Source organism: Cheilinus undulatus, linkage group 14, assembly GCF_018320785.1.
Source record: "Cheilinus undulatus linkage group 14, ASM1832078v1, whole genome shotgun sequence".
Classification (NCBI taxonomy): Eukaryota; Metazoa; Chordata; class Actinopteri; order Labriformes; family Labridae; genus Cheilinus; species Cheilinus undulatus.
The window spans coordinates 8833015-8893962 of NC_054878.1; the positions used below are offsets into that span (position 1 = coordinate 8833015).

At 38.2% G+C, this 60948-nt stretch overlaps 1 protein-coding gene across 3 annotated transcripts; it reads left to right on the top strand.

Annotated features, from left to right (window-relative positions):
* The first annotated feature begins 12284 nt into the window (after positions 1 to 12284).
* Positions 12285 to 58775, top strand: map3k7 (mitogen-activated protein kinase kinase kinase 7). 3 transcript variants are annotated; one of them, XM_041804461.1, is made up of 18 exons: positions 12285 to 12483; positions 15857 to 15976; positions 16076 to 16186; positions 16327 to 16392; positions 21482 to 21527; positions 24350 to 24488; positions 27543 to 27667; positions 28505 to 28633; positions 32578 to 32708; positions 33567 to 33648; positions 40389 to 40519; positions 40596 to 40743; positions 44360 to 44440; positions 50373 to 50440; positions 52051 to 52150; positions 53400 to 53461; positions 53650 to 53765; positions 54319 to 58775. In XM_041804461.1, the coding sequence occupies exons 2-18, from the start codon at positions 15884 to 15886 to the stop codon at positions 54497 to 54499; spliced, it is 1809 nt and encodes a 602-aa protein (XP_041660395.1). In that variant the 5' UTR covers positions 12285 to 12483; positions 15857 to 15883; the 3' UTR covers positions 54500 to 58775. The 3 variants fall into 3 exon arrangements, with proteins under 3 accessions (XP_041660395.1, XP_041660397.1, XP_041660396.1); XM_041804462.1 differs by lacking the exon at positions 12285 to 12483 and adding an exon at positions 12522 to 12601; XM_041804463.1 differs by lacking the exon at positions 44360 to 44440.
* Positions 58776 to 60948: the final 2173 nt, after the last annotated feature.

A 60948-nucleotide genomic window follows, 5' to 3' on the forward strand; every position in this document is an offset into this window, starting at 1 on the left:
TGACTTCAGACGTGGTATTGTGATGGATGCCACCTTTGCAATAAGACAGTTCAGGAGATTTCATCCCTGCTGGATATTCCACACTCAACTGCAAGTGATATTATTAGAAAGTGGAAGCATTTAGGAACAACAGCAACTCAGCCATGAAGCCATTAATGTAAGTACCAAAACTTTGCAGTGGGAGCTTCATTGTATGGGTTTCCATGACCAAGCAGCTGCATGCAAGCCTCATATCACCAGTGATGCCAAGCATCAGATGGAGAAGCACACTGACACTGGACTGTGGAGCAGTGGAAACATGTTCTGTGGAGTGACGAATCACTCTTCACTGTCAGATGGGTGAGTCTGGTTTTGGTGGATGCTGGAAGAACCTGACCTGCCTGGTTGTATTGTGCCAGTTATGAAGTTTGATGGTGGAGGGATAATAGTATGGGGATGTTTTCAGGGTTAGACCCCTTATCTCCAGTGAAGGCCAACCTTAAAGGGATACTTCAACATTTTGGCAAATTCGCCCATTGCCATAATCCCTTTAGTCTTAGTAATAGGTTAGTTTCCATTAGTTGTCGGTGCAAGCTGTTTCTAGATCTGGGGGGACCGATATACCAGCTGCACAGCTAACGCTATGTAAGCAGATGGTATTTTTTGCTTTCCCTCATCAAACTCATCAAACACACAATCCAACAACTCCAAAATGCTCTCATGGACAAGTTGTGACCTGTACATTCACCAGAAAAAAACTTTTTTTTTTTTTGGAGTTTGAACATTTAAATATCTTTTCTTGTCTATTCTATGTACAGCACTTTGATGGACTGCTGTCTTCCTGAAGGTGCTTTATAAATAAATTTGACTTGACTTGACTTGAATATAGGTTAATCCTATTTTACATATATCAGAACTTCTTATAATTTTTTTCTTTTTTATATATATATATTTCATTTTCAAAAATATTTTTTTCTTTTCCTGCATTAATAACTCTTAATGTGTTTTATAAATAAAGCCTTTTTTGCCTTAGTTTTCATAATTAAAAAAAGCCATTTATACAACAATAATTTACCCTTATTAAAAAAAAAACAGAGAGGCTCCTTTAATCTCTCAGGAGGATAAATTCAGCCGGTGTAAATGTTTCAGAACTGTGCAGCATTTAGAAATATTACTCCAGTGGCAGTGACATCAAAAAAGAGCTCTTTGCCTGAAGACTTGAAACTTTTTTAATAAAAGTAAATTCTGCAGCAGACAGTAATGGAAGTGGAGGGCAGCTGAGAGTCATATTTTTACCTCATTAAACATGAGCAGAAAATATTCAACAGCCAGCTCATAAGCCGGCATGCACACATACACCTGCTTTTAAAACCCAGCACAAAGGTGGCATTAGTGGTCAGACTGAAAAGGTCAGACACTCCCATCACTCACATCAGCCTCACTGGGTAAATTATCACACATGAGAAACAGCAGAGGGTTCATCACATACAGGTGTAAAGGCTGGGATAATGCAGTTGAGGTCTGTGTGAAGGTCAGCAACATTTTCACACATGCAGTCCTGGAATTTTCTAGAAAATGACAGGCAGGCTGCCTCTAGATGTGTGGTTGTTCACACTTGAATCCTCTAGGAAGACTTTCCCTATCAGACAGAGAAAAACAATGTGATAATGGCAGATGAAGCAACAGAGTCCAAAACTATGGTGACCATTTTGTTTTTGTTTTTCTGTACTTTTTTTTTTTTTTTTAATCTTTTTTCAGGCTTTTTTACACCTTTATTCAGATGGGACTGTGGACAGAGTCCAAGCAATTCATTTGACTCTATTCTCCTTTAACAGGTAGATTTGTTGTTTTTATTCACAATAAAAAATACAATATCAGATGTTGAAACTGATACATTTTAACATTTCACAAATATATTAGCTTATCATTGTTACCACATATGATGTAGTAACATTAGCTAAGATAGCTCTGGTAACGTGAGCATTACCAAATGTAGCTAAACCTAATATACTTACATTATCTAAGTAGCTACACAGATAATGTATCTAGGTAGCTTACATAGCTACTTTTCTGAGCTCGGCTTTAGCTACGTAGCTACATCACCTAAGTATCTTTGTTATCCATAGCTAGTTGACTTTAGCAATGTGAAATTTGGCAAATGTAGCTAAAGCTTACATAACTGCATAGATAATGTGTCTACATAGCTTACATAGCTGCTTTGTAAGCTAAGCTTTAGCTATGCTATCTAAGTTGCTACATTATCCATAACTAATTCAGCGTTGTCAATTTGAGCTCTCTCAAAGATAGCTAAAACTAATGTAGCTACTTAGATAATGTATCCATGTAACTTGCATAGCTGTTTTGAGAGCTAAGCTTTTCCTATGTAGCTATGTTACCCAAGTAGCTACATTATCTATAGCTTGGTTAGCCATAGCAATGTGAGCTTTAGCAAATGTAGCTAAAGCTAATGTACCTACATAGATAGTGTATTTTCAAAGCCAACATAGCTGCTTTGTGAGCTAAGGTTAAGTTTAGTTATGTTACCTAAGTTGCTATGTTATCCGTAGCTAAGTTAGCATTCCAAACAAACTGTGAGCTTTAGGAAACGTAAATAAAAATAACATAGCTATGTAGATAATGTATCTATGTAGTTTACATAGCTGCTTAGTGAGCTAAACGTTTTCTATGTAGCTTTGTTACCTAAGTAGCTACATTATCTATAGCTAAGTCAGCTTCAGTCATGTGAGCTTTAGCAATTTGAGTTTTACCAAATGTAGCTAAATCTAATGTAGCTATGTAGATAACATATACATTGCTTACAAAGCTGCTTTGTGAGCTAAGCTTTAGCTGCATCAGCTATGCAGCTAAATTTGCTGCTCCATTAGCTAAAGAGCTACAAAAGCTACCTGCTGCATTAGAATACTTTCACGGAGGATAAGCTTTTTCTTGTACTCAGGCTGTTTTCTTGGATTTATTAATTGTTTAGTAATCCTTTTTTGGAGGTCAGGTTTTTGACAGTTGACTTTTGGTATCCCTACCCTTACTCTCACCCTAAATGGAAGTTTACTCCAGTTTTATTTTGAAAGTTTTAGGGTGTATTACCGTTCTGAGATGTGCAGCATCTCAGATGAACGGTCAGTGACAGTGGCCGTCAGAGATGAATGGTCTGATGCGCAGACGACCTTGCATGTGCCTAGGACCTTATTTTCAACATCCACCGTCCTCCTCTTTTAAATAAAGGCATAAAAACCCCAAAAATAAACCTTAAAAAAGAGAGGGAGAGAATAAAGGTCCACAGCCAGACTGTCTTGGTTCCATCAGCTTTGCGAGGTTATGGCCCACCTGAATAGAACCCTACAGAGCCCTCAGATCACCAGGCATGGGCCTCCTCAACGTACCTAAAATTAAGACTAAATCTGGTGTCTGTGCATTTTGTCACTATGGTGCTGTCTTCTGAAACAAACTGCCTGCTGACCTGAGATCTGTTGAAAAACTTAGTTCTTTCAGAAGTGGCCTTAAAACACAGCTTTGTCTTGCCTGTAAGTTTGTCTTTGTGAGCAGAATTGTTCATGGATTTGAGCATGTTCCTCTTTGGAGACCCCATGATTAGTTTATGCAAAATGCAGTACAGATTGGTGCAAGGTGTGCTTTATGCTTATTGATTATTATGCCTGGAATTTTTGTTGTTTTGGACTCACTGGTGTCTCTTTGTTCCTGTTTGTTTTGTGTTGGTTTTTATTTTCTGTAAGGCATATTGAGTTTACATTTGTATAAAATGTGCTATATATATAAAATTTAATTGAATTGAATAAGGGCATAAAAAAGCCACTCACTAAGACATCATTCAATATCATGCATTTCAAAACGATAGTGCTCCTTCTTTTTAACTCCTCAAAAGCACAGAAGCTACTAAGAAAACCCTCCAGATTTGAAGGCGTATTTTTAACCAAAACTGCTGCCAGCAACAGAGCGAAAGCACAATCAGAAATACACAAATATTTTGGCAGCTTTTCCGTACCAAAACAACGCCAACGTAATTGTTTAATTTAGAACATGTGCAGGAGTTTGCCTTCGATGTTTGGCATCTAAAAACGAGGAACGGCCAAATGAAAGGGGCCTAAGATTTTTATTTTTGTGTCTGAACATCTATAAATATCATCTGATTTAGGTGGAATTTAAAATTCTGGTATCACAACAATGATTCGAAGGCCTCTGTGCTCTCCTGTTTCTGGCCACCACTTACCAAGTCTTATGCATCGCAGTCTTGGTGGAACAATCCGGAAAAGGTCATTCTCAGCTGGTTGCTGAGCCGTTGGCGTGTTGGGTGGTACAGACGCCTCCAGCTGTGCCGGGCTGAAGCTGCTCTGTCACCTGCCGAAGGGAGGGAGGAGGGAAAGTGATTCAAATCAGCCCTTGAAGCGAGAACAGAGAGAAGGCAAATAATGCATTCATTCCTACCTGGGCTTTGAACATGGCCGGGCTATAATAGTCCCATTGGTGCCGTCTTTGAGGGCCTTCTATAGGATTTAAGGCTCTCTTTCAGGTGCAGCTCTTTGATTCACACTGTGACTCTGTTGGGTATTCAGCCTGGTGTGTGTGCACACTCTCACACTCATACTAATTAGCCTCTGGGATTATTTTTCTAGTGATGTATTTCATCTGTCACATAAAGTCAGCGTAAGTGAACGGAGCATTTAGATAAAGTTAAAATGATTTTGCAAAATGACTTTGCGGCGGTCTCCAGTGAGTACACTGTTTACTTGTCGGGGGTGCAGCGGTGGGAGTTGCTCCACTTATAGAAAATGATTCAGGTGGATATTTGCAAACAGTGGCTTTTTTTCCTGCTACTCTAATTAAACAATGTAAGTCTTATCGGGGACAGAGATATCCATAATGCCAACCTGCAGAGCTTGTGGCACTTAAAAGCCATAAACACAAGACAAATGTTCATCAGCTGCACGACTGAGCTGTCATCAATCATACGACTTAGCGCAGGAAACAGATTATTTCCCCGTGTAGGAGAGTGCTGATGCTGACATAAGAATATAAATGAAGGCATTCTAATTGTGAGAAATTTCTGTGTGTAGTCGGACACAAACAGATGAAAAGGAACAGTTATGAGGGAGAGCGGGGAGAGAGATGGAAGAGAACAGCCGTCTGAAGAACAACAGCATCACCCAGTGGCAGAGAGAGTGTATAACACCCTGATTCACAGTGGAGAAAAGACATTAACATGGTTAATAGTGAGTAAAAACTCTAGTTATATTTTACCCAAGGGTGGAAAAGGTGCATAAATATTGTACTCAGGTAAAAGTACTGGATTAGGGCCGGGCAACATGGACCAAAAAATATTCAACAAATGGTTGAAACAGTTTTAGAACAATAAACGTTAACCTCCTTTGACCTGAGCTTTTTTTTTAAATATATTTTGTGTTGCTTCTACTTATCTGGGATTAGCTGGACCTGATAAGTAAGCCTTGTTTTTGAACAGGAAGTAGTTACCACAAAGGATACATACAAATCTCCTGAATGTCCTGTTTTTGCAGAAAATTCAGCACTAGATAGGTTGTAGAGTGGATGTTTTGACTGTGTGTCGGTCATTTAGTTTGGTGGTTCTCAACCTTTTCAGCCTGCGACCCCAAAATAGAAGGTGCCAAGGATTGGGGACCCCCACTGGGGTGGTTGAACACAGTCATGCTCATTCAAGAATTGTTATGTGCAGACAAGGCTGTCCATAAAGGGGGGCTAAACGGGAAAGCTTTCTGGGGCCCAGCCAAACTGGGGGCCCATGGAGGTCAGCAAAATCATGGTCCATTGTAAAGTTAAGCTGTTGTTTCCTCATTTTAAATTCAACCAGAGCAATAACCACTCTTATCAAAGAAACAAATGTATTCTTTAAAATTAATTTCTGTAGTAAATAGCCTTCTTAAAAACGTAAATCCCTTTTGTTAAAGAAAGAATTGAAATAGGTTAAAATTGCTCAAATGGGTTAATAGTTGCAACAAAAAAAAAATGTAGGAAAAGATGGTGAAACTGGATTTTAAAAGTAGCACAAATGGGTTAGAAGTGGCAAAAATTCTATAAGGGTGGCAAAAACTAACCCAAAAATCGCAAACATTTGTCAAAGTGCCAAAAAAGGGAATCAAAAATGAGAGAAAATGGGAAGAAAAGTGGCTGAAATGGCTTTAAAGTGGAAGATATGTGTGGAAATTTGGTGAAATGGGATTAAAAATGGTATAAACTGGCAAAAATGAGTTAACTGAGGCCGAAAAATAGACATTCATTTGCAGAAATGGGTTGAACTCCAAATAGTGGCATTAAAATGGGAAAAAATGGGTGTAAAAAGTGGTTAATCATGGCAATAATGGGTCAACAGAGGCAATAATAGGCAGAAAGTGGCAAGAACTGGTTTAGAAGTGGAAAAACAGGCAGAAAAAATGTGGGATGGACTTAAACTGGACAAAAATGGGTTTTAAGTAGGAAAAAATGTGTTAAAATTGGTGGGGGAAAGTAATAAAACTGGTTAAAATGTGGCAAAGTTGGTGTAAAGTGGCAACAGTGGTATTTAAAAAAAAGTATTTTTCATTTTAGTAAAGGCATCCAGACCCCAGTGTCTAGCAACCTCTAACAGGGTCCCGACTCAAACGTTGAGAACCACTGAGTTCGTTTTTTTTAGGTTAGAAATGGTGCCATCAAGAGAGGTATGGTGTAGTCATTTTTCTTGTTATTTCGATGATGGACCACAAGGACTTGTTCAGGCAGCGCAAGAACAAAAGTTCCATCAAATGTTCTGGATTTCTTGGCAATTTTCTTTTCCAAATCCACACAAATTCCCTAAAATTACAAAGAAATTACAAAAATTTCCATTAAAAATGTTCAACACATTTGTAAAGTATACCATAAACAAGGCTGCCCATAAGAAGAGATAAAGGGTAACACTGGGGCACTGAGTGGAGGGAGCCCTGGACGTTATCAAAGGCCTGGCCTATCCTAAATGTAAGCATTGTTTACCTCTTTTTTCTAGGGGATCCAATGTGGCTGCATTGATATTAATAAATGGCATCTGGGGTGGGTCCATTTATTGAGATTTTGAGTGGCCCAGCCATTCCTTTGGGCAGGCCTGACCATAGAAAGTACGCCAACATAGACAAGTGTGGAGAAAAGATTACCTCTACTCATCAATCACAAAACACACAAAACACACGAAAAAGAGTTGTCTCTTTCAACCAGCTCATTCATTAACTATATATCACTAATATCATGCTAAGCATTCCAATATGACCCCCCCCCAAAAAAAAAAAATAATACACAAAAATAGCAGAAAATTCACAAACAAATCCTTGAAATTTTCCTGAAGATTCTTGAAATTTTCAAAGGACACCTTTTCTCCAAAATTTCCAAACACAAAATTTTTGAACTGATTCTCCAAGTTTCTATGAAAACACCCAAAAGTTGAAAAGAAAATTACCCTAAAATCCAACTCACCTAAATTACTAATAAATTTCCCAAATGTGCATGAAAATGCCTTGAAAGCTCCAAACAAACCCCCAAAAATCTAAACAAATTTCCACAAAAATGCTCCAAAAATTCAAAAGCAAATTTTCCTCAAATCCTCCAATGAAACTAAGAATATACAGTGCTTAACAAATTTATTAGACCACCCTAACCCTAACCAAAGTAAGGTTTATGCCACAGCTGCCCTAAATTAACAGCACTGGTAATTACCAAAATCATTTTTTATGTTTCTGCAATGGTTAATACAGCAATATGTAGAAGCTCTTTAACCCAAATGATATTTTTAATGCTAAAATACAATTATTATTGTTATCCATGACTTTTCAAATCTACTGATTTTAAAAAAACTGAAAAAAATAGTAAAGCACATTAATATTTCTTGATTAATATGTCAAATTATAGTTATTTACTTGCATTCCTGAACAAAAAAAAAAAAAAAAGAGTTTTAGTGGTTGAATGTTATGCTTGATTAATTTCTGACTTCTCAGAGAAGCCCAGTGAGCCGGCTCAAATTTGGGTGAATTCAGTTTGAAATCCCTCATTCCTGTTCAAAATGGTAAAACGTGGAGAGCTCACTGAAAATGAAAGAGTCTGCATTAGAGCACTTCATGATGCTGGATGGTCTTTGAGATAAATATGAAAGGTGGTCTAATAAATTTGTTCAGCACTGTATACATATCCCCAAAATTGCTGTGAAGATACTTGAAAATTTGCCAACAAATTCTCCAAAATGTCTAGGGAAATTTCCATTAAATTTCTAAAAATTTTCTTTAATTTTTTCTCCCAACTTTTCAAACAAATTACATAAATTTGAATTTTTGGAGAATTATCCCCAAAATTGGTGGAAAACACGCATTGTACAGCAACCTGATGCATGGATGGATGGACAGATGGATGGATGTCGGATGGATGGATGGATGGATGGATGGATCAACAGATGGATGGATGTCGGATGGATGGATGGATGGATGGATGGATGGATGGATGTTGTTTTTGATGCAAGACACATTTGCACCATGAGTGAAGTTATCAACTGAATTAGAGTTGAACTTTAGGTTTTTCTTAAAGATGCATATTGTATATTCTTTATCAGTATGCACTGCCTTGCAATCAAGTTAACTCATTACTATGTTCTTGTTAGAGGAGACCCACTTTGCCAAAAGATTTTAAAGAGTTACTGAAGCACTGTCATATTATAAAATTTTTAACACTTTAAAAGTTTAGTTTATCTCTATATAGTGTGGACTAACTTGGACATTTTTAAGTGTTAAATTTCACTTTACAAGTTCAATTAACTCTATCAATTTTGCTGTGTATTCAACTTTATTATAGAGGTGTGACTCTATCTGAACAAGCTGGTTGGACATCAATTCTCTAGCTGTCTGTCCCAATAAGAAAAGATCATATTTTAGAGTTTAACTCCTCAGTATCCATCAGTACTTAAAGTAAACTTTAAAATGAATACTTTTTACTTAACCTGAGTAGCTGTGCTTTGAGGAAAATTATGATCTCAGATGTTTTTCGAAGTATATAGATGCTAAAATTACTCTGGCTTTGTTGTTGCTTTGCTCTATTATTTACCACAGCACTGGTGGTGTAGATGGTGGCGTACACTGATGCCGTTTATTCTTGCACACCTGTGTATGTTGTAGCCCGCAATTCAGCTGCGTTTAGTGGGGGTTATCATCAGTCAGTGTGCCCATATCACACTTAATGAGTACTTAATGTCTGGGAAGGGGTTGGAAAGATATTATGATCTCTCAGGAGAATTTGTAGGTTGTCTTATTAAATTAATTCCTTTATTAGAGGAAAAAGAAAAATTTGGACATATTGTGGATTCCACTTGTGGTCATTCTGGTCAGGTCAGATATTGGAGCATACACCCATTATGCACTTTGCATTGTCAGCCTTGGTCCAGTACTACTCTGGCCTCCTGATGACCACCCTCAGGCCTGTGCCAGGCCAATGCCCCATCTCTCCAAGAATCCTCCCAACTGCCCCCTCCACAGGGCACATGGCTGTCTAGACCAGCCCACTTGGTCCCGGGTATCCAGTATGCAGTGGGCTGGATCAGAGCTGGGAAAGCATGCCAGGTCCCCGTAAAAGTGCAGCTGCCGTTCCCATACCGAGCAGCTGACTCTTCCCATCTGCATTAGATACAGTACATGGTCTTTCCAACAATACCCAAAAATATAGAAGACGTCACTCAGGTGTCCAGCTGGTGTCTCTGTCCATCAGTCAACGTCCAGGCCTCACGAGAGTACAGAAAGACCAGAAGGCCCAAGGACTGAAAAACTCTGACTTTTGTCATGCTCAGATACTGAGAATGCCACACTGTCTTGCTCAGTGAACCCATCACCCCATGCAAGTCTGAATCCAAGTCTGGTTGATCTCTGCTTCTCAGTCCGACGAGCGATGGATTACATTGCCAATTTTGGCATCCCAAAATGCCTGGATCTTTGTTTTGGCCCATGAGACCTGCAATCCCAATGCTTCAGCCTCCTCAGTAAGCAAGTTAAGAGCCCTCAGGACACCTGAAGTCCAGATCAGTGATCTGCACTTTGCCAAATGACAATCCACAGTTTGCTGCCCCTGTTGCCCGCCCCATTATTCAGTCCATACAGGTCCATTTATGTGGCGTGCAGCTTGTCTAATGGTTGAAGTGTCAGGAGTACTACCCCTATGCAGACCATGATTCGTAGGTGTTTACATGTAGTTTAAGGGTGTTGGGGTGCAAACTGCCAATCCCCTTTCAGCTGTGTCAGCAACTACCATAACTTTGATCCTTAGCATTTATAAAACAGATAAATGCGGCACAAGGATTTTTTACTGCTAAATTTTCAACAGTCAAGTAACTCATTTACTTTGCATCAAAATTAAGTAAGAGTATGTATTTTTTTTTCTTGACTTAATATGTGCGTTTATTGTTAAGCTTTTAACAGCTGATATTTTGCAGGATACTTGCCATCCTCACTTCCATCATTACTGCATGATGATGAAGCCACACAGTGTTGATTCTTCTCATTTCCTCAGTCCAGGAGAGTAGATCTGACTCTTCAAAGATGTGTGCATCTGAGAGAGCAAACAAAATCTGCAACTTGGTGTTGACCCAAACCATATGCTGAAGCAGGTAGTCCCAGAAAAAAGAGCCAGGTGAGAGTGTTTTAATCACCTTTGAAATGAGCGATTAGAATAATTATTTGAGGGGAGAGGGATGGCTCCAGCTATTAACAACCCTCTGTTCAATATCACAACAAATTAGTTCATGCTCATTAGTATGAGTTGTGCTTGCTTAGTGGTTTGGAAATCCTCCGCTGGGAACTTGCTTTATTACTCTCTACAAGTGGAGCATGTAATTAGCATTCATCTAGTGTAGTGTTTATATAACATCCCTCCCCTCAAATTTAACTTTGACATTACATAAGTGTTACTCGTCTGATCAGGGAGCGTCCTGCTTGGGAGGCTAAATTCTTACATCAAAGGTCAGCACAACTTCCTCTTATCTCAGAGTTCAGTGGAACAAATGAGGGAATATTCTCTGAAACCAGCTGCATTAGTCCAGTAAACATATATTTCAACAGTCTGAAAATAAGTATAGCACATTTACCAAAACAAAGTCCATTGATTTAAAAAGAAGATTATTAAATGAGACATTCTGAATACCAATGTAGCAAAAATCCAATGAAACTTATGTGAATATACTGTATAGTGGACTTATGACTTTGAAGAGAGTTTAGTTAAACTTCCTCTAGGTTTGTTATTATCAGTACTGTGTTCACATGACAGAGCAGCCCATCTTTGAGCTTGTTTATGTTTATCTCAGACACTTACACATGTTATATTCACCAGCTTTTCCCACACAGGCAGCACATGGGCAGGTCTCCCAGGTGCATTCACTGCCACCCTTGCAAAATAATTATTTTTCAAATTGTATCTCATATTTTGACCCTTTGAATTCATTATCTAGAATTTTATCTCAGATCTTGACCTTTTGGATACAAAATGACATTTTAAGTCATATTTTGACCCACAACTAATGATTTTAAATTACATTTCATATTTTTGACCCTTTAAACTAGTGTTTTTGAATTTCATCTCAAATTTTTGACCTTTCACATTCATATTTTTTTTTTCAGCCATATTTTGAGCTTTTATACTCATGATTTCTAATTAATCTCACAGTTTGACCTTTTAACCCCATGATTTTGATTTTCTAACTCATTATTTGCCTTTTGAAAACATTATTTTGACATTTAATTTTGTGTTTTAACCCTTTGACATTTGACTTTTGATCTCAGATTTTGAGCCTTTAAACGTATTTTGATTTTTTAAATTTTTAATCTAGAAAACAATTATTATCAGTGCTTAGCTCTTGTTTTAATAAAGAAATGTGTTTCAAGGTCTGATTAAACAAACTGATATTTGTCTACAGCTACATCCATACATACAGGACAGACTTGGTGTTTCTTACAATGAAAAACGTGATAGTATGCCAGGATTTACTGATATAAAAAAATGTCAACATTAAGATATTAAAATCTACCTATATTGCGTCACTGTTTTTAAAGAATTGGAAATTCAATGTTTTATTCAAATAGCTTGTACTTCAGTTAATTTTTAAAAGTCTACAGGATCACCCCTGCCCCTTTACAAATAAGAGAACAATGATTTAACAAACATTTGTCTCAGAATATATCATTGCACTTTTTGTTTTTCAAACGTTGGATTTAATGTTTGTATTTCGTGTTCCTATCGGACAGTTTTTAAGGGAGCACACACTTCCTGATGGAGCTTCTCCTGCGGAGAATAAAAATACACTGTTAGCAAGTCAGCTAGACGAGTTAACAAAAAGTTATGTCTGGCTATAAAGTGGATGCAGAACGGCCATTTTTAAAACATGGATGTTATTCCTCATCCTTCCGTTCATGAGTAGAAGAAGATATCCCCATGTCCAGACAGCCGGTGCCGGCGACAAGTCAACTGTGAACGGTGGGATTGTTTAAGCTAACGGCTAACGTTAGCATCCAGGCCAGCCAGCTAACTAGAGCTAGCTAGTTCAAACACTGTAGGCCTTTTATCGACCGCTTCTGCCTGTTATCGTGCTAATGTAAGGATAATGTTGTTTTGTTTTGATCCCCGGTCTACAGTGATGCTCTATGCACGTAGCCGAGCTTCACGTCAGTGAAATGCCAACTTTTACCACTCTGAAATATCAGTTAGCTTTAGCTCTTCGGTTAGCCAGTTGTCAGAGAGCATCATACGATGTGACAGAAGGCTGATGTAGAGCTGTTGTTTATAGTTTGACAGCTCAGGACAGAGTGTGTAACTAACCATAACATTCATAACGTGTCTTTAGCATGCTTCTGTGTAATAATAAGTTAATTATAATGTTGATATGCCATGGTGACATGGCTGAGGCTGCCGCATCCTTGAGCTCAGTTTTTTGTGATTATAGGGTTGTCACAATACTAGATCCTTCAGTTTTATCTCGATATTAATTCATTCCGATCCAGGCTCAACAAAAAATCAACTCCTCTGCACCAAAGACAGTACAGTTTTCTTTTTCTTCTCTACAAACCTGCACATACTTCTATTACAGAGTAATATCAATAACTCAAATCAGTACTGCAGTGTTGTAGTTGAGTAAATCTGTAGGTCATAGAGATTGATATCAAGTTGAGTCCCCCACTGAGATGTTTAAATTACTTAATTTATGACTAAACCGGCCATAAAAGTGGCTCATTTAAGTTGATAACTTATAGTACCTATTTCCAACAGTTTTCCTTACCAGAGCTATCCCTAATTTTTATTGTTGTAATGGGATTTGTCTTATGGTTAGAAATCATCCAAACCTGTCAAAAGGAAGGTCATGTTGACTGAACATTACTAAACTGTGCTCATACATCATATCAGGAGTTCACACAGCAAGCATGTTTCTCTACTGAGATGTGAAAACAACCCTTTGATTATCTGCGATTGTTTTCTAACTGATGTTACATTGTGCACACCTACAAATATTCCCAAATCCATTACATTCATAGGGACAACCTGACAAGGCAAACATTTTAGACTTAAAACAAAAATTTTTCTCTATGCCTGTCATCGTCTTTTGCGCAATTAACAGGCATCTATACAACCACCAATATTTTCTTTCCAACTATTTGTAGCTTTAAACATACTTTATAATTTCACATACACTTTCCTTATAACATTAATTTTCTGCATGCACTAATAAATTCTTTTCACGGTGAAGCAAGTTGCAGAGTTGCACGTTGAACGCTATTTGGAACAAGAGTTTTTAAAAGACATTCTCCCCGACAGCCTCTGCTGGGACTATCAGCAGCTAATCAAACACACAAGCTTCAGTGTGTGTGTTGACACTGATAGTGAACGTTGTTGCTTTGAGCAAATTTTCAAGCCTGTGCTCTAAATACAAAGCCTGCAGCAGTTAAACAAGCTGTAATAGCTGCAACATCATCAAAAGACATTTTCACATCAAAATAATATTTACTTCTAATAATCATATATTGAGATATATCAGATAAAGATATATAGTCATATTTTCAACCCAGAGCTGCCATAAGAGATAGAGTGCAGCATTAGGCAGTCAAGTAGAGAGAGTGGGCACTGTTAGTTTTTTAACTGTTTCACTGCTTTTATGCTCTAAAGGACCAACACCTACTCACAAACATAGCAGGATTTGGAGTAGGATTTTTGTTTGTTTGCTACTGAAATCACACTTCTGCATGTGTCTCTGCTCTGCTTTCTGTTACAGGCAGGAACTGTAACTTTTCAGTTCACCACTTAGCAAATACATTTTATTAAGTCCCTTCTACTTCTTATTACTTTGTGAATGTTGATGTTAGTGTCTGTTCAGTCAGCAGGGAGAGAGACAGCAAAGACATGTGGTCCTTGTGTTTATTAAATCTTTGAGATGTAGACCGAGCTAACTGAGCTTGTATCACAACAGAAACTCTAACACCCATCAGATAACTCAAAATAACTACATTAAACCATTTAAGATGTCCCAATCACAATTGCAATTTCAGACTGTGTAATTTCATAATCACATAAAAGGATGCATTTTTGTATTAAGTGCTCTGACAGAAAAACAAAAATGCCAGCAGAAAGACCTTTAACAGAAGAGCCACTATAGCACTTTTTTAGAAGTACTTTTATTTTCAAAAGAGGAAAAACTTAGATTTTTGGAAAATATAAAGTCATTTTGAACGCAGTACTGTAAAAACTTCAAGTTTCTTATATTTTTTAAAATGCTAGTTAGTATTCGTCTTTGTTGTGTTGAGAAATACACACTTTACAACTACATTTTTTCTCTCATTTTCCTTGATAACCAAGCAAGAAGACTCATGATACAATTATTTATTATACCGTAATTGCATTGCAGATGACAATGCTGTAAAGTATATTCACAATTTGTGCATTATGATCAAATTATGCAGCACTGTGTCTTTCTTTTATGCCATGGTATCACAACGGGTATACAATACAAGTAAACAATACTGATATAAGTTTAATTTTCTAGTATTGTGACAGCACTAGTACACTGTGCTCCTCTTTTTTCTAGATTTCATACTAGAGCTGGGCAATTAATTGAAAAATAATCAAAACCAACATTTAGAGCCTCTAACTGATGTAAACCTCCTGTGTCAGTTACTTCAATTTTTTTTCCCCTTTTCTTCGAAAAATTTGACTTTTTTTTACGAAAAAGATTTTCCTTTTAGCTGATGTTTTGATTTCAAATATTTCAGTAACCATAAATTGTTAATTTGTGCATGTTCCTTTCACTTGTTTGTTTTAAATTATATAAATACTTACAGAACAAACAGAGTCAGAGATTGGGGGTGGAATAATCGTTCATTAATCATAATCGAGGTAAATAGTTCAATTAATCATGATTTAAATTTTTGTGATAACCGCCCAGCCCTATTTCATACTATATTTTAGACATTATGAGGGCGTCAGTTTATAAAGATTCATAAGGAATAAATTCAGTTCCTTTCAGGACTTTCCTGTGGACGTACAAACATTATTTTGCATGTTTTGTTGAGCATAACCTCTGAAACAATTGGAAAACTAACATATTGTTTTCACTAATGACGCTTGCTCTCTTTACTTCCTTTCTGTTTCACTGCAGCTCCTGCCCTTTATCTTTCTTTTGGTCTTGTCATATTTTAAGGTTAAAATTGTGACTCTAAGTTATTTCTTTTTACAGAAGCTTTTTATTTTTTGATACTTTTTGTTATCTAACAATAACAAAGATTGTTTTCTTTAATTTTTACAGCTTAACCTGTGATTTGATATTAGCATTTATGTTTTACTCTCCTGTGTGATTTCTTTGCAGTAAATTACTAGCTGACGTTGGCTAGTAATGTCTCTGTCCCTACCATCCGCTGATATACTCGAAACACCACCTGGATATCCGTTTGAAGAAATCAACTATGAGGATATTGAAGTTGAAGAGGTGGGTTGTGATTTTTTTCTTTTTTATCCATGAACTTGCAGATATTTGCAAGGTGAGCTAAGGTAATGCTAGCTTTCTTTTTTACCTTTAATTATTCAGGTGGTGGGGAGAGGAGCCTTCGGGGTTGTTTGCAAAGCCAAATGGAAAGGCAAAGATGTCGCAATCAAGACCATTGAGAGTGAATCAGAGAGGAAAGCCTTCATTGTTGAGGTTTGGATAACATTTTCTTTTATAGTCTTTATAACAATCAAACTTTTATTGTAAAGATTTTTGTGTCATCTATGACAAACTGGATGATAAATATTTATATACTGCATGCACTGAGTGAAATGTTTCTTCTTTGTTCGCAGCTCCGGCAGCTTTCACGTGTGAATCACCCCAACATTGTGAAGTTGTATGGCTCTTGTCACAGTCCTGTAAGTCACAATATGTGTGTTATGATGCTCTATTAAATCAAGATTCTTTTATTTTTAAACCTGAGCTCTATTTTGTTTTTTACAGATTTTGATTTTTGTACGGCTGATGAGTTCAGAGCTTTTACATTTTTGTAAACTGATTTTTTAAGTACATTTAATTCTCGTTTCTTTTAGTCTTCTGCAAGTTGAAATACAAGCTGTAAGATTGTGTTGGCATATTAATTAGGGCCACAGCTTAGACCTTTCTGATTGTGGCAAGAATCACAATCACAATTATTTTGATTAATAATGAGATCACGGTTCTTAAACACAGTTACTGATTGATTTTTCAATATTTTTGATATATGCGTTTATTGAACTTAGCCACCCATAGCACTTTAGAAAGAGGCAATAAATGGATGTAAATGAGCGAAAAAAAAAACCATACCGTATTTACAACCATAATTCCAAAAAAATAGGGGCGCTGTGTAAAATGTAAGTTCAAATGAATGCAATGATATCCATATTTTATTCATAATGTGCGTATACGTAACAATGTCGTTGCAGGATGTGTGATGCAACTCATAACCTGAACCACATCACAGTGTCACTTTTGTGTGGTTTGATGAAAACCAAAACTGCTACGTTCTTGTTTCTATGATCAACTCACAGTAAAAGTCTGTGTGATATCACCATTAGCAGTCAGAGAAGTGATCACTGTTCATGAAGAGTCTGTTTTGCTACATGTAAAATCGTAAAGGCAACTGCCGACGTGGCTGCTGTTACAGTTAGCCTTCGATAGCATGCTACTCAAGGTAGACTCTGTAAAGTTGTCTGTTAACTGTTTGGACGTGCTTCATAATAAATAAAAAGATAAATCCTAATCACGATTATTTTGATTGATAAGGATATCGTGATTATTAAACATGATTACTAACAGATTTAACATCTGCATGTGCGTGAATTTTCAAATGATAAGGCCAAAGTGAATCATTGTGTTGCCTTTAGATGCAGCAACTGCTTTGAAATACACTGCCTGGCCAAAAAAAAAGTCGCCACCAAAAAGGGTCACACACTCTAATATTTTGTTGGACCGCCTTTAACTTTGATTACAGCTTGCATTCGCTGTGGCATTGTTTCGATAAGCTTCTGCAATGTCACAAGATTCGTTTCCATCCAGTGTTGCATTAATTTTTCCCCAAGATCTTGTATTGATGATGGGAGAGTCTGACCACTGCACAAAGCCTTCTCCAGCACATCCCAAAGATTCTCAATGGGGTTAAGGTCTGGACTCTGTGGTGGCCAGTCCATGTGTGAAAATGATGTCTCATGCTCCCTGAACCACTCTTTCCCAATTGGAGCCCGATGAATCCTGGCATTCTCATCTTGGAATATGTCCGTGCCATTAGGGAAGAAAAAATCCATTGATGGAATAACCTGGTCAGTCAGTATATTCAGGTAGTCAGCTGACCTCATTCTTTGGGCACATAATGTTGCTGAACTTAGACCTGACCAACTGCAGCAACCCCAGATCATGGCACTGACCCCACAGGCTTGTACAGTAGGCACTAGGCATGATGGGTGCATCACTTTACCTGCCTCTCCTCTTACCCTGATGCACCCATCACTCTGGAACAGGGTCAATCTGGACTCATCAGACCACATGACCTTCTTCCATTCCTCCAGAGTCCAATCTTTATGCTCCCTAGCAAACTGAAGCCCTTTTTCTGGTTAGCCTTACTGATTAGTGGTTTTCTTAAGGCTACACAGCTGTTCAGTCCCAATCCCTTGAGCTCCCTTCACATTGTGCGTGTGGAAATGCTCTTACTTTCACTATTAAACATACCCATGAGTTCTACTGTCTTCGATTTGATTTGGCCAAACATTTAAGTGATCGCCGATCACGATCATTCAGGATTGTTTTCCGACCACATTTCTTCCTGGAAGACAATGGTTCCCCACTATCCTTCCAGTTTTTAATAATGCGTTGGACAGTTCTTAACCCAATTTTAGTAGTTTCTGCACTCTCCTTAGATGTTTTCTCTGCTTGATGCATGCCAATGATTTGACCCTTCTTAAACAGACTAACATCTTTTCCACCACCACAGGATGTGTCTTTCGACATGGTTGTTTAAGAAATGAGAAGTTACTCATTGCATCAGCTGGGGTTAAATAACTTGTTGCCAGCTGAAAGATAATCGCCCATGCAGTAATTATCCAATAGGAGGCTAGTACCTATTTGCTTAGTTAAATCCAGGTGGCGACTTTTTTTTTGACCAGGCAGTGTATATTGTGTTAAAATTTCAAGGTAATATGAACTTCATAACAATTGTTTACAAGAAAGGTTGTACTCAACCTATTACAATTAATGCTTTAAAATGTATCATACCCACCTGATTTTAAATACTATTGGCATGCATTACTGCAATAGTTAATTTATCATACCAATCTAAGGTGACCGATTCTATTTACATTTAACCCTTAGAGGAGGTTGTGCGCATATTTTGCACTTTTCATTCTTTTTTTTTTGTTGTTTGTTTTTTTTTAAATACTTTGGCTGTGTTTATGTTTATCGCATGAAATTTGGCAATACTGTATTTTTATTTCATCTAGTTATTTCCAGCTCAGCTCTTACTGTAAGTCTAAAACACACTGTTTACAAGCAAGAGTTACACTCAAGCTGTTAAGCACAAAAAATGTAGGCCATTCTAACGGTATTTTTCTAAATCTCCCTCCCATTAAAGCATAATACATGCATTTTTTTTTTTAAGATTTATTTTTGGGCATTTTTGTGCCTTTATTAGATAGAGGAGGACAGAGGATAGAGTCGGAAACAGGGTCAAGAGTGGGGGAGAGACATGCGGCAAAGGGCCCCAGGCCAGATTCGATGAACATTTGATGTCATTAATTAGGACAGCTGTAGGTAAAAAAACTAGCTCAATAAAAGTAGAATACAATATTAATGTTTGATATATTTTATAGCTACTATATGAAAAGTGCATTTTTTGCACTCAGCAGCTTAAGTTTGACTAATATTAAAACAATCCCTGGGGATTAAAAAGTGAGTTTAGGAAGTGTAAAGGATAGAAAAACACACTTCATTCTGCAACAGTCAGAGAAGAAGGCTGAGAGTGAGACCTTAAATAAATTAATGTCACCTGTAGCCTGATGATTTAAATCATTAAAATAGCGTGAGCTAATGACCTTTGAGATTTATGACTTTTTTTGTGAAGAAAGTTTAACACAGACCTAAAGAAAGTCCATGCAAATCTGCAAAGTGAAAAAAACTGCCCTGGAGACAACTAAAGAATAGGGCTGCAACAAATGATTATTTTTTATGTCGACTAATCTGGCGATTATTTTTGCGATTGGTCGACTAATCGTGGCTATTTGGCATGCTATTTTGGATCCCCATTTTACCTTGCCTTCTTATCCATGCACACCTGTGAAAACTTAGTGGTTTAGCAAATTGACATGACATGTCAAGTTGCTACATCTTCAAGGTTTGTTTTTCCTCTAATATAAAAGTGTTGAACTGACAACTAAAGTTAATTGCACACTAAATAGCGTTACTGAAAAAAACGTTACCCTAACAAATATCAAAGATGGTTTTCCGACTGATTAACGTACGACACCAGCGTTATAAGTAGGCTACTGGAATTAATACTTGTGCCTGAAGCACAAAGGGCTCAGTAACTAAATGCAAAAGATCTAAAAGATATTCATGCAACTTGCAAACGTGCCCACTCGCGGTATTTGAAGACGCGGCAGCTACAGTGTGTTTACGTTTTCAGGTGTTCGTGCATTGCCGTAGTGCTGACATGGTACGAGAGTTTGACTTGACACAGTTTACAGTTGACTTGTTTTGCCAATTTGTTTTCTGTAAAATGTTCCCAAAGTTTAGAAGCTCTGGTTCGGCTTTTTGGTGCGTTCTCCGTGCTTTCCAACATGCTTACCTTCTTCTTCTCAGTTTCTGTGAATAATGTAAACAGTGGGAATGATACTGCCCCCACCACTTCCTGTAGTGAACTGCAAGTACAGATGAGTCCTTACCGGCCGGTACTAGATTTCACCAATTTAAAAAACCATAATACAACGTGTCGACACTTGAATTCCCGCGTCGACAAATTTTTATAGTCGACACAAACGATTATGTCAACAAATCGTTGCAGCCCTACTAAAGAATAAGAGTCATTGTTGGAAAATGCAGGTAGTAGAGTGCATGTGGCCTAGTGGTTTAAGATGCACCTCATGTACGTTTGTGCCCCAGGTTCAAGTCCAGCCCAGTACTGTTTTGCCGCAGGTTTCCCCCCTCTCTGTCACACCTGTTTCTGACTCTATCTACTTTCCTCCACCTTGACTAAAGGAATTAAAAGCCCCAGCAATATATATTGTAAAAAAAAATAATGATAATATTGGGATAGTCTTATGATTGAAAAACAGAGTGGTCTTTTACTTTAAAGTTCATTCCAGAAGTGTAACATACCTTACAATCTCACTAGGGACACATTCATAGGCAGGATTTAGCACAGGTTTACCGCACATGACAAAAACAGTGAATCATGGCATGGGGCACAGTAATTGTCAGGCCTGGATCATCTTGTTTTTATGATCATGATAAGCTTAAACCATAATTGTAATTGAAAATCAAATTATCACCCAGCACTGCCTGCATGTGTGCAAGGCAATGTTAATGGAGAAACTTATTGCAAAATCCTTTCTCTGCCCTCTTTTCCTCCTCAGTGTATGTAAGAGCTATTGTTAGAACACTGGACCACAGTGTGAGGTACTTTAGTTTGTTAGAGAATTTATAATGTATGCATATACAATCATTGTCGTATAACAATATTATAACTATAAGTATAAAATTATTCACACTTTTTTTACAGCAGACTTGGATCCATCTTTTCAGCTGGTCTTGGTGCAGTTGGTTAGTCTATGCCATTGTTTGATTGACATCTTTCAGAAGTTATTTTGCACCAACTCAGCAGACAAACCTGAGTTTTCCTTAACCAAACCAAACAGGATATGTGTAAACGCACCCTTTCCTCTGTTTTCTGTGCCTGTATTTTTGTGTGGTGAGTTTCATATGATGTTCTCTCCCTCATAGGTCTGCCTTGTGATGGAATATGCTGAAGGGGGGTCATTGTACAATGGTGAGTCCAGAAAAAGTCATCTTTTAACATAAGAGCATTTGTTCCACTTTGCTGTTAGTAAAATGAACACAGCCTTGCACAGACATGAGAAGCTGCCCTGTTCAGTTGACCCTCCCACTGTTTGCATGTTCAGTCACTTGTCCAGTTCCCTTATGTGATAGTCTTTGCACAGCGACATGCAGTTCAGCCTTGTTTGGCCCTGAATTTAATACCCAGTATGGGCCTTGGACATAGTGTGGTGTGACAAGTGTCCACATGAAGTCCTACTATATTACTTTTTTAGACACACGCTTGCATCATGGAAGCTGACGTCAAGACTGTTACCTTATCCTCAGTAAGAAGGGGATAGGCTGCTGAAAGAAAGGTGTGACTTAATGAACAAGGACTTTATAGGCTTACCACACCATTATATAAAAGTGTTACTCAATTCTGAAAATATAGTATGCATACGTTTGTTATTTGAGCATGTATACATGCTGTAAGAGTATTTGCAACTTTTAAAGAATAATTTAAGGTTGAAATAATAATACTTGTGTCTTTACCAAACACATTAGGGGTTGGAATTATTTTAGAGGAGCTTCAGATCAACAAGTTTCTCCAGGAGTTGATTCCCTTATTTTGGCATTTTCTGCTGGATTTCACTGTTCATGCTTTCCTTTCCCCTTAAGTTGCTGAATCTCTATCAAAGTTGCTCTCTGGGAGTTATACTGTGGTATAGGGCTGGGCAATATATCGAGATATTTGATTTCACCTAAAAGTTATGAAAGAAAACACAGAAATACAGTCACATTTTGACCCAAAGCTGCAGAGAAAGAGTGAGACAGTGTGCAGCAATGGGCAGTCAACATTAAAATGAACAGGAGTGAGGGAGTGATGGTAGTTGGGAACTTACAATATATGGACAAAAGTTTTCTGCCGCCTGATCATTACACCAACAGGGACTGTAACATTGTATTCAAATATACAGTATGTACTTTATTATGGAGCTGGCCCCTCTTTTGCAGCTATGACAGGCTCCACTCTTCTTGGAAGGCTTTCCACAAGATTTTGGAATGTTTCTGTGGGAATTTGTGTCCATTCATTCTGTAGAGCATATATGAGGTCAGGCATTGATGTTGGACAAGAAGGCCTGGCTCACATCTCTGGTCCAGTTCATCCCAGAGGTATTTGATGAGGTTGAGGTCAGAGCTCTGTGTGGACAGTTAAGTTTTTCCACACACTGAATTAATCAAACCATGTCTTCATAGTCCTAGCTTTGTGCTTTGGGGCACAGTTATGTTGGCTTTGAAAAAGGCCTTCCCCAAACTGTTGCCACGAAGTTGGAAGCAAAACATTGTCCAAAATGTCTTGGTATGCTGAAGCATTAAGATTGGCCCTCACTGGAGATAAGGGGTCTAGCCCAAACCCTGATAAACTGTCCCATACCATTATCTCTCCTCTACCAAATTTCCCAGTTGGCGCAATGCAGCCAGGCAGGTAACGTTCACCTGGCATTTGCCAAACCCGCACTCTCCTATCTGACTGCAAAACAGAGATGCGTGATTCAGAACACAGTTCAGTGGCAGTGTGTTTTACAACTCTTTATCCAACACTTGGCATTTTAGATTTGATGACATTAGGCAGCTGCTCAGCCATGGAAACCCACAAAGCTCCTGCTGCACAGTTTTTGTGCTTGCATTAATGCCAGTGGAGGTTCAGAGCTCTTCAGCTATGCTATGGATCATGCCCCTTAGCAGTCGTTGATTTAACATGGTCTTCCACTTTGTGGTTGAGTTGCGGTTGTTCCTAAACGCTCCCACTTTCCAATAGTGTCACTTACAGTTTACTGTACAATATTCAGTAAGGATGAAGTTTCACGAATCGTCTTATTCCAAAGTTGGCATTTGTCAGGGTACCAAGCTTGAATCACTGAACTCTTCAGAACGACCCATTTAGGATAACAAACATTTGCAGATGGAGTCTGCATAATTAGGTGCTTGATTTTAAACACCTGTGGCAACAGGTCTGAATGAAACACCAGAGTTCAATAACTACAAGGATGTGGCCAAATACTTATGTCCATATAGTGTAAATGTTGTTCAGACCTAAAGCTTCAGTCCCGAGAACAGAATAATAAAAAGTTTAAGTGATGAAGGGGAACAAAGAAAAGTCTAGGGATGAGTACCAAACTCTGGTACCAACATGGCACTGGTGCCTACCAAACCAAATCAAATCAAAGATTTCTGTGCCTCATTTCGGTACCACTCCACTCCAACGTGACCCGCCCCACCACCACCACCAGTCCAAATACAAGGCACAAAATGCCTTGGACTTCATGTAATTTCTGTAGTCCTACAGTTGTTTTGGTTCAGCAGAGCAGGAACGTCTCTTGTTCAGTTTGCTGCCAAGCAATGGCTCTTCTCTGCTAGCATACAAGACAGACAGCAGATCCCTTCTGATCCCAATAAGGATGGTTTAATGAAAATTTAGAATTGAATGGTAATACTAACATGGGGGGGGGGGGCTGTCCAGTCATCAACCAGGACCTCTATCTCTATTGCACCGGCTAAAATAAAGTATTTAGACCTGATATTTGGTCCGTGTTGCCCATTCCTACTGTGGTATCTTAACTTTGATGTCATTCAGTGGAGTTCTAGTGCTGTTATTGAACGGTGAATCCTCAGTTTGTCCTCCTGGAGTTGACTTGTTAAAGGAGCTGTTAGAGACAGTTAGTCTTTGTGTGTTAGTTCTGTGTATGTGGTCGTGTGTTTGTATGACTGCCTGGTTCCTGTGGGGGTTTATTGTCTGTGCTGGTGGTTGTGACTGTGCTCTCTTGTCCACAGTGCTGCATGGTGCTGAACCCCTCCCCTATTACACTGCCTCCCATGCCATGAGCTGGTGTTTACAGTGTTCCCAGGGCGTGGCCTATCTCCATGGCATGAAACCAAAGGCTCTCATTCACAGGGACCTCAAGCCACCCAAGTATGCTCCTCCTCACCTCACACTCTTCTGTCTCCTGTTTCACTGTGCCAGCAAAGTGCCTTAAAGCTTCCTTTATTCTTTAGTTTGTTTATTTTTGACACTGCTCTCACAATGAGCCAAAAACACTTTCCTGTATTTGAGTGTAAGAAAAGTTAAGCAAGATTATTTCATATTTGGAGTTTTTATGAGAAGTCAAAAACTTTGTATCCTTTACATTTTATGAATGTTTCCTTTTGTTCATCCTGGATATTATTGGGGATGTTCATTTCAAGGAAGTCACTGGCAATTATTTGACATAAATTTAAATTTCAAAGAGATGGACTGAGATGTATTTCAAGTAGCTCGTGTTAATACAATGGAAAGTGGCATTAACAGGCTCACAGATTTAGAATGGATGCACTTAGAAACCTATTTTATTTAACAAAATATTCTTAATAGATTGTATAATCACTCTTTTAAATAAAAATGTTCCTTCTATTTAGTTAAAAGAAACAAAGCTAGTTTCTCTGCACTTGGCAGTCTACACCACGTTCCAAATTATTATGCAAGTGATATTTTTCTCTGATTTTCCTAAATACTCAATGCAAATGACAGTATAATTTTCAAGTCATCAACCATAAGAGCATAATTAAGATTTTATTGAACATACCTCCCAATGATAACTTTTTTTTTTTTTTTCCAAAAATAAAAAACTCAAAATGCACTGTTCCACATTATTATGCACAACAGAGTTTCAGAACATTTTATAGGTTAAAAAGAACTGAAAATGGTAATTTGTTGAATTTGGAGCATTAGGGGGTCATATTAACGAAAATCAAAAACTATTTTAATCAAAAAAATCTTAACAGGCCAAATGTTAACATAGGAGCCCTTCTTTGATATCACCTTCACTATTCTTGCATCCATTGACCTTAGTGATGCAAGATAACTATTTTTTTGAACCGATACCGATAACCGATAATTTCCTACTCCTGATGGCCGATAACTGCTAATAACCGATACATTTTTTTCAATTGTTGATTTAACAAAATAAGTTTATTTGATGTGCTTATGCACATCTGGGGGTAAGAAGGGGTTACTATTTAGTGAGCAAAGATATTTATAACTAATTTTAACTAACATCACTCGTGTTTTTCAAAAAACAAAGAACTGTTCTGACTTTATAACTGTTATTATAGTTAACTTTTTTTAGTTGAACATTTGTGTACCAAGTACAGCATACACAAACAACTGACATAGATTTTCCCCCATAAAACCAAATGATAACAGGCTGTTATGCTTAACAAATGGAGATATTTGGGGGTCTGTTAATTTTTTTTTTTTTTTTTTTTTTTTTTTTTCCTTAAGCCAGAATTGAAGCGAGCTGATGTTTTACATAAAGATTAAAAATATGCACTGGCATAAGTCATATCAGAGATAGAATGTAAAGTCCACCATGGTCTAACTGAATGAAACCACGTCAAACAGAGCAGGTAGGTATATCACTATGAAAGTAGCGATGGATCAGGAGACTGTCAGACTGATTTTGTTATTATAACGTTGCGCCTTTTGGCTCTGGCAAGCTTTCTGCAGTTTTCAATGCCTGCTTAGGATCAGAGCTCCGCTGACTCGGTCCTGATGCCTGCGGCTGAGGCTAGTGGCTGCTGCCGCTTCGTTTTAACGTCGTTAGGATGATGACTATCAGTGACTTAAAAGATCCGTTGAGGACTTCTTTGTACTCATTGCGACCTTTGTAGGGCAAATTCTACACACACGGTCGTGTAATCCTCCCCGTAAATACTGAATAACGCCACCGTGTTGTTAGCATTTTAGCACAGGGGCTGCTACTTCCTCTTCTTCTCTGGTGCTTTAACAGCGGGTCGTGTACTGCGGCGCCACCAGCTGTTTCAGAATGTGTAGTCTCCTGAGAAAGAAAACAAATGCCAGCACTGCCATGCTGACAAAAATATATATGTTATTGGGACCCATCGTCTTTATATTGGACCGATAAGTAATGATTTCCTGTTATCGGCCCGATAACTATCAGCCCGATAGTTATCGTGCACCTCTGGTTGACCTTGTGAGTTTTTGGAGAGTTTCTGCTTGAATTCGTTTGCAAGTTGTCAGAATAGCCTCCCAGAGCAGCTGTTTTGATGTGAACTAAAGTACCCAGAACAACATCCAAAGACTTGCAGGCCTCACTGGCCTCAGTAAAAGTCAGAGTTCATGACTCTACCACAAGAAAGACGCTGAACAAAAATGGCATCCATGGGAGAGTTCCAAGGCCAAAACCACTGCTGACAAAAAGAACACAAAGGCTCACCTCTCATGTGACAACAACATTTTGATGATCCCCAAGACTTTTAGAGAAATGTTGTGTGGACTGACAAGATAAAAGTTGAACTTTTTGGAAGGTGTGGCTTGGGTTGGGTCGTCTTTGTGAGATATTAAAACTGGTTTGGTGATCCAAAACATTTAAGTGTGATAAATATGCAAAAAACCCAGGAATCAGAAAGGGGGCAAATACTTTTTTACGGCACTGTATAATGTCATAAATTTCTGACTTTATAAACTTGTAATTTTGAGTTTCTAAAGTCAAAATTAGCGACTTTTTTAACTAAAAATTTCATAGTTTGATTTCTCTTAAATTTCCAATTTTATAATCTCAAAATGTTTATTTTTCTCTCTCAAAAATGTATTAATTTTTTCTTGAGAAGTATCAGAACCTCTTTATTTATGATTTTTAGAGTGGCCCTGTAAAGTTGTCATAGTTTTCATCTTTATCGGATCGTCTTATGGACATGAGTTATTTACATTTTTGGTGCTGTAACAGTTTTAAATGCTTTCCATTTTGAAAGAAAGAAGAAAAAAGATATTTTTTCCTTTCAGTTCCAGGAGTCTTGAAATCGGAAAAAAATGAAAATTAAAATCAGAAAAGATTACAAAGGGGTCCAGACTCAAAAAGAGTAGAAGCCACTGTCAGGGTTTTAAGTACGTGTAACTTGACACACACAGCCTCTACTTTATAAAATCATTGTGTTTTTAATGGGATTATTTCTCCTATCTTTCCTCCAGTCTTCTCCTCGTGGCAGGCGGCACAGTGCTGAAGATATGCGACTTTGGAACAGCATGCGACATTCAGACCCACATGACCAACAACAAAGGAAGTGCAGCATGGATGGCCCCGGAGGTATTTGAAGGCAAGTATGAGCGGCATTCCAAGTGGTTGAAGAGCTTTGCATGCCTTCCCCGTCAGACAGTTTTTAACTAAAAAGTCTGCACGTGTGATTTCTTTAAATGCCCACAAAGATCCAGCCGTGCCATTTCTGTGTGCTCTTTCATGCACTTTACTTTGTTTTTGTCACATTTCACATTAATAGCAGCTTAGCGCTCCCAGCATGGAGGCATTAATTCTTGATTCATCATCAGCAGCCTCACTCTGCTGCTTTATAGATGGTCGTCTCCCAAAGCGTGGTGGCAAGATGAATGGAGTGATTCTGGTGGCTTTATTTCCCTGGAGAGACGACAGTGTTGAATTTGTGTTCTCATTCAGCCTAATGTATTTCTACATGATGAGACATGTTCTTGGCAAAGGGGGTCAGGAGGAAAAATGAATTAAGCCGTGGTCATTATCTTGTTTTTGGAGGCAACTTACAAGCCTCCAGTGCAATTAAACATCTCACTTCTGCCCTCTCCATGAACTCCTCACAAGTAATTTGCATCAGTGAAATGCTACCATAATGCCTCAGTGCAGCAACTTATAATAGAAGTGTGATGTGTGCTTTAATTCAGCAATAATAGGCTCAGTAATTAGGCAACACAGGAGCTATTTCTTGATAAAAATTGCTCCCTTATTTTCATCCTCCTCCCTCCTGTGAAAGTAAAGATGAGATAAAAGCTGCCAAGCTTTCCCAGGCTCTCATCTCAAATGTGCCACAGAGAATTAGTTTTATCTGTCAGTCAGCGATGTCAAACTGAGCGTTTTCCCACTTTGAAAAGGACTGAAGTGTTGCTGTGTGTTCTTGTGTAACTCACAGGCAGCAATTACAGCGAGAAGTGTGATGTGTTCAGCTGGGGGATCATTCTCTGGGAGGTGATCACTCGCAGGAAGCCCTTTGATGAAATTGGAGGACCAGCTTTCCGCATCATGTGGGCTGTGCACAACGGTGAGTCATCAGCTGTGTATTTGTGTGAGCGGAGCTGCAGGATGCAAAGGCCATGCCAACCTCTCAGTCATTGTTGGTCCTCAGACCTGCCTGCCCTCTAAGGAATGCTGGGAGATAATTTATTCCAGTAGTTTCAGAACCTTGTCCTGTTTTGTCAACGTATTTGGCAATGTTAATTCGTGATGTAATCCAGCTTTACATAAATTGTGATTACATTTACTCGACAGTTCTTGAGGCAAGTAAACACTCAGACATCAATGAAATCTGAATACTGTTCATGCGACACAGGATCTCAACGTAAGCGGGTAAACAATTTGAAGTTGGTTTGCAGAATGAGGCAAGCATTAGCAGAGTTAACATCGCCGACCTCTAGTCCTCTGTGAAGTTTAATGTTCTCTAATGCAGGGGTTCTCAAACTTTTGGGGGCTAGGGACCCCTTACAGGTTAGAAAATTTTCCAAGGACCCCCACATAACCCTCACGCTGATTAAACATATGTTAACTGCCATTTGCACTCTTAGATGCTGTATTTTAAACTCTTGAACCAAAATATAAGCTCTTGTCTTGAGTGTGGCTTCTTACTTTTTGCGATTGTTTGAGCAGCCAAATAAGAATCCCTCTGTGCTTTTTCAGGTCAGGTTACCCATTCATGTTTTCTGGCGGATGTATCTCCTCCCTTTTCGTTGGGAAACATATTTTGTTTTGTCCTTTCACTCTGCATGAGTGATAGATTTACGTGATATGTCACAATCATATCTGACTTTTTATTGGCCCAAAGCTGACTTATGTGGGAGTCATTGGTTTATGGCGCTGTCATGCCTACATGTATTTATTTGATTTTGAATGACATGGCATTACTTTAATAATTTATTTTAAATTGTTTCGCAGTCCCCCAAGCGGTTTCTCGCAGAGCCCTAGGGGTCCCCAGACCCCCCAGTTTGAGAGCTGCTGCTCTAGTGGTGTAACAATCCATTGACGTACAGTGCATTCAGAAAGTTAATATATACTTGGTGCCCTATCATGACAAAGAGAAAATGTTATTTTAGGAATTATTTTCAAATGTATTAACAATTAAAAACTGAAAAATCACATTAACATAAGTTTTTTTAAATTGATATTGTTTTATTTTCAATTTTGTATTTTATTTCAATTAGAACTTGGCAGTTGATATTGTACCTAGTTGTTACATGCTGACCCCGTTAGGTGAAGTTGTTGAGATAAGCTCGTAGTGGGTTTCTAACTCACCTACACATGGTTTTAACTTTTATTCCCTTTTCTTTGTCTGACTGTGCTTTTGTAAATGTGCTAAATAAATAAACTAAACTAAGTATTCAGACAATCAAGATCCAGAGAAATGGGAGGAACCTAAGCTAAATTTCATGTGTTTTGCAATGGGTCTGAATACTTATGTCAATGTGATATGTCACTTTTTTGTTTTTTAACAAACTTTCAAAGATTTATAAAGCTCTTTTTAAACTTTGGCTATGTTCACAGTCCAAGACTCAATACTCAGTTCTGATCTTTTGCTCTTTGATTATTTCGTTTTTTTTTTTTTGGCTGTTCACACCACAGTTGAATTCCAAAAGATCAGATTTGGATCTGATTAAGTACCAGATATGAAAATGGCCTGAATCGAATCTAAAAATGTCAGATTCAGTGTGACTTGTACTCAGAGGTTGCGCTGGATTTTTTTGTTGTCCGTCATTTTGACAGAAAGGGTCGTAAAAATTCTGTCATGCCATTTTACAATCCGCCATTATAATTTCCTCTTTAACATCTGTAATATGATATAATTCAATGTGATTTATTAGTAGTGTTTGATTAATGAAGCACCCTTTTTAAACTTATATTCAAAAAACAATCTTTGAGGTTCTGCATTTTAATGGCATTGAGAGAAAGATGAACACAGCAGCACAGCATTTACTCCTCGTCCTTTTTACGCAGTGACAGTGGAGCAGCAATCCCTGTCTTTAAGCAAGCAACTATGAACTGTGCCATTTAAGATATCACACACAGTTTTTCCGATATTTTTAATGTCAATTTATTGTAGTTTGATGACCATTGCTGATAAGTTGTTAAAAGGCTGCACTGTGGAGCTGTGCGCATTTGTCTGCTCCACAGGAGTCGTAATCTGAAAAAACGTCCAGCACTCAGGTCTTGCACACTGAGTCCGTTGCGTTTGTATTTGCCTTGACTGCGAAAATTTGTAGAATGTGGCAAATAGTTTCGTACTGCGAGCATGTGTCTCTGTCACTCCTTTAAAATCCAACTGCGTCATAGCATATGACCTGTGAGTTGGCTACAAACATATGTCTTTATCTGTTATATTTCCATGACTGATATCCACATAATACACTGGAAAACTACGGTGTTTAAAGTGAAATTTATCGAGAGAGAGAGAGAGAGAGTCGGGCGGTGGTGAGCAAGCAAGAGAGAATAAAGCAACAGACACTGATCTGAATCATCATTCACCCATCTCTTTGATATATTTCCATGGTTGATATTCGCATGATAAATGAGCAAACTTTGGTGTTTAAAGTGATGTTTCAGTGGTGAGCAAGCGAGGTGGAAGCAACGGGTACTGTTTTGAATCATCGGTCACCTTGGACAAATACGAAATTTTGCCAAAAAATCGAACCTGTTACGAAAAAAACAGGAAATAAAACAACAATTTCAGCATCAGTGTGCAGACATGATTAGAACAACATGAAGCAGGCTCATTGTGCGAAGGCCTTGACACTCTACATGCCGACCTGTGTACTGAGACACCTGCGGTAACCTCTCAGGGCTGTCAGCACGGAGACCGACGTGCTTTCATTAATCTACGATGTGGATTTTTAATAGATTAGATAACCTCCTTGATAGTCCATGTGTGCAAAATGGAAACGGTCTATGCATCTGTCTGTGTGTGTGCGCTGAAATGCAGGCTCATACTCGTTATTCCAGCCCGTCAAAATGACGGACAGCCTTCAAAATTCTCCGTCATTCTTCCAAAAAATCTGTCAGTGACGGAGAATATTCGGTTCCGCTTGCACTGTTTACACGGTCAGGAACAAATCAGTTAAGAGTCACATATGAGCAAAAAAATCAGATTCGGGTCACTTTAAACTGCAGCGGTAAAGTAGCCTTTGTCATGATGGGTTACTGAGTGTAGATGAATGAGAATAGAAAGGATTTTTTCCCATAGCCAACAGAGAGGGCCATTTCAAGTTTAAAAAGTTAAATACTGTATTTGCACTATTTGGTTAATAGCTCAGGGATCATTAACATAATATTTTAATTCACTTCTCTGATCTCTGAGGATCTGAGTTTGTGTTTTTAAGGATGTAATCCTAAAATTATGCTTTGCTGTTATTCTCTACGGTAAAGATCAGCTGCTGTTGTGACTCGTATCGATAATCTTATGGTGAGGCTGTGGGAAATACCCAGCCCTGACACATTTTACATACAACTTAGTGATGAAAACAGAGCATTTGACAGTGTTTAACAGGTATAACAAATAAATGATGATAAATGTTAAATGAAGTGGGCAATTAATATCTGACTGCCAAAAAAAAGGACTCTACCTAAATTTTATTTAATACTTCCAAAACTTTTGCACCAATTAGTTATTCAGACCCTTAAACATGTAATGATGGCCCTTTAAAGCTCCTATTTTTGAGTCTGGCAGAGGAGAGCAGCTTAAAGGCTTGTTCACCTGTGCTGTGCTCCCTGTAGTTTATTTCATCCCAGAGACAGATGGAGAGGAATACTAATAGGACACTAATAACACCACAGGACAGGTTTGATATTTTCACCTGCCTGAGTCATTACTGTCTCAGGTAGTAGGAGACAGGGGGTTTGGCATAAATTTGCTCTATTTCTCAGCTTGTCCTGTGTGATAATAAAAATGATCAGTTCCTCTGTGTCTCTGTGTGGGCATTTTATTTTCCTCTGTTCATTCAGGGACTAGACCTCCTCTAATCAAAAATTTACCCAAGCCCATTGAGAGTCTGATGACTCGCTGCTGGTCTAAAGACCCGTCTCAGAGGCCTTCGATGGAAGAGATTGTCAAGATCATGACTCACCTAATGAAGGTAATCCATCCTTGCACACTGTTCACCCTCACTAAAGGCTTTGATTACACTGGAGTGAATGAATCAATAAACCTGACAGGGTACAACAGAGAAAAATATGTCCTTAAAACAGGAGCAGGGAAAGGATTGGCTTCAGTGCTACATGAAGTATGATTCCTGTGACGACCTTATAAAGGGAAGCATTTAAAACTGAAGGAATAAACTCAGCTTTCATTAAGACATGCAGAATAAGGGCAGCTTGTCCATTTCTGTGTTTTTCCCTGGATTTGTCTGTGCAATATATGCCCAGTTAAAAATCTGATTGTGTCAACAGAAATACATTTTTCCCTTCCTTTTGTTGAGCAGTAGCTTATGCAGACGGTAAAAACTCAAATCTAAGCATTCCTGTCAAGCAATTTATTAAGACACACTGATGACCCAGCATAAGAAATATCTCATTTCACGTTAAAATGCTTGTAACAAGGAAATAAGCGATTGGCGGGGGGGGGGGGCTTTTTTTCTGTTCAATGTCCAAAGAGAAAAAAAAAAAAATTTCAAGAATATAATTTATACACTTGTTTAGATTTGATATAAAACCCTGAAGCTACCTGGGCTCTGCCATCACCATGAAATTAACATGCATGTGGAGAAGTAGAGCTAAGAGAAAATGTAATTTCAGGTCTGTTTTTATCATGAGATGATTGCTTACAGCATTATAGGGTGTGATGTTTGCCAATATGAGCAATAAATGTTTCTCCAACAAATCTTGGCAGATACAGCATCCAGGAAGAGGCTGTGAGCTGAGCTGCAATCAACTTGTCAATTCTCCAAGATCCTAAGTGATTTGTAGATAAATTAACTATTTTTTTCTTTTACCAGTACTTCAAAGGATCTGATGAACCCCTGCAGTATCCATACCAGTATTCAGATGGGGGACAAAGCAGCTCTGCAACTAGTACAGGTAATAGAGTCTTCTTCAGCTTTATCTTACTTCAGGACAAATGACGCATGTTAAAGCCATATCCAGCACTCCAAGAGCCAAAGTGAGGACAACTCCACGATTACGAATAATCAATGTTTCACAAAGCTCATGGTTCACTTTGTACCTCACATTTGGGGTCATAGCACATTACAAATTCAGTACAAATAAGGTATGGGTTTCATAGATTTATTTTGAAACGACAGAGGTACAAGACAAGAACAACATGTAGTAATAAAATATGATCATATGTGCCTGTAGCATTTATGATGTGTGGTCACATAGCTTTATGTTTCATGGGAGTTCCAGCCATCTCTTTCTTGCTGAACAATGGGAGCTATAGTTTGTCATGCTTCATCAACACTCATACTGCAAAGGTTGCCGGCCTTTGTGTGCAAGGAGAAGGGACTTTGTGATAAAGCTCAAACATTTTAATACAGCAAGGTTCCTCCATGTCTGCATTTGTACTCATAGCCCAAAAAGATTATAGGCCGTGGTAGTCGTGCAACCTTCTCTGCTTTTAAAAAACAGCGTGGAAAATACCTTTATTTTCTATTTGTCATAAGATTGAACGCACTAAACCACAACATTCAAATTCACCTGGACGTCACAGAACAGGAAAAATAACCCCCACCCCCAAATGCTGGTGGAAAAAAGCTGTGAAAATGTATCAGTCCATTCAAAATTTCTACATCATCTGCCTATCTATACCTTTTTTAACCATTTTCCAGTGTTCTAAGTTTTTTTAAGTAGTAAGATTAGGAATAGACATTTGAAGCAAAGTTATGAATCAAAAGTTATTGGCAATTCCTTGAATGAAGTCGATAAACAGCACCCCCCGCCATTTCTTAGTGAAATGTTCCTTTATGCTAACCAATTCGGGTTTAAAAAACAATTTAGTGATGCTTTATTTTTGTTATTTCCTGAGTTTATTATTAATAAATCTTTTAAACTGTTGCTTTTAAAGCACCAGTATCTTTTTTTTTTTTACCATTTGTTAAATTTACAAGCATGCTATTTCAGTTAACTCTTGGCACGTTAAGAAGGTTGTGACATAATATAAATTAGGGCTGAACGATTTGCAAAAATAATCTAATTGCAATTATTTTTCCCAATATTGTGATTGCAATTTAATGTGAAATTATTTTTTAATGTGTTGTTAAACAAACACAAGCAGTAAATCACTTTTTTATAACGAGCACTGTAAGAGATAAATTAAACTAGGGATAAATCATTTTTTTAAAGAAATTCTAATTGTGATTTTGGTCCATATGGCAAATTTGTTATCAAGTGCTGTATTGAGGAGGTTGATCATTTATTTGTTTTTCTTGTTTTGAATTAAAAAAACACATACATGAAGAAATAAAGTTGGATCTTTGTTAAAAAATAAAAAAACAAGAATCCACTAAAGAAATTTAAATGTTTGCATATGGTGTAGAGCATAAAACGTCTACTGCAAAAATTATGTTTCTTGTATTTTGACACATTTCAGGTTAAAGAAATATTGCTCTGTCTGCGATTTGAATATTGCAGCAGGCCATATTGCAATTTAATCTAATTTGAGATTAAATGCCCAGCCCTAATATAAATGGTCCAGGACATACATATGACCCTATTGGCTTTGTGCTAAATATAATTGGAATTGCTGTATTTGGGCTAACAAATAGCATTGTGGTCACTGTAAGTTTAATGAAGAATTTCTTTATCTTGACAAAACTTTGCAAAACTGATGGTTCAGTTTGTTGGTTCTTAACATGAGGTCAAGCACCAAGGTGGTTGGTGTGAGACTTTGTCTACTCTTGTCAAAATGAGATTTGCCTATATTAACCAAAATCATTGTATAATACTTATTCAATAGTTTATATAAAAGTTTTTTGAATAGAAAATCATGTGTTTGGGTTTTATCAGTTAAACCATTAAAGTAGGGGTCCATTTTTTTGAAAGCAGTGTATTTCATTTTGTCCTGTTGGTTCATGGAGGGGCTCAGCTTTTCTTTGATACCAGTGGGGTGGAGATATGCAAACCCAACCTCCAGGCAGTACTCCTTTTACTCCCCACCACATCGAACATATACCAGAATTGACTATTTTTTATTAGATAACAAATTGACCCCTATGGTTACAGATATAGAATACTCTGGCATAGTAATATCCGACCACAGTCCAGTTGTATTGAAACTTCACATTCCTGGGAACATGCCGCCTCAGCGAACGTGGCACCTTAATACTAGGTTATTAGCAGATGATGATTTTACAAAATGTATAAACTCTCAAATTGAATTTTTCTTAGAGGTTAATGATACACCCGATATAAGTGCTGGTATTTTGTTGGGAACCTTAAAAGCTTATATACGAGGACAAATAATTTCATATAATGCCGGCGAAAGGAAAAGACGAATGAAACGTACCTCAGAATTAATGAAGGCAATAAAAGAAGTTGATCTGGCACACTCTGTGACTCCCTCTGAGGAGTTACACAGAAAGCGGATTCTGCTCCAGGCCGAATATGATGTCTTGATGAATCAACGTGAGGAGGATCTATACGTCAGGTTGAGGCAGGACCTCTATGAGCATGGTGAGCGTACAGGCGAGCTCCTGAGTCACCAGCTGAAACATCAGCAACTGCAGGTGTGATAGTAGAGATAATCTGGGAAACAAAATTATAGATCAGAAGGGTATTAACGAACAGTTTAAGTCTTTTTATAGGGACCTGTATGCTGCAGAAATAAATGACAGGGAGCGAGTGAAGACACTTTTTGAAAATCCAAAAATGCCATCTCTAGAGGACGCAGACAGGGATAGCTTAGAGGGACCGGTGACTGCAAGGGAGATAGAGAATGCGATTCGGAATATGAAAACAGGCAAAGCACCGGGCCCCGATGGGCTCCCAAGCGAGTTTTATAAAACTTTTGCCTCCAAATTAATACCCCTGCTCTGCAGGGTATATGAGGAGGTCCTTGATAAAAAGTGTTGCCTACAACAATGTCACAAGCTATGATCTCTGTACTCCTAAAGAAAAATAAGGATCCGCTTAAATGTGAATCATACTGCCCTGTGAGTTTACTTGGCTGTGATTATAAGATATTGACTAAAATATTGGCAGCTAGAATATAGCCTGTTATAAGTAAGATAATACATCCTGTTCAGACAGGGTTTGTTACCAGTAGACAACTTTCCAGCAATCTCCGTCGCCTGTTTAATGTGCTGTACACCGCTGAGGATAACAATGAGCTTGAGATCGTGATCGCCCTAGACGCCCACAAAGCTTTCGATAGAATAGAATATTTCTATCTGCACACAACCCTTGAGAGATTTGGATTTGGCTCTAAATTTCATTCATGGATTGAGATAATTTATGAAAACCCCCAGGCTATGGTAAGAACAAACAATGTAATATCTGAACCCTTTCCTCTGTTTCGAGGAACAAGGCAGGGATGCCCCTTGTCATCCTTGCTTTTTGATATTGCCATTGAGCCCCTTGCAATAACATTGAGGAATGCTGCTGGACTGAAGGGGATGCAAGACCATAAGCTCTCTCTATACGCAGATGACCTCCTTATTTTCCTGTCAAATCCTGCTGAGAGCATTCCGGTGGCCCTTGGAGTTATTGAGGATTTTGGGAGGGTGTCTGGTTATAAAATTAACCTAGAGAAAAGCGTTCTTTTCCCAATTAATAAGCAGGCAAGGAGATTGTCATTCCAGGCTTATCCTTTCACAACATCTAAGGATAAATTCACCTATTTAGGTATTAACGTAACAAGCAAGTATAAAGATTATATAAATTATCATTTTAAAGTAACATTGGATAAGGCAAAATTAGATAAGGAAAGGTGGTCATCTCTCCCCCTATCTTTAGCAGGGAAGATAAATTTTGTCAAATGAATGTTATGCCGCGATTCCTCTTTTTGTTCCAGACAATAGCAATTTTCATTCCTAAATCTTTCTTTAAAGAATTGAATAAATGTACATCCACCTTCATTTGGAAAAAAACAGTGCCCTGGATAAGAAGAGAGTTCCTGGAAAGACCGAGAGAAGAGGGAAGCCTTGCCTTACCAAATTATATGCATTATTATTGGGCTGCTAATATAAACAAGCTGCTGTTCTGGGTCGCGCAGCTAGGTGAGGATGAAACTCCAGTGTGGGTACGTATGGAAAGATATGCATCTAGCCCGGTCTCTATGCGATCTCTGATCTGTGCTCCTCTGCCCTTAAGCAAACACTTTTACACAAACAATCCTGTTGTACGCGACTCTATCAAAATCTGGGTCCAATTCAGAACACATTTTAGAATTAGAAATGCCCTCCTATCTGCTCCCATTTATGGCAATCATCTGTTTTCTCCAGCCCTTGGAGGAACAGCATTTAGGAAATGGGATAGAGCTGGGGTGGAATGTGTCAAAGATCTTTTTAAAGATGATGTATTTATGTCTGCTGCTCAGCTTGAGAAGGAGTATGGAATCCCTGCAAAGACTAATTACTTCAGATACTTCCAGGCTCGAGATTTTGTAAAAAAGACCTTCTCCTCTTCCCTCCAGTTACCACAAAGTGGGTGGATAGATGGGTTATTGGACATGAATCCAACTCTTAAAGGAATGGTTTCCATGATTTATGTAAATATCCAGAGGGTGGCTTCTCCATCTCTTGACAACATAAAAAGGAAATGGGAGGAAGAGTTAGAATTGGATATAACAGATGTTGACTGGAGATGGGCAGTGGAATTAATACATTCTTCTTCAATATGTGTTAGACACGGATTGGTACAATTTAAGGTGTTGCACAGACTCCACTTAACAAGGGACCAGCTGGCAAGAATTTACCAAGGGGTTGATCCAACTTTCCCTAAGTGTAAACAGGTGCCAGCCAATTTATGTCATATGTTCTGGTCTTGTCCCAGGTTGGGAGAGTTCTGGGCCCAAATTTTTAGATCTTTTTCTTCTATCTATAACAAAGCTATAGAGCCCAGCCCTCTGACAGCCATCTTTGGTGTGGCACTAAGGGAAGCACAATTAACAATCACTCAAAGGAAAGCAATAGCAGTATCCTCATTGCTGGCAAGGAGATTGATCTTATTCAACTGGATAAAGGCAACACCACCATCTCATAAACGATAGGTAGAGGAGGTAATGGCACACCTTAAATTAGAACATCTTTGGTTTACTTTGCAGGGCAACACTAAGAGATATTTTAAGGTTTGGCAGCCTTTTATTTCTTATTTTGAACAGGAGTTTTCATCTACTCCGACATAATTTGCAGCTTCTGAACACCCCTCCCCCCTTTTTTCCCCCTATTATTATTATTATTATTATTATTATTATTATTACTGTGTTTTAATCTCATTTTTATTTATTTATTTAACCCCTAAGTGTCTGGACCAGATAGGTTGTGGGTATGTCTGATGTTAGATACAGGTATGTCTGATGCCTAGTATTAGTATGATTTTTTGTTACTGTTTTGTATATAGTTTAGACTTGTATTTGAAATGCATGTTTCGAGCTTTACTGTCTTCATCTGAATGGGATGTTTGTTGTTTAAAACTGAAAATCAATAAAAACACTTTGATTATTATTATTGATACCAGTGGAGATGCTTCAGGGAAACAAAGGTTGGGAATTTGCACAAGGGCCAAATAAAGTCAGAGACTGTGGGGGCCAGACTTTTAAATAACCAAAATAAAAACTAAATATCTTGGTCTCATTAACATATTGTGATCTTGGAATTTGTATTTCCTTTCAAAATGCACATCATTTTAGCTGTCAACAATGTGATCTGTCCCTATCACCTATACTGCAGCCAGCCACAAGGTAGCAATTGAGATATTTTCTCTACATATTTCGGGGTTGTCATGCGTTGCAATACTAGTTTGGATGGTTATATGGTGCATCTCGATTGGTGAAAAACATTTGCAAAAAAAAGGTCTTTTGTTTTGATTCTGAGGCAGGAGAAATTTCATTCTTAGAGTTTGAAGTAGGAGGTTGACACAGAAAGCAGTAGATTCAATCAGAACTGGAATGATAAGTATGTATTTGTCATGCATCATATCTACTAATGTTTCCCTGGAGGTTAATTTCTGCAAAAAACAGATTAAAAGTGAAGTTGTTCTTGATAAAATTGTTTCAATATGGATCATTTTGGGGTTGATTTAATAATAATAATATCTTGAATTTATATAGCGCCTTTCAAGAAACCCAAGGACGCTTAATAACTGCTTAATAACTTAATAACTGCAACGATTTAAAACGTTAAGATACCCTTAGAACCACAACATAATTTTTCTCCTATATATTTTCTGAATCCAGTGATCTTCTGGGGGCCAGATGTAAAGCTTTGGGGGGCCTGATATGGCCCCCAGGCTGCCGGTTGATGATCACTGAACTGCACCATTATTTTCTTTAATTTGATCATTTCTTTATCTAAAAGATGTAAAGCAAGTTTCTTAGCTGCTTTCTTCTTATTTTGTTATTTAATAGAGGTTAGCCAACAACATTTAGATGTGCTGCAGCCACCCTCTGGTGGTCGTACCATATTTCAACCAGGTGGCTGTGAAAGTAATGGATAAGTATCATTTTAATAGTCATATAAGTTGTAATAAGCCTTTGAATTTTCTTATAACTTAATGACTTTGTGGATATTAAAAAAAAAAAATCATGTTCCATCCTTTCAGCCTTTACCACAGTTGAAGGTATAAAACACCTTAACCTCCCTGCCTTATGTGTCATGAAACAGGTTCATATGTGGACTACACTGGCACCAGCATGAGCAACAAAAGTGAAGTGAACATGGAGCACAGTGATTCTCAAGGAAGCAATGACACTATAAAGATAACGCCTCAGTTTGCTCCTCACTTCAAGCCAAAGGTAAATCAGCATCGAAGTAGTAAAATGTTATGTGTTTAAAGATGCAGTCTTTCTGAAATAAGCCTCGTTGTTTTAGGGAGACCCATTGAGGTCTCTGCCGCTGTCCAGAGGGGGAAGTGTTGAGAGTCTGCCCGCTCGGACTCAGTGCCTGGCATCATCTGACAGCAAAAGAATGAGCGCTGATCTCTCAGAGCTGGAGCCTAAGATGCCTTTTGCTCCTTCAGGTAAGACCACAAGATACATAGCATAAAACACGAAGGATGAAGAGCTTATAAAGAAGAACTGGCACACCCCTTTGATTTCTAGTATTTATTTTCTGTCAGAAAGTTTGCACAGGACAGCAGGGCATGCACTACTTTAGAGGAATGAAGCCTTTACCACAGTAGCTCTCCCCCAGATATGGTGTCAATGTTTTTTTAATTTTATTATTATTCAAGAAGGTATGCTACCATGTCTTCAGGTTCAAAGCTAATAATTTCTTTTTATTTATAAAGCTGTTTCATGTTTTATCTATTTATTTAACTGTTTTTATAAAATTTTGGGCCTTAATGCCAGATAGTGACAACATATTTTCTAAATGCAGCAGTAGATGTTTCAACCAGCAGCTCTATTAAAAGCTGTAAACTTTGCAATGCATCCTTTAGGGTGAAGGCTACATTAAAGGTTGAACACTAAAAGTGGTTGTTTTTGTCACTGACAGGCTGAGATTCTTCTTATAGATGTCTGACAACATTACAAGAAGGATTGCTACAAAGAAAGAACTTTTGTTGTGGAGAGAAATGCTTTTTTTGAAACCATTAACAGCTGTTGCATCGCTCCTCTCAAAGCCATCAGACACTGTTGACAAGGGCAGAAACTGAAAGTTGCTCGAAACATCAGTTGCTGAATTGCAGCCTTTATCTGATAGTTTTCCTGTGCCATCATAATGCAGAGTTTGATATTGTGTCTGGCCAGCTGGCTCTGGCACACAATGTAAAACTGAAGGCCAGCTGATTGCACATTAATTCAATGGAAATTATGCCTCAGAAATAGAAAACAGTAACACAACCTGAAAATCCTGAATGTTGGTTGCATTGTCCTTAAGTCTGTTTTGGGGTCTCTCAAAAGGAACAAAAGGTTTAAACTGTTCTCTTGCACTACATTTTTCAGTTGTGTTGTAGAGCACACCACTAGCAGTTCCTGTGTAGCTCTTTTGGTCCCGTCTCTTTTCACTCTATGGAGCAGGGTTCATTTTTTCAGCTATTTTAAATTTTAGTTAAGTGCTGGTTTAGCTCCGTGTATAGAGCAGGCACCCATATTTGGAGGCCACAGTCCCCAACGCACTGGTTGCGGGACTCTGCTCTATAGGAATTTCTCATTATGAAAGAGAAATGTGCTGAAATAGATGTTTTCAATCCACCAGGAAGCATCCAGAATGGAATGAATGTGCACATGTGCATTCTAGCTCACTTCCAGCACACCAGGAAGTAGCTACGTCTGTGCTTTTCTCCTTCATTATGAGAAAGTAAAGAATCAAAACAGAAATTCAGTTTTCTCTTGCTTATGAGCAGTTTTTGTAGAGCAGACTCCTCAATTCAAAACAAGAATCAGAGACTCATCATGTAGTGTTACTGTCTAGGTTGAGAGCCCCCCCAATAGCAAAATTTTATGTACTGTACATTTAAATACTGAATTATGACAATGAGGGAGAAAGCTGTTAAAATTCATCCTTGTGTCAACAAGAACCTTAAAATGTGACCTTAAGACATCTGACATTACAACACTAACAGAACATGGAAGACATCACAACAAGACAACCGAAAAAATGAAGGAAGATTTTCAGTTATATCAGGTTGTCTGATGTTGATGGCTGCACTTACAGTCATAAAGCCCATACCTGAGCATTTTATACTGGTAGGCTGGTCTCACTGATATATTTAGTGTTGCCACGATAAAGAAATAGGTATTAAGAGTGCATCTTATACATCTTGTACTCCAGATTTTGAGGTTACTTATAATTTTGCATTGTCCTGAGAAACTGCTGTTTTGTTAGTGACTCTTGTGAGATCATACTGTTACTTGCTGTTATATCAGAAAACTGTGTCAAAGTGGACATGTTTTTGTTACAATTAAAAGGCAGATGCCAGGACACGGATGGTCTAGCTCTAGAGCAGCGGTTCTCAAATGGTGTGCCGTGGCACACTGGTGTGCCTTGAGACAAGTCTAGGTGTGCCTTGAAAATTCGTCTGACTTTACGGAAGTACTACAACTATGCAACAACTAAAGAGACTATAACCAATGTCCTTGCTGCATGCAAGTATTACAAGTTGCATTGCATCATATAGCATTACATGCTCACTGTCCATCTGTTATCTGTTAAATATGCAAATGTAAATTTACATGTAAAAATATGACATCTCATGCTTTTACTTAGAAAATCTGAGGTATGGTGCCTCTAACAGCTGTGAGCCACATAGTTTTGTCTCCATGTTAGCACAAGTCAGACCATAAACATTCATAAATGGGTATGGAGAATATCCATACAACACACTCCTCTTTGTAAAGCAAGCTAACAAGTTTCGAGAGTGAGAAAAGTGGAAGAAAATTAAGAATATCCTCTGGTGAGACACTCCTGGTGTCTTGTCATCCTTTGTGCTACCTCTTCCCTTGTTACTTGTCCATCTTAATAGGAGCGACAGAGAGAAAATAGGAACAGGGTGACTGGGGATAAACCTGAGGAGCTGCAGTGCATCACTTGCAGAGTGTCAGGATGCTACAAAAGAAAACTCTGTAATCAAACTGATGTAGCTGGCACTTGCTCACATTGCATGCAGTTGGGACTGGGACATGTTGCTACTTGCTACACAAATCAGTGAAACACTTAAAATCTGTGTTGATTTTTGATGACAATTCAACTCAATTCAACCTTTATTGTCATTGCACAAGAAAAGTACAATGAAATTTTCCGTGCATCATGGATCATAGAGCACCAAGCCACAGCGTCTATGCACGCCGCCATCTTGACTGACAGTGGGTCACTTTTTCTTCTCTCTTGGGTCCTGGGGGGCCTCCGCTTTTGTTAGGTACATAGAGGGGGGCTCCAAGGAAAAATGGTTTGGAAATACTGTCCTAGTGCATATCATAACAACTGTGGGGCAACTTATCTGACAGTTTTACTTCATGTCAAGTCCTGGTTACATACATTACAAATGATCATACGCCAAAGTCACTGAATGACCTGAACAAACAAACCAGTTGTGGGAGGCTGGGGGCAATGGACAACCAACTGGTTTAAAGATATTTCATCAGTGTTTCTGTCAATGGAGTCTGATGATTTTGAAGAGAATAGCTGTTTCTGGGTTCAAAAATGATGATTTTTATATGTCTATATCAAGTAAAAATGTGAACCAGTGGCTGCATACTTTGATCAGAAGCATTTGCACTGAAGGATTAAATCACTTCCATTACAGCCACTGCTGACTAAAGGAATTCACTGGAGCAAAACACTTTTGCAGCTACGAGGCATTTATATTCCCAAATATACAAAGATAGAGCCCAGGTCTAAGAACACCAGAGTTTAAATGATGACTTCTCTGTTATTGCCTGGTTAAACTGATATGAAAAGCTTAGGAGCTGAATGTCTGCTGTTGTTTGTCCTGACTGAAGATGTGAAGTGGCTGCCAGTGGTGTATGCAGCGCCTTCAGTGGATGCGGTGCATGCTGCCCCTGCACGTACCATGTTTGCTCTGCATGTGTAGCTCACAGTGTCAGTCCAGCTGTGGGTCTCCAGTCTGTCTTAAGTCTGCATGCTCGTTGTGTTCGCAGCTGTACGTGTGAGTGTGTATGTGTGTGTTTTCGCAGCAAATCCCCAGTTTAAACGAGGCCACCGTAAAACGGCATCGTATGGCACCATTCTGGACATTCCCAAGATCGTCGTCACAGGTATCACTGGACCACTGGGCTTCATGGTGACTGGGTGGAGCTGGCTTGGCTGAGCCCGGGGGTTGCAGTGCTCTGATGTGACACTCTCATCTGTGGCCCTCCGTAATATACCAAGCACATTTATATTGATGAGTCTAAGGGTGTCTTCAGACCAAAAGTGAACAACGTTAAAAAAAAAATAATAAAACATCATTCTTTCATCCCCTTTGCACTCAGTCTATTAATGTCTGCTTTACACCAGTGGTTCTTAGCTGGTCCGGCCTCAGGACCCACCAGTCTGTCTTATGGCGCATCGTGGCCCAAGTTTCCAAAAAATTTCAACAATGCATTTTTAGTTAATTGAAAATGTTGTAATTTGGAGCATGATTGGACCAAAACACCTGATATAAAAAATAAAAGTATCAAAACTGATAAATTTTATACCCTCTTTCCCCATAATTATTTGTCAATTTTTGCCAGTTATCCAGAAAACTTGTGAAAATACTTCATTATCATGGGAAAAGTAGCCATTTATTGCAAGAAGAGAAGATAACTTAGTTGAAATATTGATCAAACATTTGAATTTACCCAATTTCACAGGAAAACATTGTAAAATTAAAGGTATCGATGCATGTCCAAAAAGGACTGCAGGACTTTTTCCACTTTTTTTTCAGACACCTAGTCACAGAGGACAGCATTATTTCAGTTAAATTCAAACAGACAGCAATAATATGTGTACGCTAAAAGTATGAAACAAAACCTAAGAACAAACGGTGGTATGAATTAGATTAACAAATTGTTAAACAGACTAAAAGCTAGCAACATTTGTGACCTGTTTATTTTGCCAGTTAGTAGGGATTAGGGAAAAAAATCGCTACAGCATTGTATAGCGATATTTTGTGCAGCGATATATTGAATCATATCTTCCGCAAAGTATAGGGTTTTTTTTGGTTGTTTTTTTTTTCCAGTAAATTGCTAATATGAACTGAAGTCTATGATACTGGATAAATAGCATCAGTTTTCCTCTTGATGATGCTGTTGCGCCTTGTCCAGTGAGGTTGGCAGAGGTGACAGTCTTACAGCAGGAGAAAGTCAATACAACCAATATGGCAGCACCAGGCAAAAGACATTCGGAGTGCCACATGAAAAAGAATTCCGCGGTAATACGATAAAAATGAAAGAATTAAGTCATCTGATTGCAAAAGGAATGAATGAATTTTAAACTCAATTTACAGCGTAATGTATACTTAAGAAAAACATGTGAAAAGTGATTGATGCCATGTGTATCAGGTCCTACCAGATCAGTCTTTGCTAAAAAGCTTGGATTCAAAACTTAATTTTGTGAGCAGCAGGAGTCAAATTTTTTTTTAACTTTTGGTCTGAAAACATCTTAAGAACAATCTCTATAAAAAGAAAAAGGTATTACTGAGCTTGTTTTGGAGTAACACACATCAGAGGTGTCTTGTGTCTCGCTGTCTTCTGTGGTTTTCAGTTTGCAAGCAGAACATGAGTTAATATTCTCATCTTGTGTCACCTCTTCAACTACAAATCTAGTTTTGACTAATTGGTTTTCTTATAAGTCAATGAGTCTTTTCATCCCCCCTGTCAAGAACAACAAATTCCAGCTGACGTCTGAATATCTGATTGTTATATTGCATCCTTTGAGGTGACACGGATGAGATAAGCTCCTAACTCATGGCCCTGTCCTCTCTGTCATCTCTCTGGCTTGGCTGCAGCACATCGTGGGGAGGGGGCTAAAATCAGAGCACCACTTCTCCGCATCTGAACTCGTCCTTGCCTTTCATGCTTAGAGGACGTAGAGAAAGCATGGCTAATTTTTTTTTTCTCCCTCTTGCTCTCTTTACATCCATTAACTTTGAAAAAGTCATTTTGATTAATTTCTCTCACACTGAGGGTCAGAGCTATTATTACGAGCAGAGATACGGGTGAAAGGAACGGGGACAGCTCTGGGTGTCAAAAAGACTTCTATTCTTGAGCAACGTGAGAGGCGTGGAGTGAGTGGCTAATTTAATCCAGTGACTAAGGCTTGTTATTAAAGATAAGGCGCCCATCATTGCATCTGCACACCTGGATGTCAAACCTTTCTCAAAGCTCATAAATCAGCTTTGGCCATTAGGCTGAGGGTGCAGCGGTGCACAAATCCACAATTGAGCAGCTACATCAAATATGGAGTCTTGATGAAGTCTGTTTCAGTAAAGCAATAAAAAGACAGTCTGGTTAGTATTTTATACTTACATGAAAGTGCAGCTGATTGGCTATAATTTTTACCTAGAATAGGACATTTAGCTTTCTTATATTCAGAATAAAACAATGTAATAATATTTAAGTATTAATACTACCATTATTAGCTTCAAATTCAAATATATTGTGTTAACTTTAGGTGTCTTGTTTGCTTTTTTTAAAGGTCGCAACAATTGGTGCATTTTTATACACTGAAATACAGTAAATATATCAAAAAATCCCCAGTATTTGTTCAAAGAAGTGTACCAGGTTGCACAAGCTCTGCAGCAAAGCTCTAATCATGTTTAAGATAAATGTGATTAGTTACAGTCTTTGTGATGAATTAATCTTGATTAATCATATTAAATATGAGAAGGTAAGATTTGCTTTAAGGCTCTGTTTCCAAATGGTTCTTTCTAAATCACAATTTGATTTTATTCAATTCATTACTTTAAGAGATAAATTATACTGTATTTTAATCAGTTAATGATCAGTGCATTGATTATCATGATCTCTCAGATGGATGCAATCATAGAAATTCACAGCTCAGGGAATTTAGTGTATGTTTTAATAATAATAATAAGAATAATAATAACTTTATTTGTATAGCAATAGTAGCAATAAGAAACAAGCAAGGTAAGAATAAAAAGCAGAGGAGCAGACGAAGAAGCATTAAGGTAAAATTTCTGGAAGCAGAGTGAAATTTAAAAAGAAAACTGATAGAAAGAGGGAAGATGTAGTAAAACACATTAAAAGACAGTTTTGATTATCTTTAAAAAAAAGTTCTGTGGACAGTTTATGGCATTGAAGTGTGATCCATCTGTATTCATTGTTCTTTAATGTCTTTTATATGTTATTTAATTATTTAAAATCAGTACAGACATTAAGTCATCTCATGATGGATGTTCCCTTTTATGGGATAATATCAGACAAGCAAGTAACAACTCCAAATGCACAGAACAAAACTAAATTTAAAAAAAATACTGAAATTGTTAATCATGATTAAACTCAGAATTTCTGTTGAAAGTGAAATAAGACTTTAGGAGCAGCAGTGGACTTTTTTTTACATCCCTGTGGCTACAGAGATGCTGACAGGGTTAACCAAAGTGTGCTGAAAGAGACGATAGAGCATATGATAAAACACAATTAAAAAAAATGTTTAGACCTTTATTAATCACTATTAATGGGATTAATCTTGACAGCCCTACTAAATCTACATGCAAAAGTAGGTCCATAAGCAAATAAAAATAGTCCCCTTATCGCCTTTTAACTGCACACAAACCAAAGAATTTTGCATGGTGGACAAAAAATACATTCATGAAGTAAATGTAATAATTATGGTGGCTGGTAAGGGGAAACAGCCTGCAAAAGCTGGGCGCATTCCAAATGAAACAAAACAGCATCAATAAGAGGAACGCTTCAACTTTGGAGACGCAATCAAAAGTCTAAAAGGACTTCAAAAAGGGAAACGTGGTGCAGCTGATTAAACACTCTCCAAGAATCAAAAACACTCTTGAACGGCAAATGCCCTTCTAATACAGCAACGATTCCACTCTTAAAATGGTCCTTATTCAAAACGCGCTTCAAAACCAGAAACTGCAAAAAGCTCCTGGCCTCCAGGGGGCTCTCTAGCAGGAAGAGCGAGAGGGAGAGACCGACAGATGTAAGAGAGAACGAGCCGTTTTAAAGCATGACTTGTCTGTCCTCCGCTCGTTCTCTCTTCCATCTGTCCGTCTCTCTGCCACAAGTTAAGCTTCATATTTGTCACTTATTTGTACTGCAGACTAAATGTTCTGTATGTTTCAACAAAAACATCTGGCTTAGAAAATTAAGATCGTCCAGAATTTTTTCTGTTTTCTCATTGACAGAGGAGTCTAGGTTTGTGTTACCTTGACATGTTTCGACTGCTAAGTTCCCTGCAGTCTTCCTTAGAAACATCCCGTGATGTTGCTGGGATGTGTCTTATCAGTCGATCTTATGCAGGTCTTGATTGACGAGACGACCACATCCTCCTCCTGTCTTGCAGCAGGCAGCAGGGGTGGCAGACAGGTGCGGGGCAATATGTAAGCCCTCTAGTCCTATGGGCCTGTTTTCAAATAAGACAAGTCAGAGCAGCATCAGATGGTTCTTCTGAGGAAGACTGCAGGAACTTAGCAGTCGAAATATGTCAAATGAACTTATTTGGATCCTCTAGATTTGCTGTGCTCTTTGTGTTTATTGTTAATGGGTGTGTGTTGTTGTGTTGTGTTTTTATTGTGCTGTAGACGGAGCTTGTAGTCGGTGTAGAGCAGATGCTCCCAGGCTGCTGTTTTAGATTTGATGTAGGAAGCCACTCCATCTTTTCCTGGAACTTGTTTCTTTACCCCTCATGCACCTAGGGTTATTCTCAACATGTTGACTTTATTAGTGTATAATGAGGGTGTAAAAATGATTGGTACAGCAATTTCTCCTCATTCTGTCTGTGATATACACTTACCAAATTGCTGGTGCCAAATGCCACAGTTTAAAAAACTTTACAATCTAGACAAATTTTCTTGACTCACAGTCTCACCAGTTTGTGACTCCTCAAAGTTGTGTTCATTAAAATTAAGCAGGAAACATGAACAGTTGTAAAACCAAAATAGAAGCTGACAGTGAGTTATTGTCTTAATTACGTTAAGCACAGTAAGAAGTGACACTGATACCAGCCAGCAATAAATTAACACATAAAACCCAATAAATAAATGTAAAAATCCATGGTTAAATATCAGCTCACACTGTTCAACCAAAAGGTTTACAACTTTACAGTTTATTTTCTCACTCTGCACATTCCAATTGTAAAGCTCAACTTGAGAGTTCTCTTTGTTTAAGGGAAATCAGGACTCCCAGAGATGGAGGTGGAAACTAAATCAATATTTCAGTCATCTCATATGCACGACTAAAAGACAAACAGCCTCAGAATGTCTTTTGCTCTCTCTCACAATAACACGATTACTAGCAGCTAAATCAGAACAAATCCTCACTGGCAGCTGGAGCCCACCGCTATTTCCTGCCAACCTTTCACTTGTTCATTTCTTATTCACAGGCGTAACAGACGCTGTCTGATAGTTTGCATGGACGAACCAGAAAAAAAGCCTTAAACTTCATTTTTTTAAGTTATTGATCATATTCAGAATATTTTGACTTTATTCCATATTTTCTCCATTATTCCAAACATGACACAGAATGACACTACTCTTTACTGTCTTTACTATTTTCTCTTCCAAAAAAGTTCCAACCTTCTTTTAATTCATATTTTTCTTTTTTCCAATCCTGCCATTTATTTGGAACGTCTGCCATCATATTAAGCCTTCATCTTTTCATCTTAAAAAATCTTTATCAATATTTTTTGCTTTAAACCTGGCATCACACTCTTCTGCAAAATTTGATAAGAGCTTGCTAAAATAAAGGAACTAACACAGGTATTTCCCACATGGAAATCAATAAATGAAAATGGAAATCAGACGCTCTTTTTTAACCTAACCAGTTTGTCAGTCTGGATAGGGTACTATCAGAGGGACTTTAGGTCCAGTGTCAGGACATGAAGGGTTAAATCGAAGCAGCTGTCCCTGTGTGGATCTGTGTGTGTGTCTGAAGATCCCTCTAGTCAACACAACCGGCAGACTCCAACCAACACTGTCCAGTAGATCTCTTTATTTTTATTCTTTCTCATCTCTTCCTGTTCTGTCTACAGCCACATGTGAGCCTCAGAGACGTCGGTCTGTGCAGGACCTGCCCGGCATCGGCACCGAGTCCAGCCAGGTAAGACACAGATGCAACGGGAGTTCATGCTGCAAACTCCACTTTGTTCAGAAATGGTACCTGTGATGATTTTATTACCACTATGGATCGTTTCTGTTGAGTCTTTGTTTACATGTGTGTTGTTGAGCATCATGGCAGCAAGACCGGAGCCGTGTGCTCCAATGGCGGCTGCATTTAGACAGAGCTCTAACCGGGATCACTGTCCTGAGCTGATAAAAATACTAAAAACTAGTTTACTAACTGTGATTCTAATGCCGACTAGTGAGGGATCCGACTGACAGAGTGGCCCCACAGAATCTGTTTAAGTAGCATCATGATGGACTGTTGTGCTCCACCCATCGTGAGATTAAAGCAGCATTACTGGAAACTCTCCACAGAGCTTAAATCCTGTCAGAAAAGAAAAAAAAATCATTTCAAAACTCAAGAGAAACTCAAATACTATCCAACTTTAAACTCACAAGCCCCGAGGATTTGACATTTCCTCACATTTTCTTCTTTAATGTGAGGTTAAAGATGCATTCATTATCATTTTAGACAAACAAACAAACAGTTTTTCTCTTAATGTAACTCTTAATGAAAAGTTGAACTCCAGGAGACCCTGACTAGAGGGGTTTATTTCTGCTCTCTGAGTGTAAAACATGTTTTTACTCGCTGACTTTGAAGCCTTGTGAACATTTGACTGATCCCGTCTGTTTTCAAACATATTTGATGCATTATTTGTCAGGAGAGAGGAATCCACGGGGAGAAAATGTCACAGAATATGACGTGTGTTTGATATGTCAGCTTTGAGAAGATGAAGACGCCAGTCTAGGACCAGCTCAGCGTGCATTTCTCAGAAACACAGCTTCAAACCACCCTCTCAGCTCCGAGCTTTTCTCCTGCTCTCCACTAACATTCGCATCCTTTGGTTTGGTGTTAAAGCTGCAGCACTGCAGTCAAAGTTTACTCAGAGTTCACTGGAAAGGCTGAACACAAATACTGGTGTAAAAGAGGATGAATAGATGTGGGAGATGCACAGAGTGGTGACACTGTCAGCGATCATGGAGGGGTTGATTCACAAACTGGGAGTGTTGGTGACTTTTTATTAACCCCAGATATTAAGTTTGTTTAGGAAGCAGCTGTAAATAGAGTTGCATTTTATGCATTTTAGACTTTTAGTTAATATGTATAAGAGATGCATCAGTTGTAAAAATCAGGGCCAATGTTAAAAATTTAGGCTGATACCAAAGCTGGTGTTTTTTCCATGACAACTTGGGTCTAATACTCCCATTCTGCCAACATTTTCTCCCATCTTTGACCACTAAGTCACATCAATAATACGACTCTTTCTCAATCAGCCACTAGGTTTATTAAATGCCAGCATAAAATTGATGAAAGGTCTGCCATACTTAAAGAAACTGAAAAGAGCATAACTTTACTGACATGAAATCCATCATGTGATGACTAAATCTAAGAATTAGATTTATTTTGGTCGACTATATTTTTTATTTCCCTGCATATTTCCTCAATAAGGAGACAACTTTGGCTGTTATGTTTTAGATTTTTCCACTCCAACACTCAGTTTCATCCGCATTCCTCATAGTTTGACAGGCTTTTGTTTTTTCCTGCAGGGGAGCAGAAACAGCAGTCGGTCCTCCAGTCCCAGCGTTATGATGAGGCCTCCTGACAAGACGAGCAGCAGGGGTTACTTCTCCCCCGATGATCCTACAGGTATTGAAGTTAGCTACAACACATCCAGAGAAGACTGAGTGAGAAAGTGACATGCTTTCACCTAGAGATGTTGTTGGCATTGGTTCACAGGTATACTCATTGTCTGACTCTGATTTACAAGGCTCTTCTTGGCTTAGTACCCTCTTACTTATGGATTCTTCTTCAGAGCTTAAAAAGCCACTATGCCGTGCATTCTAGTAACATTTTCCATCTGCTTGTCCCTCATGTAAGGACTGACTAGACGTGTAATGGTTCACAGAGGTCACGGTTCGGTTTGTACCTTGGTTTTGAGGTCATGGTTCAGCACGGTTTTGGGGAAGGGGAAGAAGGGGAAAACAAAAATATGCTAATTGAAATGCAAAACAGAAAACTGCCCAATATCTCCTCATTTGAAAAATTAAAAATAGATACAACATAATACACAAATGAAAATATGTGCTTTTTAGAGCAGTGCATAATTTTTTTATTTTAAAGAAGTGCTGTAACCATCTTTAATCAAAAGCTGTGTAAAATCCTCACTCATCTTCGTCAGGGAAGGAGCCTTTACTGGCTCATGTAAACACAGGATGGGACGTTACAACAGAGACTGAGCAAAGCGCTTAAAAACATGTTTTATGGTCCAAATATTACTTTTACCATTATTAGCAATGAATTGAACAGTTCAGGGGGGTTGAGAGTTTATTTTTTTACTGCCTGAGAATTAAAACCAATATCTTTTTCCTTCATGTGTTCATCACCAATGAGGATGCAGAATATTCACATCAAACTGCATGGCAGCCCTAGAAATATGTGGCTTGAATATCACGTGGCTTACTGCAGTACAGGGATTAAACTGTGTAAATAGGGCCAGAGTTCACTGCTAAAGGCTGAAAATAAGGTACATTTCACAATTATTTAGATATTTTTAAAATTTTAGTCCATTTAACGTGCCGGCCCTCACAGCGTCTGCAAAGATACAGGTTGGCCCGTGTACAAGTGTAGTTGCTGACCCCTGCTCTAGTCTAACACTACTCCAGGTTTAAGAGCAATTAAGTCGATGTTTAAGACGCATCAGTTCCCGGGGTTGAACAGGGTTAAATGGTGTTTGAAGTTTTTGTCATCCTTCAGGACAATGCTGTGACCTTGTCATCAGTGATTCGTGTTCTTGGTCTGTGATCAGCTGAAGCAGAGGAGGCAGTCAGTAGGAATGACCTGTCAGGGTACCATCATGAAATTACATTTAAAAAAACTTGATCTGTCTTTCTGTTAGACACCAATGGCTCAGATAACTCCATTCCCATGGCCTACCTGACTCTGGATCATCAGCTGCAGGTAAAGAAAAAGAAAAACAAAACACAACATTGAGCGTTTGAATCATTGTCAGATCTTTACTCTCCTGTGTATTTTAAATGCAGTTTCTGAATGTAACCTGAAAACATTATGTTTTGTAAAATCTGAACAAAATTGCACATATGCAGCTGCTTTTATGTATCTACTGAGAATGTACTCCTCTCCTCTAGCCTCTGGCTCCCTGTCCAAACTCCAAAGAGTCCATGGCAGTGTTTGAGCAGCACTGTAAGATGGCCCAAGAATACCTGAAAGTTCAAACTGAGATCGCCCTGCTCATCCAGAGGAAGTAAGTTCAGCTTATCAGAGCTTCCTATTTTCATCTGAAAAGGTATTTTTGGGTCTGGTGGCTTCAAATTGGGCCATACAACATTGCAAAAGTAAATGAGAGATTTTTATTTTAAAAAGCAATTCTCTCTCACTTAGCATGCTGACATTGTAATAATTTGATGGAATGCTTTTGCATTATTAGATGCTTCCCTGAAGTAACTGGTACCAATTTGGTGTGAAAAATAAAAACTGGCTGCAGACAAACTTCAGTCATGCGTAAGAACTGGCAGACAGACTGAAAATCCTGCATGGACATTAAGTAAAGAGTAACACGTTCAGGGAAAGGTTTGCGGTGCATATGCATGCATCAGGGACAGACACAGAAAATCAACCACAGAAAAATGCAAACCTGGTAAAGCAAATAGGACCATGGCAGGACCCTTGGCATAGATAATCAATGGAAAATATTGCCCCCACCATCTATCGTCCAGTCCTAGTTGCAGCTTTGGCAATATGATGGCAACACTTCTGTTCTTTGAGGATTAAAGTTTGTTTCTGCCTCTGCTGTGCAGGAAGGAGCTGATCGCCGAGCTGGACCAGGACGAGAAGGACCAGCAGAACACGTCCCGCCTGGTTCAGGAGCACAAGAAGCTGCTGGAGGAGAACAAGAGTCTGTCTACGTACTACCAGAAGTGCAAAAAACAGCTGGAGCTGATCCGGGTGCAGCAACAGAAGAGACAGGGGACGTCCTGATGAGACAGAGACATGAGGACTCTTACCATCACCCCAACCCCCCCACCCCCCACCCCCACTCTGTTCTCCCCCTCCTCACCCTGGCACTGTAACACTACCCCTCACCCACACGGCTTTGTAAAGAGACCTGCACTCTACTGTGTCCTGCATGTCCCACCGTAGAAAACAACATCCTCTGAACATTTGCACATCGTCACAGAGTTCCTGTGACCGCAGACCAAACAATCACTGCACCCCTTCCACACCACCCCGGACCCTGCTGCTGTGCCCCGGGAGGGACCCTTGGACAACGAGCGCGTGTTTTTACCTGTTAGCTCCACACCGTCCTCCAGAATGTGAAAAAAAAAAAGGCGTCTCAGTGAAAAGTGTGAATCATGTGCAGACTTCTGAGAGCAGTGAGGATGTTTGAAACGTTTCTGCAGCGTGTGTGAGGAATCCCCGATATGCAAAACACACACAACCCTTAAATCGACATATTTATCTTTGTTCTTTTTAGACCGTGAGCATGAGACATATTTCCTTCAGGTGTTCGATAAATTCAGTTCAGGCAGTGATGTTCTTCCTCTTGGACATCATAAAAAGAATAATTGGAGGTTTGAGTACACAAGGATGCAGTTTTAAGGAGGAATTCCTACAGTTTTAAACCTGTGCCCTACTTTTACATATTTAAGGCAACAAATTACACGTAGAAAACAAATTGTTTTTAGATAAAATACCTGCCAAAAGGAGCAAAAAAATTAACTTGCAATGGATCTGATTTGCTAAGAATGTACTGTGATAGTAATTAGCTCCAAATCTTTGCATCATTTGCCCTTTCTATCTGCTCCATCTCAAGGTAATTCACACTGCATAGAGCTTTAATGTCATCCAGACACATCCATAAAATCATCTTGCATGGAGTTTGCTCTTGTTTTATGTCTGAATGAGGAGTGAAACTGCCTGATTTAGATGTAAACACCTCATTTCAAGACATTAAGGGGAAATTTTCTTGCTCCATTGGCTTATTTTTGCTTTGTCTCCAAAAAATTGTTTTAGGATATGTTTGACCAGAAATAAGACAAACAAGATTTAATTTTTGAGGGCCTTTTTTTAGAGAATTTTTTTTTCAAACCAGGAAACATCTTTACCTTGCTCTTTTCAGAGCCACCACACTCCATTGAGGAAAAATCTGATTTTACTGTATAAGAACAGTTACAACATACAGTTACACAAATAAATTAACCAGTCATGCAGCAGAAGTCAATTTTTCCTTGTTCTTCAGAGTAAAACCTTCTTCAGAGTAAAATATTTTTTCAGTGGAGTGTGGTGTTTTTTCTGGGTAGAATAAGATCTTCAATTAAAGGGAGATTTGATTTCTTCCTCTCTTAGGGGTCAGTAATGCTGTCTTGCTCTTATATAAACAATCTGAGCCTGTCAGTAACAAAAACAAGGGCTGTGTCCAAAATCACAAACTACTCACTCTATGGTGCAACTGCTATTTTGCATTGGTGTATGGACTGTATAATCAGTAGTTTCTAAGTGAGCAGTGGTATAACTCTAAATAGTGCACTCATTATATCCCACAATGCATTGTGAAAAGTAGTGTACTACTACTGGCCACTCTCTGAGCAGTATATACTATCATGCATTGTAGGTCAGAGTTGTTGCAGGTAGAAAGTGACTTTTGCTCTCAAACATGACAGACAGATGAGAATAGTGGAACCAGTGTGAATACGAAACACAGAAACAAAAGAAAAGTTAATGTTTGTTTTTTCCTAAATCTGGATGTTGTTAAATGAATAGTACAAGACATTTAACCATTAATCAAAAGAGGCAAAATTTAAAGATGAAAAATTGATTATGAGATGTCATTGCCTTGAAAAAATGCAATTATGATTTAAAAGATCATAATTATGAGGGGAAAAAAAGTCAAAATTCTAATTTTCTATCTCACTAGTTATCATTTTAGGAGATTTTTTATGGGGGAAAAGTCAAGACCATGGGATTAATTTTCAAGATTTTTAGGAAAGGCAATATCATGGGGGGGGAAAAGTTAAATTACAAAAAAAACGTAAGGCATGGTACAGAATGTCCAGTTTCTGGTATTTAAATTTCTGTATTGTGAGAAAAACATCATTGGACTAAAGGTGGAAGTCACAAGAAAAAAGGCAAAAAGTTATAAACAAAATCACAACTATGGTAGTAAATTTCTACATAATGAGAAATAAAATCCTCATGGGACAAAAGGTGAAATCCACAAGATAAAACGTCAACATCATTGCTATAAATAGTCACAGTTATGGGATTAAATTTAAATATTATGAGAAAGAAATCATGGGACAACAGGTGGAAGTTACAAGATAAAAAGTCAAAATGATGGTATAAAAAGTTAAATTTGTGGTTTAAAAATTCTAGATTATGAGGAAAAAAAATAATGGGACAAAAGGTAAGAGTCACAAGATAAAATGTCAAAATTTTTTACATGAATTGTGGCTAAAAGGTGAAAGTAAAAAGATAAAAAGCCAAAAATATGACTTAAAAAGTTACATTTCTGGTACTACAATTCTAAATGATGAGGACAAAAGGTGAAAGTAACAAGACAAACTGCAAAATCATTTTTTTAAATCGTCACAATCGTGGGATTAAAATTCTAAAATGGGGGAAATGATCAAAATCATAGAACAAAAAGTCAAAATTGGAGATTAAAAGTGAAGATCATGTGATGAAAAGGGCAAAATATGAGATAGTCAGAAATCACAAATTTAAAATTTTTGGCTTTAAATCTTGAAATTAAGTCAAAGTAAGCAGAAAAATTCACATTTTTGGCTTAAGTGGTCAAAATTATTGTTAAGTCCTAATAAGATGAAAAGTAATGAATATGATACAAAAATATGAAATCATAGGTTTTAAAGTTAGCTTTTATTTCCTCATCATTATGATTTATTTTGTAATTATTTTGACTTTTTACTTTAACATCTCATTTTTTTGTCAAATAATTCTGGCTTGTTTTATTTTCTTTTAAATAAATGTTACGTTTTGTTTTTATTTTATTTTTTAACTGTCAGAAATGAGCTTTAATAGGCCCAGGACCATAATCTCAATGCCTGAATCCTTCAGTTAGGTGTTTATTATTATAAAAAATTGCAGTACTTGGTGTTTTTGTTCCCCTGACTGAATTAAGCTGCATGTTGTAATTGTGGACAGTAATGCCTTTATCAGCAGCTGGAGTAGTATTTAGATTTTTATTTATATGAGTGCACTACTTAGTCCAATAAAGAGAACTTTCTATGTAGGGAGAAAGAGTCAGTGTGATTTTGGACACAATCAAGATTTTTTTAGTGAACGTGTTTTGACCATTTGCATTTACCTCCAGGAGTTACATTGCACACATTACAGCCAGTTGTACAGCTAGAACAATACAAAAACCAGCCAAACATTTAGGTCATTTGGACCCTAGAATATGTGAAAGAAAAGGACAGAGGTGAAAAAATAACAGAATGACCCTTTAATAATCTGCATCTTGTGAAGCAAAAGAAAACCTTTGTTCCTGAGCGTTTGCAGGGGCTGTGGATTCCCTTTTCTTTGACTCCAGTATTGTTTTAGCGTGTTGATGTTTTTGTCTTTTCTATTCTGTAGTTCTCTTTGTATGATAGCTCTCATGGTGTCATTTCTTCATTAGGAGATATTTTATGTGGTGTGGGTCCGCCCTCACGGACATCAGAGGAGCCTGCAGCTCCCCGTTCAGTATCTATAGTTTGTTTTTAGTTCACATGTTGCCTTAGGAGTTGCCTGCATTTTAAGTGCTTGTTTTATGTGACATTTAGTGGGGATAAAAGCTAAAAAGACAAAAATATGATATTTTTAATGTAATGGACATTGAATGAACTTCTTCTCTGAGGGGAGCAGGAAGGATGTATGCTGAAAATGTAAATGTTTCCCACCAGCTCTGCATCCAAAATGTACTCTAAAAGAAGGATTGGATGTCATGTTTATTTTTCTCTCTAGGTCTCATATCCCTCGAGTATTTTTGCACAATCACTTTAGTTTTGTCTGGTCAAGTTTGAGATTTTATTTTTCACCTTGGTAAGTCTGTTTTAAAGTTAAAGGACTTGACGAGTCTGAACTTTAAATCGGTTACTGTACGGGAGTTCAGCAGTTCTCCCGAAGAGTTTCTGTTCACTAAGAGTCAATTTAACAAACACAAACAAGCTGTTTTTAGGGTTTCCCTACCGAATGGGAAACAGGGTACAGTATATGACCGTGAGCAAGGCATTATGAAATAAACTGAATGGTGAAAGGAGAATTTTTTTCATGTCTTTTTTTGTTTGTTTGTTTTTTTATGCAATTTTTCATCCACTTTTTCAGGGGTCAGATCACAGCGGTGAAACGAGTCAACTCACACGTTGTTCTCCAAGCATCCCCAGGCCAAATGAGATCTGTAATCCCTTCAGCCAGTGTTCATTTCATCGACTAAAACATGAGTCGACTGCCTTTTTCCCAGCAGGTACTGTTTGCATGAGACTAATATTACCTGTGGACCTCTGGTAGTTCATGAATTGTCCCCTGATGTCAGTGCTTGGTGCGGTTCATTTGCACAGAGTAAGTGAAGTCTGTAATTTACTCTTAATTTATTTACATTTCTGAAGGAAAACAAGTATAAACATCGAATTTTTATTTCTGAAATTCATACAAAAATGTTTCCATTGAAGTTTCTTAATTTTCTGCATCCTATACATACTGTTAACCCAAATCTCCCTTAGACGTTGTGGTCTGGACCCCATTGGGGGTCACGAGACTGAGAGGGGGTCTCCAGATGCCTTAAAAAAAAACTAAGAACATTTCTGAATTACACTGTGGTCACTTTACACCAATTTTGCCTAATTTTAACCCATTTTTGCAACTAAAAACCAACTTTTTGTCCATTTTAAACCCTTTCCACCTCTTTTTTTCTGCCTGTTTTTGCCACCTCTAACCCAAATGTCGCCACTGTCTGCCTATTGTTGGCTCTGTTGACACATTATTGCCACTATTAACCCCTTTTCCACCTATTTTTGCCACTCTAACCCCATTTCAGCCACTTTTGAATCCTCTTTTACCACTTACTGTTACAATTTTTGCCCCTTTTTTTAATTACTAACCCATTTTGCCTTTTTTTAATTATTTTTTGCCACTTTTCTGTAATGTTTGGTATTTCTAACCCATTTTGCTACTTTTAAAGTTTTAATTTCAACCCCTTTCCCACCTTTTTTTTCCCATTACTAACCCATTTAAGCTATTTTTAATGTATTTTAATTCTGTTTTTAACAGAAGGATTTACATTTTTAAGGGGGTTACTTACTACACAAGTGAATTTAAATTTGCCTCTTTGATAAGAGTGGCTATTATTCAGGTTAAAAATAAAATACCACAGTTTAACTTTACAATGGACCATGATTTTGCTGGGCCCAAGAAAGCTCTCCCATTTTCGCCCCCTAATGGGCGATCTTGTCTGCACATGACTATTCCCGAATGTACATGGCTGTGTTCAACCACCTTCAGGTACAGTGGGGGTCCCCGGTCTCTGACACCTTTATTTTGGGGTGAAGAAGTTGAGAACCAATGCCTTAGACAACATGCACTTAAGTGTTTTTATTGACGCTGTACATAACCTACACATGAAGGTAAAATTATTATCCCCCTATGAAAACATCAGTTTTTTTTCAAGTGTTTCCCAAGTGCTGTGAAACAGAGTAGAGACTTTTTCTCACAACTTTTCTAAGCATCCTAGTTTTATTTTGGATGCTTACTGTATTTTACTTTGCACACGGACACAAACTTAGTTCACTAAAACTAAAACTACAAGGGTCAAAATTATAAGCCCCCTTTAGAACTGACCTTTAAGTTGAACCATAGCAAAAACCACTGTTGGTCAATGACGTGCCTTAACTTTGCAATTCTCAAAGCTTGTAAAATCAAGCTAAAACCAACAGCTATTTCCCAGTTTATAAACAGTATAAAAGCCTCAGAAAGAGTTTAGGCTGCCACTTGAGAAGGCACCACGCCAAAAACAAAAGAATGATATACAAAGTCACCACAGCATTTCCATGCGACAAGAACTGGAGCGAGAAGTAAAATCAAGAAACTCAATGAGAGCCACACAGTCCAGAACAAGCCTGGCAGAGGTAGGAAGAGGAAGATTTCAAAGACCCTGGAAAGAAAACCAGCGAGCGATGTGTCTAAAGACTCCAGAACAGCTGCCAGACTCTAGTGAATGGCTTAGCCAAGTCAGGAGTTGCAGTCTCAAAGAAGACCATCACTAGATCCCTGCGCAGGAAGCGACTGCAAGGTTGCAGACAGAGAATCTGCAGAAGAGACACTTTCAAGCCAGACTGAAGTCTGCTTGGGACAACCTGGAGAAGGATTATGAATACTGGAAGTGTGTCCTTTGGTCAGATGAAACTAAACTAGAACTCTTTGGCCACAGAGACGTT

What these genes read in the sequence shown, in the direction of transcription:
- map3k7 (XM_041804461.1), top strand. Translation starts at nt 15,884, where the DNA reads ATGTCTCTGTCCCTACCATCCGCTGATATACTCGAAACACCACCTGGA. An exon ending in GGAAAGCCTTCATTGTTGAG is followed by an intron (nt 16,187 to 16,326) that starts GTTTGGATAACA and finishes CTTTGTTCGCAG; the next exon opens with CTCCGGCAGCTTTCACGTGT. An exon ending in GGCCCCGGAGGTATTTGAAG is followed by an intron (nt 27,668 to 28,504) that starts GCAAGTATGAGC and finishes TGTAACTCACAG; the next exon opens with GCAGCAATTACAGCGAGAAG.